The 72089-nt window shown below is 43.3% G+C and overlaps 2 protein-coding genes and 2 long non-coding RNA genes across 11 annotated transcripts; 2 read left to right on the forward strand and 2 right to left on the reverse strand.

Moving 5' to 3' along the window:
• Positions 1 to 460: 460 nt before the first annotated feature.
• eef1db (eukaryotic translation elongation factor 1 delta b (guanine nucleotide exchange protein)) lies at positions 461 to 45137 on the forward strand. 6 transcript variants are annotated; one of them, XM_061778419.1, is made up of 10 exons: positions 489 to 628; positions 8946 to 8996; positions 12009 to 13135; positions 15215 to 15341; positions 16848 to 16919; positions 25516 to 25600; positions 38088 to 38200; positions 38289 to 38483; positions 38593 to 38787; positions 44959 to 45056. In XM_061778419.1, exons 3-10 carry the CDS (start codon positions 12009 to 12011, stop codon positions 44995 to 44997), a joined length of 1953 nt encoding a protein of 650 aa, XP_061634403.1. In that variant the 5' UTR covers positions 489 to 628; positions 8946 to 8996; the 3' UTR covers positions 44998 to 45056. The 6 variants fall into 6 exon arrangements, 5 of the variants coding, with proteins under 5 accessions (XP_061634408.1, XP_061634405.1, XP_061634403.1 ...); XM_061778420.1 differs by having other exon boundaries at positions 490 to 628; positions 12009 to 13021; XR_009789261.1 differs by lacking the exons at positions 38289 to 38483; positions 38593 to 38787; positions 44959 to 45056 and adding exons at positions 21278 to 21314; positions 21959 to 22308 and having other exon boundaries at positions 461 to 628; positions 16848 to 16923; positions 38088 to 38135.
• Positions 17292 to 51963, reverse strand: LOC133480435 (uncharacterized). Of its 2 annotated transcripts, none has more exons than XR_009789263.1 (3): positions 51805 to 51963; positions 20105 to 20235; positions 17292 to 17465 (listed from the first exon to the last, which is right to left on the reverse strand). It is a non-coding gene; the product is annotated as an uncharacterized LOC133480435 (long non-coding RNA). The 2 variants fall into 2 exon arrangements; XR_009789262.1 differs by lacking the exon at positions 51805 to 51963 and adding an exon at positions 21940 to 22078.
• Positions 25608 to 32985, forward strand: LOC133480434 (craniofacial development protein 2-like). Its single transcript, XM_061778425.1, has 2 exons — positions 25608 to 32036; positions 32861 to 32985. The coding sequence occupies exon 1, from the start codon at positions 27811 to 27813 to the stop codon at positions 29302 to 29304; it is 1494 nt and encodes a 497-aa protein (XP_061634409.1). The 5' UTR covers positions 25608 to 27810; the 3' UTR covers positions 29305 to 32036; positions 32861 to 32985.
• Positions 51964 to 59567: 7604 nt separating the features above from the next.
• LOC133480946 (uncharacterized) lies at positions 59568 to 69831 on the reverse strand. 2 transcript variants are annotated; one of them, XR_009789404.1, is made up of 4 exons: positions 69808 to 69831; positions 64170 to 64427; positions 61985 to 62099; positions 59568 to 59741 (listed from the first exon to the last, which is right to left on the reverse strand). It is a non-coding gene; the product is annotated as an uncharacterized LOC133480946 (long non-coding RNA). The 2 variants fall into 2 exon arrangements; XR_009789403.1 differs by lacking the exon at positions 69808 to 69831 and having other exon boundaries at positions 64170 to 64774.
• Positions 69832 to 72089: the final 2258 nt, after the last annotated feature.

Below are 72089 nucleotides of genomic sequence, written 5' to 3' on the forward strand. Positions count from 1 at the left end.
ACATTAATGTGGTATATGTTCTGGAATAATCCACTTTTGTAGTTTGGTCTCAAATTTCAACGCATTTTGTAAAGGTAGAATTTATTGTACTTGCACTTAATTGTATTTGGTTTGTTTGAGCTCAAAATTCCATGAAAGATGACTGAAATTAAATCACGTGCACATGAGCTGGTCTTTTGGGAAACTTTAAAATCATTTGTAGAAATACTACTACTACTGAAAAATACAACTGTATATTAAATGCGACAGGACTACAAAAAATGTCTGACCAATTGTATTTTGGATGTATTTGGTAATAAGGCAGCTCAATGTACAAGAATTCAAGCATATGATCTTGCAAATATAAGGGATTGTCAGATTACAAAACCTAAAAAAAATAATTTCCGCAAAATTGGGCTTACTTCACGTCAATTACGATGTTTTGGTTTATTTTTTTGACGACCGGTTTATTTCATCCCTTGATTGTGACGTCACAATGTCACACGAGGAAGGCGCTTTCGTCCCCTTCCCCCATCTTCAAAGCTCCATGCCATGCGTACAACCTCTGCTTCCTCCTTCCCGTTGTTACTTGGCGAAACACGTTTCTGCCACGACCTGTAGCCACAGCGACGACACCAAAATCCCAACAGTAAGTATATGTGTCATTGACTGACAACTGGGGGTTCACACTCGGGATTGTTTGTTACTGTTCGTTTCAGGGAATATATTAGGAGCCATCAGTGTTGAACGGACTGGGCATGTGTTAGCCATTGCTAGCTAACGGTAGAGCCGAATGAGGCCGACCATACTGGGAGACGGCTGCAAAGGCACGCTGCTTTTTACGTTGTGATGGTCAAATTAAAACGAAATGATTTGCCGTACTTTAGCAGGTGCTAACCTCGCAGTGTGTTTTTTATTCCGGTTGATGTTACATGGTTATTCCCAGGCTGTTATTATTAATGCCGAGGTTTTTCAGCTGCCTCATTCATTGAGCGACATCTTCCTTCGACCTCCACCTAAACGGACACGTCACTTCCAAATTTCCAAGATAATGTTATATTTTCCTTGATTTCATTTCGAAGTCAACCCTGACCTTATTACGTTTAATGGACTGCCCTACTGTATTGAACCCTATTCCCGCTAGTAAAAAATAAAATGAATTATTTTTTTATTTTATTTTAATTTTTACTGGGCAGGAAGCCAGTTTCCGCCAAAACTTGTTTTTCTTAGTTGTTTACTCCATGGCTGAAACGGGACATTTAGGAAAAGTAAAAAAAAAGAAAACTGCCACGGGTCCTCCATTTGTTGTGCCAAAGCAACAGCAGGGGGCGAGACAAAGCTTATGTGGTGGTATTATGCAGAGACCAGTTAGGTCACCCACATGGTGCATGAAGAGTATCGTGCACCATGTTTATTGGCTATCACCTGTATAAAACACAATTCGCATAATTTTAATACATTTCTTCATGTACAAATACACAAAACCTTCATAAAGTCAACTTTTAGATTTCCACGGCGAGCAAAAATATCTACACATGGCCCATGTAACTCTATAAACAACCACTGACTTAAGTCAATGTTTCAAATGTTACTTGCCTATGGAACACTTGGGACAGTGTAATTGTTTTTTCAGTGGTGGAAATGGCTACTGCCATTTAAAAGAAAAAAAAAAGAAAGCGAAAATACTGGCCTCTGCCAGAAAAAAATAAAAATAAAAATTTCCACTGGAAACCGGTTCTGCCATTTTTGACAAAAAAAAATGTAAAACAATATTTTTTACTGGAAAAAAAAGGGTTCCTTTATTACTATTATTTAGGGATGCACGATAACTATCGGCCCAGAGTTTGGAAATATTGACGTCATACTCATCGGTCCGATACCCAAAAAACTTGTCCGATAACCACACCATACCATTCAGCGGTGCCGGACCATTGAGTGGCACACTCCTCGCCACTCGCCAGACGGTTGCATTGGCTTCGAACAGTCATGGATATTATGAGTAAAATTCTTTGCCTACAACACACAAAATAGTCAATACCCGCAGTAATTTAGCTCATGATCAACAGCACTTGCTGAAATTAAAACCATCCATTGACTTTGAGTTCATACCTTTGACACTTGCGGCAAGACCCAGCGACCTACTAAGCACCGGACTCGCTTAGCAGCTCAAGCGGACAGAGGAGCAGCAGGGGCGGCTTGGCAGGTAACAACAGCTAACCCCTGCAAATGTCGCTCTTACTTCCCAACGTTCACTCACTGGACAATAATTTAGATCATAGACAAATGGAATTAACAAAACACACAACGACCCTCCGTTTGGCAGGGGAATGGGCAAGCGCGTATCTAATAACTAACGTGCATCTGTCTGCTTGCTCGATCGGCACCAACACTCCCCCGGCACCCCTCGAGCACTCACAAATTCAAATGTCTTTAAATAAACATTAACATGAATGATCACCCTTTCTTATTTAAAATAAAAAACATCAATATTTGAACCTGTGTATTATAGAAATTTGAGAAGAAAAAAAGAGAATTTAGTTAATACTATAGTATTGATTGCACAATGACAAAGTACATTCCTACATCGCATCTCATCTCAGTCTCATTGTACTTGTGTATTGTGACAATAAAAAGGCATTTTTTATTCCTATATTCAGGGATGGGAGAGTACCGATACCAGGTATTGGTATCGGGCACATGCCAGCCTTATTTCAAGGTATACAATACTTGTGTAGGCAGCCAATACCAGCAACCAGTACCTCCTCGCCAATAGTTCGCGCTACCCCTCACGGTTTGACACCGCAGCAAACCATGTGCGCCACTTCCTGCTCAGACAACAACAAACCTGTGCGCGCATGGCTGCATTTATCAGCAAAACGTTGGAAATACTTTAAGGTGAACGAAGACGAACCAAACTTTGCTGAATGCAAACTCTGCAGAGCAAAACTTGCAAGAGGTGGTACAAAGATGACGAGCACAAAGAGGTTGCCGCTGTTGTGTGAGAAAAGAGGAAACTCCAGCAGCCCACATTTACGGCCGGCCGGCAATCTGTGCAGAAGACAGGAATTGAAGAGCACCAATCCAAGTCATTACAAATAACACGGTGACTCGCAGAAATTATTACATTCGCTAGCTTACCACTCTCATTTGAGGACAATTGCTACTCCGATGGACACACAGACCGTGAATGCCATCCATCCATTTTCTGAGCCGCTTCTCCTCACGAGGGTCGCGGGTGTGCTGGAGCCTATCCCAGCTATCATCGGGCACGAGGCGGGGTACACCCTGAACCGGTTGCCAGCCAATCGCAGGGCACATACAAACAAACAAACAAACAACCATTCGCACTCACATACACACTTACGGGCAATTTAGAGTTGTCAATTAACCTAACATGCATGTTTTTAGGATGTGGGAGGAAACCGGAGTGCACAGAGAAAACCCACGCAGGCACGGGGAGAACATGCAAACTCCACACAGGCGGGGCCGGGGATTGAACCCCGGTCCTCAGAACTGTGAGGCAGACGCTCTAGCCAGTCGTCTACCGTGCCGCCAGACTGTGAATGGTAAAACATAATTTACTAGATTATAAAAATATATTTATCTCTTTAGTTATTCAACATAACCTCATGTAACACAAACTGATTTGTCGTAGCTGCGTGAAGATATGCCACGCTTATTCGGTGAAACGTATGAAATGCTAATGATATTCCTTCATTTATATAAATAATGCAAATTATATATATAAAATAGGCCTGTATAGCTTACAAAGATATGTATTTGGCAGTACAGGAACAAAACCCTCAAATATTATTATTATTAAAAATTATTACATTTGTTTACAAAGCTTTGAGGTCGCAACTGCTACAATTTGAGTGGGATAAATCCGACTTCCCACTTTTCTGGAATGCAGCAATAATACGACTTGAATAAAACACAGGGAGGATTAACGGGTGAACCTGTTTTATTTTGCACTTTATTTTGAACAAATCTGCTAAAAGTGTTTTATTTTGGACTTTTGTTAATTTATTACAAATTAATCCTAAACTACGGGCTGTTCGGTCCCTGTACGACCGGAGTCAGAGTTTGGTCCGCATATCCGGCAGTAAGTCGGACTCGTTCCCGGTGAGGGTTGGACTCCGCCAAGGCTGCCCTTTGTCGCCGATTCTGTTCATAACTTTTATGGACAGAATTTCTAGGCGCAGCCGAGGCGTAGAGGGGGTCCGGTTTGGTGGCCTCAGTATTGCATCTCTGCTTTTTGCAGATGATGTGGTTCTGTTGGCTTCATCAAGCCGTGACCTCCAACTCTCATTGGAGCAGTTCGCAGCCGAGTGTGAAGCGGCTGGGATGAGAATCAGCACCTCCAAATCTGAGACCATGGTCCTCAGTCGGAAAAAGGTGGCATGCCATCTCCAGGTCGGCGATGAGATCCTGCCCCAAGTGGAGGAATTCAAGTATCTTGGGGTCTTGTTCACGAGTGAGGGAAGAATGGAACGGGAGATCGACAGGCGGATCGGTGCAGCGTCTGCAGTGATGCGGACTTTGTATCGGTCCGTTGTGGTAAAGAAAGAGCTAAGCCGAAAGGCGAAGCTCTCAATTTACCGGTCGATCTTCGTTCCTACCCTCACCTATGGTCATGAGCTGTGGGTCGTGACCGAAAGAACAAGATCCCGGATACAAGCGGCCGAAATGAGTTTCCTCTGCAGGGTGTCCGGGCTTTCCCTTAGAGATAGGGTGAGAAGCTCGGTCATCTGGGAGGATCTCAGAGTAGAGCCGCTGCTCCTTCGCATTGAGAGGAGCCAGATGAGGTGGCTGGGGCATCTGATTCGGATGCCTCCCGGACGCCTCCCTGGTGAGGTGTTCCGGGCATGTCCCACCGGGAGGAGACCCCGTGGACGACCCAGGACACGCTGGAGAGACTACATCCTTCGGCTGGCCTGGGAACGCCTCGGGATCCCCCCGGAAGAGCTGGATGAAGTGGCTGGGGAGAGGGAAGTCTGGGCGTCCCTGGTGAAGCTACTGCCCCCGCGACCCGACCCGGATAAGCGGTAGAGAATGGATGGATGGATGGATGGATGAATCCTAAACTCAGAGGGAGTTTGTTTTGTTTTGGACTTTAACCCTCTTGCCGAGGGAGTATTCTAACAGAAATAAGAGGTCTTCAAAGTTATGTCATTGTGATGCACCGAAATGAAAATTCTTGACCGAGTGAGCCCAAGAACCGAAACACTGAAGGAGTTATCAATCAAGCTGAATTTGTAAGCGTTTTCATACAAAAAAATGAAACCCTGAGCACTTTACGTGAAAGTATAAAAATAAATCAAACCCGCCAATTATTAATTATAAAACTATTATCTTGGTTAAATAAAGTTTAAATAAAACTAAATCTGGTTATTATTGTGGACCAAAAGTACCGTTTATTCTTAACATAAATACTTGAGTAAAAGTAAAAAGTATGCTTCATTAAAACTACTCTGACAAATGTATCCAAAATATTACTTGAGTAAATGTAACTGAGTAAATGTAGCATGTTACTACGCACCTCTGATTGTATCACCCAATCACTTATTTTGGTGCTGATTGTATCACCCAATCACTTATTTTGGTGTTTTGCGACTTCATGTTACGATAGCTTAGCAACTGGCTTCCCCTCTTATCCTCCCTCCATGATAACGATAGTTCTCACAATGTAGTTTATTCGCTGTCATGAAGGTGATGATTAATGGTTACTGTATGCTGCGTTGACAATGGGCGCGATGCGCATGTTCGTCTCCGCAGCTCGGCATCGTATTTAGCCGCGTTAGCTCTAGGTTGTAGGTTAGGTGGGACAGCGCAAATACTGTACATAGCATTCAACAAGCATTCCACCTCAGTAGCCGAACAGCAGAAAGCAGCAAGGGTGGGCAACGCTAGGGACGCTACAGTTTGGACTAGCCGCTAGCGTAATGACAGTAAGGCCCACAATTCATTGCGACATTCAAATTTTAATTATTGCTGTAATAATGATGTTCATTTTTGTTGTTAATGTGTTTGTCTTACCACTAGTTACCACTAGACACAGTCATGAGTTAGCAACAATAAACAATAAATATTTCGGCCATTTTATTTTGGTGGTAAAGTCTTTAGGCCCAAAACCGAAAATGCACTTTTGGGCTATTTTGGGCTGCCAAAATTTCGGTGTATCATTAGTAATTGTGTAAATTCAAATTTTGTGTATCAAAAGTACAAGTCATCTGTACTTGGTATCGGTGAGTACTCAAGAGTTAAGTACTCGTTCTGGTATTGGTCTGTAAAAAAGTGGTATCGAACATCCCTGATTACACATGTTATATACTGTAGCGTATATTGGCGTTGGATAAAACATAATTTATTTAAGAAATAAATTTGTCGAAGGTGAACACCTGCATTCACTTCCGGTTTAGTCCGATAGACGTTTAACCATAAAATCAAACTCATTTTGTCTCGAAAGGGCCCCACGTTTCTCTTTTATACGTATAAAACTTAGGAAAAAGTGACGAAAAACCTCATCACTCTCATAATCTGAACGTTGCTACATTTAGGAAATACAAATTCTAGATTAGAGGCTTCCTTATTAAACTCAAAACACACCCAAAACACAACGAGTGGAATTTTATAGAATATTTAATGGAATCTACAAGGGATCTATAGGGAAACTCACAGAGGGGTCTAACTACAAAAAGGAAACACGACTAATGGTGAATGAAAGAAAAATAGGTGTACAAAAAGGGAAATAGGACATCGTGTGTTGCTGGGCTAAAAATTAAAATGTGAGTGTTTAATGCATTGAGTCAGAGCGAGAGAGTACAACATTGGAAGTTGTGTGAAGCTGGTATTTTACCCCGAAATTAGTAGGCACTAATCTTGTACATTCTAGCAACGCTTGTTGTGCTGTACTCACGACCGTCGGTGGGGATGGTCTTTCCCCGGACATCTCAGGAGGGAAAAGAAAGCTTCAGATGAGGAAAAGGGATGGATAAAAGAAAACCAAAAAGATGCAAAAGGAAAAGTTGTTGTCCCGTTGGGGTGCGCTCGTAACTTTTCTGCCGATTGAACTTGTGGCGGGCTCAGCCCTTGTTCTCAGCTGCGCGCGTGACCGTTGCGGAATGCCGGTAGTTGCTTACTGAGGCTCCACCAACAGATCGCGGCTAGGAAAAGTGATCGAAGCCGCATGACTGGCTTCCTCAATCAAAAGCGCCGCCAGTTTGGTCCTGCTGGTGCTCGTGCACATGGTGGCACATAAAGGGCAAAGGAACAGAAAGGGGGAAGGGGTTGGCCGAAGCCAGCCTGTGGTTGAAGAGATTAGCCAGCAGGAACAGCAGAGAAGCAGGACACGAGAGCGAGAAGAGGCGGGAGTCAAAGGTTAAATACCCAGGAGGTGTGTCTTAGGGACGGCGGAAACCGGAGAAGACCACGCCCATCGACTCGACCCCTGGTATACGATCTAGCCATAAAAATCGTGTAAAAATCATATATTCATATAAAATACTCCAGACTTTGTACTCTTACTCATAAATCAAGCATATAGAATGATTGTTTAAACTTGAGTCTTAGCAAATCACCTGCTCGGTTCAATGCATTTCATACTGTTTGGCTTCACTTCAAGACGAACAGGTCTCAGAGCCTTGCAGCTGGACCTGTAACGCTGACACAATGACACAGACATCAAGGCATACATTTGGAATATTTCTGCAGAGTTCGTGAAATAACAGACATTTCTTTTCAGTTAAAGAAATTTAGAATAAGAATACACACATTGCAGTAACTCTCAAAAGCCAGCGGGTGTCACCTGTGTCCCAGCAATTGTTCCCAGTGGGCGTTTGGTGGTGCCTTGTGTGCATGTTTTAATATTAACAAATAGTTCATAGCTGTATTTGAGTTCCTAAAAAAGGCGGTGATTAAACATAACTCAAGGTCTGGGGGTAATAGTTAAATCTGTGGAATATCTAACTAAAATGTATCGTCGATCTGTCCCAGCTTGGTTTTACTGGAGAGAGGATCTCCCAACCTTTTGTTAGCTCTGTCACTTCAAAAGAAGGAGAGGAGTCTTTGACTGGAATCCAGATTTGACGGGAAGCCGCTAATTAGTTTAAGATCCGGGTGAGATACCCCGGTGTCCTTAAGTGGCCGTCTCACACAGCAGGGCGGCTTGGGAGAATGGAGTTTATCAAGTGTTTGGGGGGGTGGGGGGGGGGGTCTTGCAGTGACAACTGAGCCATAGTCACTGCAATACATATGATAATGAATGATGGCATCATATTAGTATAATACTATTTTAATTATATTTTATATGTATAAAAGATAAGCGGTACAGAAAATGGATGGATAAACAGGCATTCTATTATGCAACCAGTTTCATGTAAAATACAATTACCAGTATATACAATATACATGAGGTCCCCGGTCAAGTTTTCAATCAGTTTGGGGGTCCTGGGGCTGGGAATTGTTGAAGACCCTTGATCCAGTATAAACCATTAAAAGAAGGAAATCGGTTTTCGTATCGGTTTGGAGAAGCAGCAAGTTATTGGTTATCGTGGGGAAAAACAGTTATCGTGTATCCCTATTTGTTTTTCTTTTCCTGGCGGGAATGGGCTTGTCACACTGCTGTTGTTCAAAGGTTATGGAAGAGAATATTTCACATCACGATGAGAATGGGTATTCGCCATGCTGAACTTGAGCTCTTCAAACATCTGTATTACAGTATTCAGTTGATGATTAAAAAAATATTTAGTCAAAGTGTTAAATAATGCATCAAGCTAGTAGTTTTGGCACCTGGTTTCTATGGAAGATGAAAACAGTACATTGGGAATGCATTTTTTTTTACAATGTATTTATTTTGTATGTATTACTGTCCCTGTAACCTGTTCTTGGACTTGGCAAGATCATGATTTATTTATGTATTTGTTTTAATTTATTTTCCAATCGCTTGCGGTTAACTGGATGAAAAGAACATTTGAACAATTGATTTTAGACTTGAGAATTGCATATTCCCAAGGACGGTAAGTTCAAACCTTGATTGCAATTTGATACTTGATTGCAGGAAATGGCTTTCCAAAGACTACCCAAAATCCGTGTCAGTTTTTAGTGTTTTCTACAAACGTGGAGGGGGGCATTTCCTGCATTCAGGCAAACAATGTTAGTATCATCAACTGCATGGCTTGCATGATGTCCATTTACAGTAAATGTGAACTGTGCATAGCCTTGTCTGAAGAATTTTCACCATACATCCAGATTTCCCAGGGACCTTTTTCATTTTATAGACTGGAGATTTGTCTACTTTGTTTTAGCACATAAAAACATATAGAGACCGGCCACAATTTTATAACAACTTGCTCAGTCTAATGAAAGTCAATATTAGCGCCATTAAAAATTCTGCACTTACAAAGATTTTGCTCATTAGTAATTGATGACACAGTTGTTAATTTATTAATTAATATAACATCACTTTCGGTCCCTGTACGACCGGAGTCAGAGTTTGGTCCGCATATCCGGCATGTAAGTCGGACTTGTTTCCGGTGAGGCTTGGACTCCGCCAAGGCTGCCCTTTGTCATCGATTCTGTTCATAACTTTTATGGACAGAATTTCAAGGCGCAGCCGAAGCGTAGAGGGGGTCCGGTTTGGTGTCCTCGGTATTGCATCTCTGCTTTTTGCAGATGATGTGGTTCTGTTGGCTCTGATGAGAATCAGCACCTCCAAATCTGAGACCATGGTCCTCAGTCGGAAAAGGGTGGTGTGCCCTCTCCAGGTCGGGGATGAGATCCTGCCCCAAGTGGAGGAGTTCAAGTATCTTGGGGTCTTGTTCACGAGTGAGGGAAGAATGGAACGGGAGATCGACAGGCGGATCGGTGCAGCGTCTGCAGTGATGCAGACTTTGTATCGGTCCGTTGTGTAAAGAAGGAGCTAAGGCGAAGCTCTCAATTTACCAGTCAATCTATGTTCCTACCCTCACCTATGGTCACGAGCTGTGGGTCATGACCGAAAGAACAAGATCCCGGATACAAGCGGCCAAAATGAGTTTCCTCCGCAGGGTGTCCGGGCTCTCCCTTAGAGATAGGGTGAGAAGCTCTGTCATCCGGGAGGATCTCAGAGTAGAGCTGCTGCTCCTCCCCATCGAAAGGAGCCAGATAAGGTGGCTGGGGCATCTGATTCGGATGCCTTCCGGACACCTCCCTGATGAGGTGTTCCGGGTACGCCCCACCGGGAGGAGACCCCGGGGACGACCCAGGACACGCTGGCGAGACTACATCTTTCGGCTGGCCTGGGAATGCCTCGGGATCCCTCCTGAAGAGCTGGATGAAATGGCTGGGGAGAGGGAAGTCTGGGCGTCCCTACTAAAGCTACTGCCCGTGACCCGACCTCGGATAAGCGGTAGAAAATGAATGGATGGATAACATCACGTTGATTGTTGCTGGTGTAGAACTGGATGGACATCACGTTAATTGTTGCTGGTGTAGAACTGCATCGTACAGAGACTAGTGGTTTTGTGGCCACTCGGTGTATGGCTCTCCTGTTACTTTTAGAAATCATAAACATAAATAAAAGAAAGTGATTGTTAAAAAAGATAATTAACACATAAGTAGGGCAATAATTGAGACTTTTGTTTGACCCATTGACATTACAAAGTGTCCTTATTTCTTGTGCTATATGACTTTAATTATAAGCACTCCTTGTTTTTACAGGCCCAACAATTGCCCAGCCTATGATTTGTTTGGATTTGAAAAAAAAATAAAATAAAATAAAAAATCAATAGATCTATTATCTGGACTAGTTTGTTGCAATCTCTAAACTGTCACCATCATTAAATCGTTTTAACAATGCAGGCAATATTATAAGATTTTGATAGATAAGTCTCACAAGTAGAACCAGACATTAACGATTATATTAGTTTAAAAAACTCTTAACTTTGATGAATGAGCAGGGGTAATAAACATCGTGTAGGCGATGCACCGCACACATTCTTTTTAACAGCAACTGACACAAGTATACATGAATGAAAGGCCGATGTGTTGTTAAACATTGCCCGCTCACACACACACACACACACACACACACACACAAAACTACATTTTGATCACAACTGACAAGCATGTGGCAGAAAACCAATTGATGACTAGCTAGATAGAGCAAGAAGCTAATGTAGCTGTCTGCATAATTATGCCCTGCTCCTTATCAAAGAGTACAGTGCATTCTGACAGTTTAAAGTCCACAATTTGTATGATGTTTCAGGAATATTTTTTTTCAGAATATATTGATAAAACTGTATTTTACTGGCGTTGTTGTGTTCCATTGTATTCCGACTGGTTCAGAGGGTGAGCCATAATTATTGACAAATAAACAGATTTCATTCTGCAAGCCTACTTCATCTGCATGATTATTTCAGTCCCATGCATGCTGCTTGACTGTTCTGTTCTCACTAAATTCTTAGAATTATCATTTCTAAGAATGACCTATAATACTGATTTTACAAAGCATTTCCTCCCAAGTTCCCCTTTCACACTTGTTGCAAACAGTTGATATTTGTGACTGTGTTTTACTACATGCCATCTTACAATCAGTAGTTAACTTCTGAAGTAATAGAAATGAGGCCCTCTTGCTTTCATTGAATCTGTAAGGTCACAACTCCTCCAGATGTTGAAATATTGATTTATTCTTGGGGTTATCAAACTCTGTAAATGTTTACATTGGCAACATCCACTGACCTCATTGTTGACCTTATCCAAGATAACTTCCTAGCTTGTGTTCAAATGGCTATGGATTATACATCCAAGTTTTTTCTATTTCCTAATTAGTTTATACTGAAATATCAGAATTTCTGTCCATGTAAATGTGGCCAGTGACTGAATCAGGTATGTTGCTGCAAATTAAGAACCAACTAGTGATATAATGGACGTTTGCAATTCATGTGTGAAAGGCTCTTGAGTTATTTATCCCGTTTGTCAAGTTTGTTCTGCTTAACTCCAACTAATACACAAGCCTGTACTTGTTTTCTTTTTCCTGTAACTGATCAAAGATGTCAAAGAAGACCAGCCAGTATTCTACAGCAGATATGTTGGATCATAATAAGGCTTCCAACCATAGTCAGGTGGACTCTTCAACCAACTTGGTAGCTGAGTGCAGAAACAAGGCTAACTCAACCCAGCAAAATGGGGGAATGTCATCCTCTCCAGAAAGTGTAAGCTTGAATGGAGATAAAAAGCAAAGTGGAAAAAGGCATTGCGGCAAGAGATGTACATCTAAACCTGAGAGTCACCCCACGGTGAAGGTTAACGCCAAAAACGCAACCCAACCACCTGACCCCCAAGCCGGACTGATTGCCCTGCAGTCGGAATGTGCCAATGTGTGGTTTCAACGAAGCATATACGAGCAAGCAGAGAGCCTATATCAGTGCTGGTTGGCAAACTCACCCAAAGTACCCGCTAAGCTGAATGGGTCAGCTCCAACTCCAAAAAACAACACTTCATCTACTAAAGCCCCCAAGAAGAACTGTTTTAGGCACGCTGACCACCAAGTCGAAGAATCCATGCAGTTGGCTGTTCCAAACTCTTTGTCTCAGAGCTTCATCAAACCCACAACCCCAGATGAAGGGTATCAGTCTCAAGCTCCAACTCCTGTAATCCCTAGCCCACAGCAGAAGGCAGTCACACTAACTTCGCGAGAAACGGTTAATGGGCTCTCCCCCATTTTAGCAGAGCTGTTTCGTGACATATGGCTGGAGAAGCCATTGTATGATCGTGCAGAAGCCACCTACTACCAAACTGTGTGTGGCAACAATTCATCCAAACAATCCAGCTACACCCTGAGAAGTGGTGAGCTCCCTCAAAGCTTCGTAGAGGTGGAAGAGGAAGTAGTGTTGGAGAAAAAACAAGGGGTTTTGCAGGGCATAGTAGAGGTTTTCCATGCTCTGCACCCAATCCAGGAGGAGGAAGAACCTGCTGAGATACCTGCCAAACAAGAGAGGCATGATCTTGGAGTTTGCTACTTTCTTCACCCTGACAGTGAGCGGGTGTGGTTGGACAAGTGGAGGTATGATGTAGCAGAGAGCCGTTTCCGTGGAGGTGAAGCAGTGGTGGCAAAGAAAGGTCGGAGGGCCAAAACGGACACCTCATCGATTGTCTTCACTGTCCAACTGAGGGAAAAGTATGATTGAACCTGGAGATTGGATAAACTTCAGGCATTTCACTTCGTTTTTTTCACTCCTTTTCCTCTACATGTACTACTAATCTTTTAAAATTGAAATTTTTCTTAATTCATTGTTCATTTATTTGTTATTAATTTTTCCTTATTTGGGAATGATTATTTTAATTGGTGGCACGGTGGACAACTGGTTAGCACATCTGCCTCACAGTTCTGAGAACGGGGGTTCAAATCCCAGCCTCGCCGGTGTGGAGTTTGCATGTTCTCCCCGTGCCTGCGTGGATTTTCTCCGGTTTCTCCGGTTTCCTCCCACCTCCCAAAAACATGCATAGTAGGTTGATTGAAGACTGTAAATTGCCCGTAGGTGTGAATGTGAGTGTGAATGGTTTTGTTTCTATGTGCCCTGCGATTGGCTGGCGACCAGTTCAGGATGTACCCCGCCTCTCGCCCAAAGATAGCTGGGATAGGCTCCAGCACGCCCGCGACCCTAGTTGAGGATAAGCGGTACAGAAAATAGATGGATGGATGGATGGATTATTTGAATTGACCATTGTTTCGTATTAACGCACAATTTTCACTTTGTTTCTCTTTTGTGTTGGTGTTGTTAAAAGTAACACTGTAGTCCACTTATGTTAAAAGATTTTAGAGCTACTATAGTACATCATAATATAACTGCGATTACAAACTGTGGATATAAAAGTCTACACACCCCTGATCAAATGGCAGGTTTTTGTGATATAAAAAAATTAGACCACAGTGAATAATTTCAAAGCCTTCAAAAACGTTTCCCATGATTGACCGATAACCTGTACAACTCGTCTGGGGGAGAAAAATAAATAAATAAAAATATTTATATATCTTAAAGGGGATGTAAAAAATAAACTGAGATAATGTGGTTGCACACAATCAAATAACTGGGAATGTGGCTGTTTAAAAATAACCAATTATATTCAACTTGTTAAATGAGATTTGGCACACACCTGCCACCATTTAAAGTGGCTCTAACGAACCCAAAAAAATTTTGTTCTCATAGGTTTTTCCTGACAATTCTGTTGTGACATAGTAAAAGCCATGTCACATAGCACATGTCTCTGAGGACCATGCTCAGAGAGCTTCCAAAACATCAGAGGGATACAAAAGAATTTGTCAAGAAACAAAAACAAGAAACTTGTCAAGAAGGCTGTCAAGAGGCCTACAGCAACATTGAAGGAGGTGCAGAAATTTCTGGCTATTGTGATGATAAGCTTCCATCTTCATATGTCTGGGTTATGAAGTAGGGTGTCAAGAGACAAGCCTTGTCTTGCAAAGAAAAACATTTACACGTCTACATTTTGCACAAATCCAGTTGAAATCACGTGAATATATATTTTGGTCTGGTAAAACAGGTTAACGTTTTGGCCATAATTCCAAAAGCTATGTTTGGCATTATCACAACACTGCTACACAGCAAAACACTATCAATACAGTGAAGCATGATGGCGGCAGCATCATTCTTTGGGGCTGTTTTTCTTCAGTTGGAATTGTTAGCCAATTCAAGGTGGAGGGAATTAGGAAGTGTTCCAAATATCAGTCAGTATCCCAATTTGGCAGTATTTTAGTAGAAAGCTGACGCTGAATAGGAACTTGATCGTTTAGCATGACAATGATCCAAGGCACATCCAAATCAACAAAATAATGGAGATGCTTTCGCTGTCTGACAGATTTGTAGCGTTTTTACAAAGATTGCGCAAAAATTGCCACATCAAGATGTGTCACACTGATCAGACTTCCACCCAAAAAGTCAAAAGGTGCTGCAAGAAAGTATTAGTTTGAGAGTGGGCATATTTATGCAACCAGGTTATAGTATTGGTTTTCCCCTTTTAAATTATATATTTTTTTCAGTTATGTACAGGTTATAGGTCACAAAGGTGTAAAGTTTTGAAATTGTTTATTTTTTTTTAAACATCACACAAACCTGATATTTGAACAAGGGTTTATAGACTTTTTATATACCCTGCATATTCACAAATAGAATAAGCTCACCTATTCTAATGCCTGCTGTGTCTTGTTCACTCATCTCACTGTTGTACTTCCATTCTTTAGCAACATGAGCTCTGTCACCTTTCTGACCAAGGAGAAGATCTGGTTTGACAAAAGTCGCTACGATGAGGCAGAAAGACGCTTCTTCGAACGTGTGATCAGCTCCTCACAAACAACGCGGGCAGTCTGTGTAAGTGGTAGACTGCAAGCAGCTGAATGCACACCTCCATTTCCAAGTACAGTATACATATAATCGGGCTTGACACTAACTTTTCTGCTCACCAGCCATTGTGGCTAGTGGCTTCCCAGAGTCACGAGCCACTCACCATTTTTACTAGACAATTTTTTTTGTTGGATAATTACAGTATATTTAATATGATTAAAGCGGACTACTAAAGTTTACTTGAACTACATGTAGAACCTTTTTAAATGTAAATGAACCCAGAGCACACTCAAATCGTTACTATACGAGTACATAAATGATTAATGCCATCAAGTATTCAGCTGTGATGTGTATAACCTCTATGCATTTCCTATTTTTCGAACTTTTCTCTCATCCAACCTGGAAAAAATGAATTGAGTTTTAAGACTAACCCACCTTTCTCAAAAATGTAAAAGGTAATTAAGAGGTTTCTTCGTTGCAGTGTGTAAACACACATTTTAGTCGTTTTAATTTTGAGAGACAAAACCTCCAGACTACCTTTAATTAATGCAATTATTACACATCCAGAAGTAGTTTGTAAATGGTCGACATTTCTACCCCACAGCATGTGCGTTCTGAAACAGCATTCCCAGCTTTTCAAATTTGGCTGACTTCGTTAGGGCCAGAGACTTCACCGCCCCACTGTTGTGCAGCGAGCCCGCCGTCTACGCCCGTTTGGTAGCGATAGACCCTTGGTGACCAAGAGACAGTTCATGTTCCTTCATACTTTCCGCGTTAAAATTGGATGTGCCGACCACAAAAGGGACGCCCCTTAAACCTGTCACCGCCGTACAGCCGACAGTCTGTGCAGTACATTACTTGCTATCTTTGGTCATACACGAGACATTCTCGACCTGCCTTCCACTTTTCATGAATGTCTTTTCTTTTTTTGTGTCCTCTTCCTTTGTCTCTTCAAATTTCCTCTTGTTCCTCTCTGCGGGTTTTGTAACACCTGCAAAATACAACATCATCGCTCCACCGCTTCTCTTCTGTTGCTGTCCTCTTCACCTCTCAACAGTGATGTCTTCAAAGGGATTCCCGAATGGACCAATGAGCAAACACTGTTTGCAGGCAGGGCTGATGGGATTTGTAGTGTACTAGTCTCACATTGCAATTGGTTTATTATTACAGATGCCGTTTAAGAAAACAACAATTAAATGCACATATAAAATGTAAAGCTTCAAAGTGGCTGGTACGAGTGGCTGTGTTACCTGCCACCGTTGAAATGTACACGCATTTGGGTAATTGGCCACCGTCAGAGTCAAGCCCTGCACATAATGATAGCACTCCGAAAGCAAATCCACATTATTACAAATTTGCAATCAGTATTACCTAGAAGCAATGTATCTTTATCTTGCCATCACCAGTCAGAATTGTGTTCTTCATGGTTCTGTCACTGCTAAACCAAAGGTGGTAGTGTAACCAATTAGTCCAGTTTGCTTTGATATATTGATCATACAACATTAATCAAAAGTATCTCTTGTTTATATTAAGGATGCGGGAGCTAACGCCATCCTTCAAGACATCGCACGTGCCCGGGAGAACATTCAGAAGTCACTTGCAGGAGTAAGTAAGTCAAGTCAAGTTTATTTGTGTAGCCCTTAATTACAAAAGTTTCAAAGAGCTTCACAGGCCCACAGTTGGCAATGATTGATGACATCCCGTAATCTAAACCCCTCCAGTCGGGCAAGGAACCCCCCCAGTCGGGCAAGGAAAAACTCAAAACCCCATTTGGGGGGGATAAAAGAAACTTTGAGAAGGGACCGCAGATGGGGGGGGCATACCTCTTCCAGGGTGACCAGGCTAAAATGGATGTCACGTGGGCAACATTTTATCACATAGTCTGGTGCTGTAAAATGTTCATTACAATGGCAAGATGCTGTATAACATTCATTTAAAATGGCATGAGAGTCAATTGAAAGAGAAATGGCGCCGCAGGGTAGACTCCTTCAGTGGTTCTGCCTCAGGACCCGGCCCGGTCGGTCAGAACAGAATACTTCGTGGTCACGACTCCGGGGGAAGTGGTCCACCTCAGATCTTGTCCCAGTTGATCGGTGCAGAACCCAAACAGCAACAGCCTCAGATTCGGTCAACATCACCTCGTCCTTTCTCCTAGCAGGAGACGACAGGGGAGGAGATGGGACAAGCTGCAGTAAAACCGGTACTTTACCTAAATGCCAAGGAGTAGAAATAAGTCTTAAGTAGGAATTTAAACATTTCCACTGAGATAGCAGCTCTGATATCCGCAGGTAGGGCATTCCAAAGTACTGGAGCCAGAAAGAAAAAAAATGCTCGAGAGCCTGCGGACTTCTTTCTGGCTTTCGGAGTCACCAAAAGACCAGCGTTTTTCGAGCCTAGGTTTTGGGACGGAACATACAGTAAAAGTCAGTCAGCGAGATAAGAAGGTGCTAACCCGTGTAATATTTTATGAGTAAGTAACAGGACCTTAAAATCCCATCTCAAGTAGACTCTGAGCCAATGCAAGTTGGTCAGAATGGGGGTAATATGACCGAACTTTCTCGTCCTCTTCAAAAGTCTGAAGCGTTTAATATTAACTTCAGGCTTTTTATACTAGACATGGGAAGACCAACATCAAGCAAGACATAACAGATGTGTGGTATACGATCTCTGTGACGGCAGGGTGGTTAGCACATCTACCTCACAGTTCTGATGTCCCGGGGTTCAACAGCCCTCCCACATACCAAAAACATGCATGGTAGGTTAATTTAAGATTCGCCCAGTGTCAGCTGGGATAGCATCCAGCACGTCCGCGACCCTAGTGAGGATCAACGGTGCGGAAAATGGATGGATGATCTTTGCGTCACTAGTGGATAGGATGTACCGTGTTTTAGCAATATTGCAAAGATGGAAAAAAAATATTTTTTGTAATACAGTGTCGTATTGGCTCCCTTCTCAAATTCTTACATTTTTGCATAGTTTCCCCCTCTTCAAAAGTCTGAAGCGTTTAATATTAACTTCAGGCTTTTTATACTAGACATGGGAAGACCAACATCAAGCAAGACATAACAGATGTGTGGTATACGATCTCTGTGACGGCAGGGTGGTTAGCACATCTACCTCACAGTTCTGATGTCCCGGGGTTCAACAGCCCTCCCACATACCAAAAACATGCATGGTAGGTTAATTTAAGATTCGCCCAGTGTCAGCTGGGATAGCATCCAGCACGTCCGCGACCCTAGTGAGGATCAACGGTGCGGAAAATGGATGGATGATCTTTGCGTCACTAGTGGATAGGATGTACCGTGTTTTAGCAATATTGCAAAGATGGAAAAAAAATAGTTTTTGTAATACAGTGTCGTATTGGCTCCCTTCTCAAATTCTTACATTTTTGCATAGTTTCCCCCTCTATTTACAAACAAAGGTAAATATCAGACAGATATAACTCAAGTGAATTTAAAATGCTGTTTTTAAATGATTTCATTTATTAAGGGGAAAAAAATTAACTGTTACCTGGCCCCTGTGTGGGGAAAAAGTTATTATCCCCAAGTTAAATCATGAATGGTGGCTCGGTGTGCGACTGGTTAGAGTGCCTGCCTCACAGTTCTGAGGACCGGGGTTCAATCTGTGCGGAGTTTGCAGGTTTTCCCCGTGCCTGCGTGGGTTTTCGCTGGGCACTCCGGTTTCCTCCCACATCCCAAAAACATGCATGGTAGGTTAATTGGCGACTCTAGATTGCCCGTAGGTGTGACTGTGAGTGCGAATGGTTGTTTGTTTATATGTGCCCTGCGATTGGCTGGGAACCAGTTCAGGGTGTACACCGCCTCCTGCCCAATGATAGCTGGGATAGGTTCCAGCACTTCCGCGACCCTTGTAAGGATAAGCGGCTCAGAAAACGGATGGATGGATAAATCATGAATTAATTGTGGCTAATCACAATTTTTGGTTAATTTTCTCTGATCACATCAAGCCTGATTACCTCCAGACCTGTTCAGTCAAGAAATCACTTAAACAGAATCTGTCCTGACAAAAGATTGAAAAAAAGACAATTCAAGCAACAAGTTTTTACACATTTTTGAGATTGCAGGGTGAAATCTGCCGCTGGCTACTTGTGTGGACTGAATGGAATGAAAATGCCATTTTTTTCAGGTTAATAACCTGCTAGCAACATATTGAGCGAAAAAACAAACAAACTACGAACTAGTTAATTTTTGGAGCAGTTCAAAACTTTAAATTATGAACTGAAGTACATTTTTGGAAAGGTGAGCTGAAAATTTTCGAACTAATTCGCGTAGAAAAAGCAGTTTCCCAAAAACTGCCGTTACTTGCATACAGGGTGCTCAAATGTTTTGCTCAGTGTAGTCACTGTGTGACATATGGCCAGTATACAACTATCTGATCTGTAAGTGGCTACACTTTGCAAAGCTGCCGACCTATTAAAATTTACTTCCAGAATAATTTGTCAAAATTTGTCTGAATTTCCATATTTTCTGAATTTTGTCAAGAACATTTTTGTTTGACATTCAAAATCATAATTGTTAATAAATTATGACTTCAGTATTTGTCATTTTGTCTTTATTAGATCAACTGTCATGTGTGGGAAGTAGCTGAAGTAAAATGATGAACAGTTTATTGAGCAAAGGTTATGGAAGTGGTCCTGGATGTGTTGACAGGCCGTGGCATGCACAGGTGGCAGGCAGTGGACAGAACAAGGGCTGACAGGAATGACGTGGGTCAGGAACACGGGGAAAGAGGAGACACAAGAGTTAACAAGGGAACGAGGAGTATCTTACATGAGTACGGTGGGCCTTGGTAACGCTAGGACAGGCTGCAGTACTTTGGCGAGGATTTCCGGGAACAGTCAGGCTTAAATGTAGGTGGTGACGAGGGTTGATTGGAGACAGGTGCGTGGCTTGAAGAGAAGCTGAAACAGAGAGGGGAGGGGAGAGAGAGGGCTAGTCAAAGTCCAGACTTGAATCTGATTGAAATACAGTGGCATGACCTTTAAAAGGCCATTTATGCTCGAAAACCCTCCATTTTTGCTGAATTCAAGAGTGGGCCAAAATATCTCCACAAAGATGTGAAAGACTCATTGCCAGTTATAGAAAACAAATTATTTCAGTTGTTCCTGCTGAGGATGGCCCTATCAGTTATTAAGTTTAGGGGGCTATTACTTTTTCACACAGAGCCAGTTAACTTTGAAGAGTGTTTTTTCCTTAATAAATGAAATTGTTTGATGATCTTAATTAAAGTGGGGAAACTGTGCAATAATATAAGATTTTGAGAAGGGGGCCAATACTTTTTTATGGCACTATATTCCTAATGTGCTTTTGAAAGGAGAGAGTTGAGTTAAATATAACCTCTCTAATTCCCTCCCAAAGATCCTCTTCTGTCAATAAAGTCACCCCATACCGCAAGGTAATGAGTGGTCTCCTTTTTTGGGGTTCGTATTTTAACAAATAGGTGCAGTACACTCGGGCTTAAAAAGTTGCAGTTTAAATAAAGAAGATTTTTGGGGAAATCCCAGCAATTGTGCAGATTTGAATTTTTTCTGCCTCCCGTCTTGTCTTTTTTTTTTTCACACCACGAAACGTTACATTGTGTAATATTAAACTATGCTACTGCCGTTCAATTTGGCAGTATATGTGTACCCTATTTTGTCGCTTTGTGACCTTTTACAAAGAAGAAAATGTACAAATCCGATCTTTTTTCATCTGATCCCGATTTGCTGAAAATCATGTAATCAGGCCCAATTTAGGATCGGGACAACCCTAGTATAACTACATATACTGGTTTGTTTAGGGTCACCCAGACAATTAAACCTGCAGTGTGTAGCTTCTGTCGCTCCCTAAGCTGGAAATCTGCATTACACTAACCAAGCTGTCGCTTCGATATGACACAGGCTATGCCAAGCCTCCCCACCACTCCGCAACAGTGTGATTCTACATTTTTATTCTGTTTTGAAGGATTGCCGTTGGGGGAAAGATGGATTCTTTGGAAGAGGTAATTATTGTATGATTAATTTTTTTTGTGACAGAAATAAATGTTTAGTTAGCTTGTTACAAACGGGAGACAAAAGAGGCCTGCTAATTGTTAGCAGAGTGCTAATTACTATGCCTATGAGAGTGCTTGTGTAGCAGCATTTACTGTACCATGATATGGTGTAACAAAACTATTTGTATTTATTGTCACAGCGGGATTGGTAAACATGCATGCATGTTGTTTAAGAGGCATTATTGCACACAAATGTTTTGGGAGTGAAAAACATACAACTCTGCGTTTTGGATGCAGTTTTGATGGGAAAATGTCTGAAAACAGTTGGAAAAGAATAGAAATTGTTATTATTGCATTGACGCTATATCCGTTTGTTTGTTATATGAGGCATTGCATTACACTGTAGGAAATATGAAATCATACCACTACAGAAAGTGTCCAGTTAGGGAAATAGGAATAAAACATAATGAAATCACAATATTATCCACAGATGATACTTCTACATGGAGCGCAAGAACCAGTAGGCTTACGATGTTTGAATTCATATAAGAAATGTTTGTCAACTATTGTTGGGTTATTTTGTACTTTTTTCAGATACCTTGTTCTGTTTATAACAAAGCAGAGATGCTCTCACACTTTTATTCATTTTGAAGATTTCCCGCTTCGATGGCCCCTCTAGTCCAGGCAGCTCTGACTAATCAGCTTCGCAATCAAGTATGCAGAAGAGGCAGCCGGCCTTCCAGGGGCAAAGGAAGGGCCGAGGTGCAGACCAGCTGCAACAGGAGTAAAGGGACAAAGCTGACCAGCTACGTAAACGGGATGAACTGAGGGCCCCCCCCCCCCCCCCCCCAAAACATTCAAACTTAAATTGTGTCGTCATTGTTTCCTAGTTAAGATTTCCCAACCTGATTGTATCTTGTCCTCCACAGGCAGCATTAGCTGACATTTCCAGTGAGGTCAGAGATTACCTCATTGAGAGGGTAGCCACACACTACCTACCCAGGTATCTTGTTTGACGTCCTCTTCTCCAAGAATCCACCAGAGTATTCTGGTGCAAGAACAACCGCACTGCCATGGTGGTCCACTTGTCAGAAATGTCGGGGAAATGCCAACAGAAGTGGAGAAGAGCTGTCAGCAAGGACTAGAGATGGATGTGCCTTAGCAGGAAGGCACATCTGGAACTCTTCTGTTTGGACCCTGGTGTCCTGCGACTTCAAGTGGGCTCTGACATAAATATTTAGGACTTGATGACCTACAAGATCCCGGGCAAGACAACAAACAATTTAGGCATACAGCATAGATACAATTTGGTTTGTGGCAATACGGAAAACCTCCAGGCTGATTCAACATTTTGTAATCCCAAAATGCTGTGTGTGGCATATATGGGAATCTTTTCCAGACTCAACTCGAGGTTACAAGCTTCCTGCCTGTGTTTTTGTAAAAGATTAGCCACTTTTGTTTTTTATCACTGCTTTTTGTATATAGTTGTTTGTTGGCAAAAAGGCTGTCAACAGCTGACCGGGAGTGATTGGGTGATTAACGCTTATTTTCATTAATTGATAAATGGTAGGTGGCACGGTGGATGACTGGTTAGCACATCTGCCTCACACTTTTGAGGACCCGGGTTCAAATCTGGCCTCTCCTGTGTGGAGTTTGTGTTCGCCCCATGCCTGTTAGGGTTTTCTCTGGGTACTCCGGTTTCTTCCCGCATCCCAAAAACATGCATGGTAGGTTAATTGAAGACTCAATTGGCCGTAGGTGTGAATGTGAGAGCGAATGGTTGTTTACGTACCCTGGGATTGGGTGGCGACCAGTTCAGGGTGTACCCCGCCTCTCGCCCAGAGTCAGTTTGGGATATAGGCACCAGCAGGCCTGCGTCCCTATTGAGGGGAAGCTGTACGCAAAATGGATAGATAGATGATAAATGGTTACCGACTGGTTCGCACATCTGCCTTACAGTTCTGAGAACCCGGGTTCAAATCCTGCCTCTTCTGTGGAGTTTGCATGTTATACCCTGTACCTGCGTGAGTTTTCTGCGGGTACACCGATTTCCTCCCACATCCCAAAAACATGCATGGTGGTTAGTTGAAAACTCTAAATTGGCCGTAGGTGTGAATGTGAGTGCAAATGGTTGTTTGTTTATGTGCCCTGTGATTGGCTGGCGACCAGTTCAGGGTGTACCCCGCCTCTCGCCCCAAGTCAGCTGGGATAGGTTCCAGCATGCCCGTGACCCTAGTGAGGATAAGCGGTATGGAAAATGGATGACAAATGGTAGTGTCGTGTTGCGTCGTAGGCGGTATATACGATCCTAAGAGCTTTTATGGCCTCCCAAATAATCCTGAAGCTCATTGAAAGCTTTAAGTGCAGACATTGGGCTTGACACAAGTGGAAGACTTTCTGCCATAAACACTTTTTGTCTTGAATATAATTTGTACAAAAATCACAAAACATTCAAATACATAACTAAAGCCATCCCCAACTCTTTTATTTGGTTTGATTAAAGGGATTTTAAGTGGCCCTGCTCTAACTACTCCGTCTTCCCCTTCTTTTGGTTGAAAGCCATGACTTTAGTGGTGTCAAGATTTGAAACAAGGTACTTAGAACTGTCATTTCTTATCCACTCATGTCTGACTGGAATTTAGTCTGACAGTCCTTTTCCAAAGACATCATTTGCAGGTTATCGGCTAAACATTAGAAATTATTATTCCCAAAGCCAAACAAGTTTACTCTAGTTATGAATGGGGTGTATCCCGCTAATGACTTTGTACAACAACGATTTGGTATTGAAACGAATAACTGTTTTTTTGTGATGAAGTAGAAACTACTGTCCATCTTTTTTTATTTATTTATTTATTTATTTATTTTTTAAATATTTTATTTATTGTATGTGGTCCAAAGCCCTGTGACTGGCTGGCGACCAGTTCAGGGTGTACATTGGCTGGTGACCAGAGTCAGCTGAGATGGGGGCCAGCAGGCCCGCGACCCTAATGGGGATAAGTGGTACGGAAAATGGATGGATGGATGGTCCAGAGCCTTATTGGCTGATATACATGACTGTTGTGGTTAAATTTCGTTCGCCTGTGCTTCTGAGTCGGAGATCTCCCGGGACAACTCCGACTTCCGTCTGGCATGGGATGCATGAAGACTTCGAGACACTTGGCGTTTGGGCTAATTCGATTTATTGAACAAGCCTTAGTGTCATAGCAGCTGCTTACATTTCCCGAACGACGAAAAAGCCCCCAAAAACCCTGGGATCTCAAGTTTATCAAGGTTCTAATTCTCTGGGCGTGGAATTAGCCCCCTGCCTGGTTGCATCCGGAAGGATGCTGCTTCTCATGACCATATTTGGAATCTCACTCGCCAGCTGGTGTCTCTCCGTCTGGTCCATCTTTCTCCCCTGGGCCCTTTGTTGCGATAATGAAAAACAGTTCTCTTTGAAGATCTGGCCCGGTTGTAAACCCCCGACCGGTCTCTGTCAGGGAGGGCAGGACAACCCCAATATACATATAACTGGCTAAAGGATGTCCTTTGATGTAGAAGTACAAAGAAAAGATAGTTGGTGTGAATACAGATCTCCCACCATTTGTCCTGTGCAAAGGAACTCTGATTGTGTTACTATTAAAATATACTACACTGGCTTTACCCGAAGGTTTTCCAATTAAGACATTTTTGTGGTGTCCATGTGCAATACAAATAATGACCATTTGGTAAATACTATTCTTGTGTTCTGTATATTTTTTTCTTCATGTAAAGTTTTGAAGGTGAAACCCAAATTCATTTTTCACCTTTTTTCTTCCCTCAAAAGCTGACTTATGAAAAATAGAAATGCTATGAATCTTTTATTGTATAATTCAGGAATATATGCTATGTGAAAAGCCTTTGCCGGTTTTCTTTTTATATACTTTTTTTTATTTTGGAATGTACCTAACCTTATTTGTATTTGATTGTGACAAAAGCCATAGTGTTTGTATGCATCTTGTGCAGTTGTTCAATAAAAAATGTAATGCCATTCCTGTCATTTTATCAATTAGTAGTGGCACTAATTACCATCTCGCCTGCGACCAAGCCATATCCTTAATGTCAATTGATAAGACTTTAAACATCCTTAGAGATGACCAGGTGTAAGATGTGACCTTGAGTGTGGGTTAGAAGGTTCTGATTACCTGGCAATCACTATACTGTTAACATATTTCGTGTTCTTGTTTGGTAGAGCACTTGCAGCAGCAGCACAGCTGATCAAGAATTGATCTCTCGAATCAAGAGCCTGGAGCTGGAGAACAAGAGCTTAAATAAAGGTGGGTCGTTTTCTTACTTTTTACAAAGTGCAAAATTTGTGTTGTACTATTGTTGAAAAATTGTGAAATATTTAGGGAATTCTAGGGTACAATAAAGTAGAGGATAGCGAAATGTTGAATGTTTGTTGCCATTATCATTGGTTTGTGGCACCTTTATCTATGGTATAGAAGATATTTTATCGACCACATTCAGCTGGACTTTACAACAAGCGAATCACACTTCAGTGGTGTAATTTCAAACATTTTTAAAGGAGACATAAGATGATTTTTTTTCACAATTTAAAATAGCTCCTAAGTCTTAAAATGTCTGTGGCATGCTTTTGTCAAAATATGCCAATTGTAGACATCCATCCATTTTCTGAACTGCTTTTCCACACTCGGGTCACAGGTGTACTGGCGTCTATCGTATTTTTTCAATAAATTTCTCGCCATGGTGAAAATGGATAATTTTTTAGGTGGTTCTGTCTCATGCAGGGCACCAGCCCTCATTCAGTCCCACATACTGCTGAGCTAATGGCAAGTCCGGCTTTCATTAGATTCATCCCACGAGCGGGTTTCTGCTGGCCTTGGCCAGCTCTGCTTGGTAGCGTGTGTTTGCGGCGGACGACTGGTGGCTTCTACTAGTGGAAACACTACCCAGAGAGTGGAAAACAAGCGAGTGCCCTTAGCCTAAAAAGCAGTTAATGCATTTTACATTACACTCGGCGTATAATGCATGGGCACATGCACCCCGAACACAACCACAACAACAACACAAGATGCATAAACACAGTCTTGCGCCACTTGAGCTGAGCCATGGGGATGGTGCCTTGCTCAAAGGCACCTCAAAAGTAGGCAGAAAGCAGGCGAGCATCGCTCTCAATTTTTTTTTCCACAGTGGGACTTGAACCACTGACCCTCCAGCTCCAAAGGGCAAGTCCTTGTAGATGAGATACTAACGCTAATTTGTGCTATCACTGCAGCGTTGCTAACCTTGTGGCTTTGACATGATGCATTGGTCAAAGTAGTTGTTTCTAGAACTTTGTCCAGCCTAGCTGCCAAGTCATTGGCTGAGAAACTGTGTGGGGGGTGGTTATGTTAAATTGCGGCACTGTGTGTGAAGTACAACACGACTTGCTTACAAACACATTTTCAGAAATTGGCAGAAATTGTATCATTTTATACTTGATGGGTAGACGGATACTCCAGAGACCCAACTATTTGTATGCAAAGAATGAAAAAGAACATTTAACCTATGTCCCCTTTATAGTAAATGTTATTGGGTTTTGTTTTTTTAGTCAATTTAATGTTGTTGTTGTTGCCCCCCCCCCCCCCAACACATTTTTGGTGCCTCCTATGGGCTTTACAGGATCTGTTTGGGATGATATAGTAAATGACTATTTCTCCATCATTGATGTTTACATGCACACTGACATAGTTTGGTCTCTTCTTTATCACACATCTCTATCAGGTGTGATTTTTAAATACAATAGGTTCAGTTAGTTTCTCTAAATGGGAGGTGAAGATGATTCTCCTTTTAGCTCCTCACCTGTGGATTTTTCAACAAGAAAGAGGTTGTTAGAAAGAGGTTGTACGTGGTCACTATTGGTTAACTCGTACAAGCCGAGCGGTACAAAGGGTATCTTTACAGCTGTGTATATTACATACGTGAGCTAAGTAGATCTGCCTTGACCCTGTGGTTATGGTGGCGCTCACTTTTACCATGAAGGTCCTCACCGTATTATGGTATGCTGATCAAAAGATGGTTTGATGCGAGTGTATTAAATAGATGCTGACAGAAAATGGATGGATGGATGAAAACAAATTCTCAACTGCCCAAGCCATTATTTTAAATGCTTTGATCAACTACGTTTATGATGTAAATGTTTGTACGCACATTCTTACTTGACTGAATAGTTTAAACTGTACTGCATTACTTGTGGATAATTGGAGATACAGCATTAGACTATTACATGTTTGTTTGATGGTGCTATTTTTTTAATTGTAAAAAACTAATGAACAAAGTACACTTTTTCAGTCGTTTTTATTCAATAGTCATTAGAATAATGCAGTTTTGGTGTTTAAATACATCCATTTGATACGTAGATATGGACATTTGTCTTGTCTAAGTCTAAAAAAGAAGTACAGTCCCCTCCAAAAGTATTGGAACAACATGGTCAATTCCTTTGTTTTTGTTGTATACTGAACACATTTGGGTTTCAGATCAAAAGATGAATATGAGACAAAAGTTCAGAATTCCAGCTTTTATTTCAATGGTATTTACATCGAGATGTGTAAAACGACTCAGTCGAAGTCAAAGAAGAAGAAGAAGAGGTGGAAAGTGGGTTCTTCGGCAGAAAGAGAAGAGGAAAACACAGAGCCTAGAACTGAATGTGGGGACTTTGAATGTTGGGACTATGACAGGAAAATCTCGGGAGTTGGTTGACATGATGATTAGGAGAAAGGTTGATATATTGTGTGTCCAGGAGACCAGGTGGAAAGGCAGTAAGGCTAGAAGTTTAGGGGCAGGGTTTAAATTATTTTACCATGGTGTAGATGGGAAGAGAAATGGAGTTGGGGTTATTTTAAAAGAAGAGTTGGCTAAGAATGTCTTGGAGGTGAAAAGAGTATCAGATCGAGTGATGAGGCTGAAATTTGAAATTGAGGGTGTTATGTGTAATGTGATTAGTGGCTATGCCCCACAGGTAGGATGTGACCTAGAGGTGAAAGAGAAATTCTGGAAGGAGCTAGATGATGTAGTTCTGAGCATCCCAGACAGAGAGAGAGTCGTAATTGGTGCAGATTGTAATGGACATGTTGGTGAAGGTAATAGGGGTGATGAAGAAGTGATGGGTAAGTACGGCATCCAGGAAAGGAACTTGGAGGGACAGATGGTGGTAGACTTTGCAACAAGGATGCAAATGGCTGTAGTGAACACTTTTTTCCAGAAGAGGCACGAACATAGGGTGACCTACAAGAGCGGAGGTAGAAGGACACAGGTGGATTACATTTTGTGCAGACGATGTAATCTGAAGGAGGTTACCAACTGTAAGGTAGTCGTAGGGGAGAGTGTGGCTAGACAGCATACGATGGTGGTGTGTAAGATGACTCTGGTGGTGGGGAGGAAAATTAGGAAGACAAAGGCAGAGAAGAGAACCATGTGGTGGAAGCTGAGACAGGACGAGTGTTGTGCAGCTTTTCGGGAAGAGGTGATACAGGCTCTCGGTGGACGGGAAGAGCTTCCAGAAGACTGGACCACTGCAGCCAAGGTGATCAGAGAAGCAGGCAGGAGAGTACCTGGTGTATCTTCTGGCAGGAAAGGAGAGAAGGAGACTTGGTGGTGGAACCTCACAGTACAGGAAATCATACAAGGAAAACGGTTAGCTAAGAAGAAGTGGGACACTGAGAGGACCGAGGAGAGGCGAAAGGAATACATAGAGATGCGACACAGGGCAAAGGTAGAGGTGGCAAAGGCAAAACAAGAGGCATATGATGACATGTATGGCAGGTTGGACACTAAAGAAGGAGAAAAGGATCTATACAGGCTGGCCAGACAGAGGGATAGAGATGGGAAGGATGTGCAGCAGGTTAGGGTGATTAAAGATAGAGATGGAAATATGTTGACTGGTGCCAGCAGTGTGCTAGGTAGATGGAAAGAATACTTCGAGGAGTTGATGAATGAGGAAAATGATAGAGAAGGGAGATGTTTGCAGATGACATTGTGATCTGCAGTGAAAGCAGGAAGCAGCTGGAGGAACAGTTAGAAAGATGGAGGCATGCACTGCAAAGAAGAGGAATGAAGATTAGCCGAAGTACAACAGAATATATGTGCATGAATGAGAGGGGTGGTGGGGGAAGAATGAGGCTACAGGGAGAAGAGATGGCAAGGGTAGAGGACTTTAAATACTTGGGGTCAACCGTCCAGAGCAATGGTGAGTGTGGTCAGGAAGTGAAGAAACGGGTCCAAGCAGGTTGGAACGGGTGGAGGAAGGTGTCAGGTGTGTTATGTGACAGAAGAGTCTCTGCTAGGATGAAGGGCAAAGTTTATAAAACAGTGGTGAGGCCAGCCATGATGTATGGATTAGAGACAGTGGCACTGAAGAGAAAACAGGAAGCAGAGCTGGAGGTGGCGGAAATGAAGATGTTGAGGTTCGCTCTCGGATTGACCAGGTTGGATAAAATTAGAAATGAGCTCATCAGAGGGACAGCCAAGGTTTGATGTTTTGGAGACAAAGTTAGAGAGAGCAGACTTCAATGGTTTGGACACGTCCAGAGGAGAGAGAGTGAGTATATTGGTAGAAGGATGATGAGGATGGAGCTGCCAGGCAAGAGAGCTAGAGGAAGACCAAAGAGAAGGTTGATGGATGTCGTGAGGGAAGACATGATGGCAGTTGGTGTTCGAGAGGAGGATGCAGCAGATAGGCTCTCATTGAAAAGGATGACGCGCTGTGGCGACCCCTAACGGGACAAGCCGAAAGGAAAAGAAGAAGAAGAAGTGTAAAACGACTCAGGACAGATCAGCTCTTGTTTGAAGCCACCCACTTTTAAAGTGAGCAAAAGTATTGGAACATGTCACTGATAGGTGTTTCTAGTTGCTCAGGTGTTGCCTTTTAGATTGATTGCTTAAACATTAGATAGTGCTTGTTTTTGGCTTTGGCTTCTACCTGTGAAAACTGCATTTGCTGTTAAGCAAACATGAAGACCAGAAAGCTGTCTATGGGAGAAAAGCAAACCATTTTGAAGCTGAGAGAAGAGGGAAAATCAATCAGAGCTATTGTACAAACATTGCCAATACAATTTGGAATGTCCTGAAAAAGAAACTACTGGTGTACTGAGTAACAGACATTGAATAGGTCAGCCAAGGGTATCAACAGCAGTTAATGACGAACATTGTGAGAGCTGTGAAGAAATGCGCAAAGACAACAGTCAGTGACATCACTGCCAACCTCCACAGGGCAGGGGTGAAGGTATCAAAATCCACTGTTCGAATAAGAAATATACAGGCCATATCACAAGATGCAAACCACTTATCAGGAAAATGAATCGGAAGGCCACCTTGAAAGAAGTACAGAGATGAGCCATAAAAGTTTTGGAACAAGGTTTTATGGACCGATGAGACCAAGATTAACCTCTACCAAAGTCATGGAAAGGCCAAAGTATGGAGGAAGAAAGGATCTGTTTATGATCCAAAATACACAAGCTCATCTGTGAAGCATGGTGGAGGTAATCTCCTGGCTTGGGCTTGCATGGCTGCTTCTGCAATGGGCTCACAAGTCTTTATTGAGGATGTAACTCAAGATGGTAGCAGCAGAATGAATTCTGAACTAATCGGGAGAAGCTTCATCATGCAACAAGGCAGTGACCCAAAACACAATGCGAACACAACAAAGGACTTCATCAGGGGGGAAAAGTGGAAGGTCTTAGACTGCCCAAGTCAATCACTGGACCTTAACCCAATAGAATGCATTTTACCTCCTGAAGACGGTACTGAAGGGAGAAACCCCCAGAAACAAGCAAGAATTGAAAGAGGCTGCAGTAAAGGCCTGAAAAAGCATTTAAAATGAAGAATGCAACAGTCTGGTGAAGTCAATGGGTCGCAGGCTTAACACATACATCTTGATGTAAATACCATGAAATAAAGGCTGGAATTCTGAACTTTTGTCTTATAGTCATCTTTTGACCTGAAACCCAAATGTCTTCAGTATACAATAAAAACAAAGGAATTGACCTTGCCGTTCCAATACCTTTGGAAGGGACTGTATATACAGTAGGTGCGGAAAGTATTCAGACCCCCTTAAATTTTTCACTCTTTATTATGTGAAAGATGGCGCCTACCAGTGTGGTCGCCTCGGTAACGCGCTCTCTAGTATTGTCTTTGTTTTTGTGTTTTTCGTCCGTCTTTGGAGACCTTACACGACTCACTTACACAAGGGGAGACCTGCTAACCATCAAGGAGTCTACTCCGGACTTTCTGTCACCAACTTTCAAATATCCGCTCAGTTTTTTCCCCGAGTTACTCACCGGAGCGGCGTCCGCGGTTTTCGGCGCATGGAGACGGAAGCGGCGCCACAGAGGGAAGCGAGCCGGCATTCAGGTGAAACTCCGCAAGAGAGTACACAGATTGGCGTTCCCGTCGATCCACCTTGCGAATGTACGCTCCCTACCCAACAAAATGGACGAGCTTCATCTTCTGTTAAAGACCAGGAAAGACTTTGGACGTTCCGCGGCCATGTGCTTCACGGAGACCTGGCTTTGCGACGCTGTACCCGATGGCGGCGTCATGCTCCACGGCTTCAACATTCATCGAGCGGACCGCGACACGGAATCATCGGGGAAAACAAAGGGCGGCGGGATATGCCTCTATATCAACGAAAAATGGTATACGGACGTCACGGTGCTCAGCACACACTGCAGACCGCATTTGGAGTCGCTATTCTTAAACCATTCTACTCGCCACGTGAGTTCGCATCATTCATACTGGCTGGAGTCTATATAACGCCTCAAGCTAACACGAACGCCGCATTGCTAACGCTCGCCGATCAAGTCAACGAAATTTGAAAAAAAACACCCCGACTCACCCCTCATTATTCTTGGGGACTTTAACAAAGCTAAACTCAACCACAAACTCCCTAAATACAAGCAGCACATCGACTGTCCTACCAGGGAAAATAATACTTTAGACCACTGCTACACTACGGTAAAAAACGCATACCGTGCTATACCTCGTGCAGCCCTGGGCTCGTCTGATCACTGCTTAATTCACTTAATACCGACGTACAGGCAAGAACTTAAATGTGCGAAGCCTACAGTGAAAACAGTCAAAAAGTGGACAAATGAAGCCAAGATGGAACTTCAAAGCTGTTTAGACTGCACAGACTGGAGTGTCTTTGAAAATTCAGCTGGCAGCCTGGATGAATATACGGACACTGTCACATCCTATATCAGTTTCTGTGAAGAGGTCTGTGTACCAACAAAATCATTTCGCACATTCAACAACAATAAGCCGTGGTTCACTGCTAAACTTAAGCAGCTTCGCCAAGCTAAGGAGGACGCATATCAGAGCGGGGACAGGGCCCTGTATAATCGAGCTAGAAACCAGCTGAGTAAAGAAATTAACATTGCAAAGAGGATCTATACAGCAAAGTTGGAAAATAAGTTTAGCGCAAACGACTATAAATCAGTCTGGCATGCATTCCAATCGCTGACTAATTACAAGCGACGATCCCCCCAAGCTGAGAACAATAGCACACTAGCCAACGACTTGAATACCTTCTACTGCAGATTTGAAAAGGACAGTTTCACACCACACACCCACCCGGCCGCACCCGCGACCACAATCACACCTGACGTCTGCGTTAACCATCCATGAACAGGATGTGAGACGGATCTTCAAACAACAATAGATTAACAAAGCGGCAGGCCCGGACCACGTGTCCCCATCCTGCCTCAAAGTCTGCGCGGACCAGCTCGCTCCAGTCTTCACTCAGATCTTCAACAGATCTCTGGAAATGTGCGAAGTTCCATCCTGTTTCAAATGCTCCACCATCATTCCACTCCCCAAGAAACCTGCAATCTCGGGTCTGAATGACTACAGGCCTGTCGCTTTGACATCTGTGGTCATGAAGTCCTTTGAACGTCTCGTGCTGGACCACCTCAAGAGTGTCACAGGTCCCCCGCTGGACCCCCTGCAGTTTGCCTACCGAGCGAACAGATCTGCGGATGATGCAGTCAACATGGGACTGCACTTCATCCTAGAACACCTCGACAGTGCAGGGACCTACCCGAGGATCCTGTTCGTGGACTTCAGCTCAGCGTTCAACACCATCATCCCTGAACTCCTTTCATCCAAGCTTCTCCAGCTCAGCGTCTCACCTCCCATCTGCCAGTGGATTTACAGCTTTCTGACGGGCAGGACACAGCAGGTCAGGCTGGGGGAGGCCACCTCATCTACACGCAGCATCAGCACTGGGGCGCCCCAAGGTTGTGTCCTCTCTCCGCTGCTCTTCTCTCTCTACACGAACGACTGCACCTCAGCGAACCCGACTGTCAAACTCCTGAAGTTTGCAGATGACACCACTGTCATCGGCCTCATCAAGGACGGTGACGAGTCTGCATATCGACAGGAAGCGGAGCGGCTGGAGCTGTGGTGCGGCCGACACAACCTGGAGCTGAGCACGCTCAAGACTGTAGAGATGATCGTGGACTTCAGGAGGCATCCTTCGCCACAGCTGCCCCTCACGTTGTCCAGCTGCCTTGTGTCAACCGTCGAGACCTTCAAGTTCCTGGGAATTACAATCTCCCAGGACCTGAAGTGGGCGACCAACATCAACTCCGTCCTCAAAAAGGCCCAGCAGAGGATGTACTTCCTGCGGCTTCTGAGAAAGCACGGCCTGCCACCGGAGCTGCTGAGACAGTTCTACACAGCGGTCATCGAATCAGTCCTGTGTTCTTCCATCACAGTCTGGTTTGGTGCTGCTACAAAAAAGGACAAACTCCGACTGCAACGGACAATCAAAACTGCTGAAAGGATTGTCGGTACCCCCCTACCCACCCTTGAGGACTTGCACGCTGCCAGAACTAAGACAAGGGCGTGCAAAATCCTCTCGGACCCTCCCCACCCCGGTCACCAGCTCTTCCAGCTCCTTCCCTCAGGTAGGCACTACCGATCAATGCAAACTAGAACTAGTAGACATTCCAACAGCTTCTTCGCTCTTGCAATCAACTTCTTAAACAGCTAACCTATAATTCCATTACAACAAGCTGGCAATTTTTTGACTTGAGATTGTTGTCACATTTCTGTGGGGCCAATTATGTATTACTCGTGCACTCGCTGTAGTTGTCTCGCCATGCTGCACTATTTGCATATACTGGCCACTCATGCCAGAGTAGCATCTGCTCCATTTGCACACTGATTGAGGAGTATCCGTAACATTTGCACAACCATTGTCCCAGATTATCGCACTACTCGTCACTTTAAACCGCATACACTCCTTGAAGTTTCAGCGCCCTTTGCACAATGGTCATTGCACCGGACTATTGCGATATTAGTCATTCGAACTGCTCTAAGTGCTAGAGGACGCTGCATCTTTTTGCACCATTGTTTTTTGTCAATGTCTTTGTCTCCAAAGTTTTCTGTAAATTGTCTGTTGTACTAGAGCGGCTCCAACTACCGGAGACAAATTCCTTGTGTGTTTTGGACATACTTGGCAAATAAAGATGATTCTGATTCTGATATTGCAGCCATTTGCTAAAATCATTTAAGTTAATTTTTTCCTCATTTATGTACACACAGCACCCATATTGACAGAAAATCAGATTTATTAAAAACTGAAATATCACACAGCCATAAATACTCAGACCCTTTGCTGTGACACTCATATTTAACTTGGGTGCTGTCCATTTCTTCTGATCGTCCTTGAGATGGTTCTACACCTTCATTGGAGTCCAGCTGTGTTTGATTATACTGATTGGACTCAATTAGGAAAGCCACACACCTGTCTATATAAGACCTTACAGCTCACAGTGCATGTCAGAGCAAATGCGAATCATGAGATCAAAGGAACTGCCTAAAGAGCTCAGAGACAGAATTATGGCAAGGCACAGATGTGCCCAAGGTTACAAAAACATTTCTGCTGCACTTAAGGTTCCTAAGAGCACAGTGGCCTCCATAGTCCTTAAATGGAAGACGTTTGGGACGAACAGAGCCTTTCCTAGAGCTGGCCATCCGGCCAAACTGAGCAATTGGGGGAGAAGAGCCTTGGTGAGAGAGGTAAAGAAGAACCCAAAGATCACTATGGCTGAGCTCCAGAGATGCAGTCGGGTGATGGAAGAAAGTTCTAGAAAGTCAACCATCATTGCCACCGTCCACCAGTCGGGGCTTTATGGCAGAGTGGCCCGATGGAAGCATCTCCTCAGTGCAAGATACATGAAAGCCCACATGAAGTTTTCTCCAAAAATAAAAAATAAAAATAAAACCTGAAGGACTCCCAAGATGTTGAGAAATACGATTCTCTGGTCTGATGAGACCAAGATAGAACTTTGTGGCCTTAATTCTAAGCGGTATGTGTGGAGAAAACCAGGCACTGGTCATTACCTGTCCAATACAGTCCCAACAGTGAAGCATGATGGTGGCAGAGTCTTGCTGTGGGGGTGTTTTTCAGGTGCAAGGACAAGATGACTGGTTGCAATCGAAGGAAAGATGAATGTGGCCAAGTACAAGCATATCCTGGACAAAAACCTCCAGAGTGCTCAGGAACTCAGACTTGGCCGAAGATTCACCTTCCAAAAAGACAATGACCATAAGCACACAGCCAAAATAACGCAGGAGTGGCTTCAGAACAACTCCGTGACTGTTCTTGAATGGCCGAGCCAGGGCCCTGACTTAAACCCAATTGAGCATCTCGAGAGAGACCTGAAAATGGCTGCCCACCAACGTTCCCCATCCAACCTGACAGAACTGGAGAGGATCTGCAAGGAGGAATGGCAAGAGGATCCCCATGTGTGTGTGTGGGTGTAATAAAAAAAAAAGTCAAACTCAGAAATCACGTGTTATTCATAGACTTTGCCGTGAAGCTAAAAATTGAGCACAATCCTTCTGATCATCCTTGATCTTTTCTTAACTTAATTTTCATTGTTTTCTGTGCACAATTTTGAGGAAAACATGATTTGATTCCATATTGGAATAAGGTTGTAACTTAACAAAATGTTGACAAAGTGAAGCGCTGAGAATACTTTACAGGATGCACTGTATATATCGAGTTCATTAACGATTGCGCATGCGCAGAAAGCTGGCTCCGATGTTCGACCGATGGAAGTGCATACATGCGAGAGGCATGTGGTTTCAGTTTGAATAGTCAAGGTGTGTTCTAGGGCTGCACGATATCGGAAAAGCATGCGATACGGGTGTTGAATATTGCAATATCGATAGTATTGTGATATTTATCATGCCAATAAAAAAATATTTTTATTAGCTCATGCACAGGTGTCAAACTCAAGGCCCGGGAGCCAAATCTGGCGCTCCACATTTATGTGGCCTACAAAAGCAAATCTTGTGTGTCAACTTCCCTGATTCTTGTTAAAATCTGTACCAAAATTAAAAATTGTCCCACGTAATAAATATGTATGCTGAGAAATTTTAAGCATTTTTTGTGTTACTAAATCCATTTTCAATGGAACTTGAACAATATTTGAACAACAAACTATTATATTTGACTTGGGCGGCTGTGACTCAGTTGGTAGAGCAGGTCGTCCAGTGACCGAAGGGTCGCGGTTCGAATCCCGGTTAATTTTCATTCATACATTTTTTTAACGTGTCAAAATAAGGAGGCTATATGTATGCTCCTATATTTAGTTTTTCATTTAAGGCAAGAGTTGTTTGTTGTTCATTTCCTCCACTCCCGCATCTGCCATCCTTCCTCTGCCCTAGCCAATAGGAGTCCAGCATCTCGGGGGGTGGATGGCAGGGGCGATTCTAGGTTGACTACTTTGGGTGGGCTGAGAACCATGACCTAATTTTGGAGAGTCCCCTTCTGAAATTTGAACTTTTTAGACCTTGAAAAAGTCCATTTGGTGGATGACCCAAAATAGGGCTAGCCTCGCCACTTAAAGATAATAATAATAATATATCGATTTATCTATTTATTCAATACATTATAAAAGTGCCTAAGTAACTGACGTGCCTATGTGGCGGCCATGTTGGTAAGGTCGATCTTCCCTTCAAAGGCAATGCATGAACATTGAACTTAAGTCACAATTTGCTCATTTATCAACTTTTCACAAGGGTTTTCAAATTAATTTGAGGATGAATTCATAGGGTGGGCTAAGGCAAGTTTTAGGTGTGCTTGAGCCCACCCAAAATAGGGCTGGCCTCGCCACTGGTGGATAGCGATGTGTATTTACGGTCACATCTGATTGGTCAAGCTCGGATAAACGCCACACGCATGCAACAAAGCATATAGTACCGTATACATATTAATTTATTGTACATCTTTGCAATACACAATTTGCAGGTGCCATTATCGTGCTGACGATTTTTTATATATATTTTGCAGCCCTAGTGTGTTAACCAAATTTCAAGTAAATTTGACCCTTTGGGTGCATATAATAATAGCGCCAACTTGATGCAGCTTGCTTAAAAAAGTAACAGCCCAGACCATGAAGTAGGTATGCATTTTTTGCCAAAATGTCATGTTTAAATGAAGGGCAGTCAAAAAGTAAGGATCCCAATTTAATTTCACTAATTAATTCTGACATACCGTATATATTTTTTATTTTCACAATTTGTAGTTTAAATTCTTGTTTGAAGGGTGTTTTTTTGTTTAAAACAAACACAAAAAAGTTTTGTTTAAGCCTTTTAGAAAAGATGTCATTGTTGGATGTAGGCTTCTTACGTTTTGACTGCCCCTCATACATGCAGTGGCGAAAAACATGTAAATGATGGTCAGTTTGCCTTCGTAAACAAGTGATTCCACAGATATAAAACATTTCAGGTGAGATTTTCTGTCTTTAGTGGTGGAAGACTTGAGGGCATCACTTTCCAAGCTGGAATTTCGAGTAACAGTCTTGGAGAAATCCCCTGCAGTTGTAGCACCAGCTCCCACTCCTTCAGTCCCCTACACAAATGTAAGTACAGCATGCAGACAGTTTATTTCAACTGTGTTCACGATTAGCTTGGTCCCTTGTGAGGAAGATATATTTTCAATGTTTTTAGGGAACTACCATCCAGCAGTCCGGCAGTCCCAACGCAAAAGAGGAGGTGGATGATGATGATGTAGACTTGTTTGGTAGTGATGATGATGAAGAGGCAGAGAAACTCAAAGAGCAAAGGTTGAAAGAGTATGCAGAGAGAAAGGCCAAGAAGCCCACTGTCATTGCCAAGTCCTCAATCTTACTGGATGTCAAACCAGTAAGACATAACTGCATGCAGATTAACACTTAAGGACAGAATTCTTGAAAACGAAAAAAAATTTGGGGGGCAGGTGGCTCAATGTGTCCTTCTCCTCGTGTCTCTTTAGTGGGATGATGAAACTGACATGGCAAAGCTGGAGGTGTGCGTGCGCTCTGTGCAAGCTGACGGTCTGTTATGGGGGATGTCCAAACTGATTCCTGTGGGTTATGGCATTAAGAAGCTCCAGATCTCGTGTGTAGTGGAAGATGACAAGGTTGGAACAGACATGTTGGAAGAAGAAATCACCAAGTTTGAAGACTATGTAAGTAACATTTTGGGAGAGACCTTTCCACATAGATGAGTACATAACAGTTGCAAGAAAAATTAGAGGTACATCTCAATAAATTCAAATATGGTAGAAAAGTCAATTTATTTCAGTCCTCAAACATTATGTAGATTCATTAAACACTTCTGAAAATACTTTTCAGAGGCCAAATTCCTGCCTAATTTCCACATTAAAAATAATAATTCCTGGTGAGGATAAATAGTTCAGAGAATGGATGGATTTCTTTTTTTTTTTGTAATCTAGTTTGTAGAGAAAGTAAATTTTGTTGTTTGCTGTAACCAATAATCATCAAAATTATAAAAAAAAAAAAAAAGAAATATTTCACTCTGTGTGTAGCAGATGTCTATAATATGACTTTAATTTTTTGAATTGACCTAGCTAACGAAATTAAGCTTTTGACACTATTCTAATTGCGATGCGACCTGTGAACCCTTTGGAATCTTTTCATCTAAGTCAGAACAAAAGACAAACACTACTTGAACTGATACCACACAACAATTACTGTATGTTCATAACACTATGTAAACATTCACAGTGCAGGGTGGAAAAAGTATGTGAACCCCTAAGCTAATTACATCTCCAAGAGATAATCGGAGTCAGCCAACCTAAAGTCCCATCAATGAAAAGAGTTTGGAGGTATTGGTTAAAGCTGGTCTGCCCTATAAAACAAACACACACACAGACACACCAGTTTTGAGTTTGGTATCCTCTAGAAATATAGCCTGATAGCATGTCTAGGTTTGGAGACTCAACTCGTTGTTTAATCAAACAAATCGCGTACTTTTTCCACACTACACTTTGATGTTTGCATGCCTTGCATGCCGTGCTCAGAATCCCTGTGGACCATGATGTTCACAGGTGACATTGTGATCTGCAGGGAGCAGGTGGAAGAACAGTTACAAAGGTGCAGGCATGCACTGGAAAGGAGAGGAATGAAGATTAGCCAAAGACAATATACGGGCCCCTCCAAAAGTATTGGAACGGCATGGTCAATTCCTTTGTTTTTCTTGTATACTTAAGAGATTTGTGTTTCAGATCAAAAGATGAATATGAGACAAAAGTTGAGAATTCCAGCTTTTATTTCATGTTATTTACATCTAGACATGTTAAAAACTCAGGACAGAGCACCTTTTGTTTGAACCCACCCACCTTTCAAGTGAGAAAATGTATTGGAACGTGTGACTGATGGGTGTTTCAAGTTGCTGAAGTGTTACCTTTTAGATTGATTGCTTAAAATGAAGAATGCAACAGTCTGGTGAAGTTAATGGGTTGCAGGCTTGATGCAGTTATTGCAAGTAAAGGTTATGCTACCAAATATTAAATGTTATTCACTAAGTTAACTTGTCTGCTCCAATACTTTTGCTCACTTGAAAAGTGGGTGGCTTCAAATAAAATGTGCTCTGTCCTGAGTTGTTTAACACATCGAGATGTAAGTGCCATGAAATAAAAGATGGAATTCTGAACTTTCTGATATTCATCTTTTGATCTGAAACCCAAATGTCTTCAGTATACAACAAAAACAAAGGAATTGACCTTGCCTTTCCCTTACTTTGGGAGGGGACTGTTTATTGTCTTACTTTGGCTAATCTACATCCCTCTGCTTTCCAGTGCATGCCACCTCCTCACTAGGGTCGCGGGCGTGCTGGAGCCTATCCCAGCTATCATCGGGCAGGAGGCGGGGTACACCCTGAACTAGTTGCCAGCCAATCGCAGGGCACATACAAACAAACAACCATTCGCACTCACAGTCACACCTACAGGCAATTTAGAGTTGTCAATTAATGCATGTTTTTGGGATGTGGGAGGAAACCGGAGTGCCCGGAGAAAACCCACGCAGGCATGGGGAGAACATGCAAACTCCACACAGGCGGGACCGGGGATTGAACCTCAGAACTGTGAGGCTGACACTCTAACCAGTCGCCCACCGTGCCTCTGACAAGTACAATTTATCCAAAATGCTTCCGTTAGTAAATGTAATAGCGTAAATGTAGCGTGTTCCTACCCACCTCTGGAGTCAAGTAGGTGAAAAATTTGCCAAATGTATGGCCAGAGAGGAATAATCAGAATCAGAATCATCTTTATTTGCCAAGTATGTGCAAAAAAAACACAAGGAATTTGTCTCCGGTAGTTGGAGCCGCTCTAGTACGACAACAGACAGTCAATTGACAGAACACTTTTGAGACACAAAGACATTGAGAAAAACAGTCACTGAGCAATAAAGGGTTGCTAGTTATCTGGTAATGCTGGTACAATTTATTTTTATTTTATTTTTTAAAGAGTAAAATGGGTCACGTACCTGAACAGAGGAGGGTCAGATGAAGGAAATACTTTTCTCTTGAGGTTTTTTCATTTTAGTTGGAACAAATTAAACACTTTGAAAACTTGCAGTGATACAAAGAATATTTGTCTTATTGTGAGTCACCTGGTCTGTTAAGCCCTTAACCTAATGTATTAATGTCATAAAATGCTAAAATGCTTGTTGCTTAAGTGAAGATGCACAAAGGCTGTTCATGCTTTAAAAGAATACGTTAAGTGAAATGTCTTATTTTTTTCTTTTCAATTCATAATTGCTCTTGAGCCAAGCAAAAACAGTTTATCCAAATAATCGATTGTTTGATAGAATTTTCAGTAGGCTGCTCGAGTACTAAAGTATTTTTTAGCTGCAGCCCTACATTCAACTCCCCTGTTAAATTGTCATATTTTTATTGTTTAATAAAACCCTTGCTTCGGTTCCCTGTGCAATTAAGCTGCAAAAAATTGCTCCTCAAAATTAGAAAGTTGCAAGTCAATCTTGGTGCTGCATGTAGGAGTGATGTTGCCGTCCGCTGCAGATGAGTCATTTCATGCTGTTAAAACAGTGCTGTTAAAAAAACATAACCAAAGCACTATTGGTCTTACACTTTACAGACAGCCTCAGTGTTATTGAAGCGCTTTGTTGGTCCTTTCATAGCGAGTTAAACACGCATATTCCAACACCCCTCTGTGAAGTCATTATCTACATAAAAGGTATAGATCAGCAGCTGCGAGGATCTTCGCTTAGCCTCTTTTTTAAAATGTTTTATTATGTCACGATAACACAATGACAATCAGCCCTAGTTTAAAACATTTTTGAATTAAGAAATTAAGGAAATAATCAATTCCATAGGACTTGTACATATCACCTGCTGTATCATGCAACAGAAGGCAAAAATGTTGGTGGTTACATGACAGTACAAAAGTGTGGTCTTCGTCTAATATCATCTCAGATGCAAGCGATACAATTAGTGCTATATCAAAAGTAGACTTTACACCCATCTGATCGGCTTGATCGGTATCGGACGATAATTAGCATTTTATGCTGATCGGCTTTGTCATAATTCGGCGATCCGATCAATGATGTCATTGATTGGCTCTGCGAAAGACATTTAATCGGCGTCACCGTCGTATACATATACATGTATACGAATCCAAAAGCTAGTTTATTTTTAACCTTGTCGCGTGTCTTTTGACGTCATTTACAATCACTGGGTTTTGTCAAATCAAACACGACCGGATACACTCGATACCACGACAACAACAGTGGATCGCGCCTGTATTGTGTTGGTCAAAAAACAAAAAAATGGGGAGAAACGTGTGGTGGTGGTGGTCACCGGTGCTCGGGAGAAGATGTTCGTTCAAGGATTGCTTGAAGTCTGTTCACGTACTTAGAAAATGATACGGCTCACAAGCAGCCAACAAAACGTTATGTTAAGCTAGTGCTAGCACAAACGATTGTACATAAACATGCCAGCGTTCTGTTGAATCATGCTCTAAAGTTTCGGTGTGTGTGTGTGAAGTAATTGCAATTAAGTAATTTAATTACAGTAAATTAGCACCTATTATTTCTGTCATGCTGTTATGTTGGTTCGACCTTACTGATTAGAATACAGTGGGTACGGAAAGTATTCAGACCCCCTTAAATTTTACACTCTTTGTTATATTGCATTTTTCCCCCTCATTCATGTACACACAGCACCCCATATTGTTGCAGATTAAAAAAGAAACGGTGCCTCTGGATTGGCAGACTGGGGTGGTGGTCCCCCCTTTTAAGGAGGGTGTGTTCCAACGACAGGGGTATCACACTCCTCAGCCTCCCTGGTAAGGTCTATTTGAGGGTGCTGGAGAGGAGGGTCCGTCGGAAAATCGAATTCAGATTCAGGAGGAGCAGTGTGGTTTTCGTCCTGGCCGTGGAACAGTAGACCAGCTGTACACCCTCGGCAGGGTCCTCGAGGGTGCATGGGAGTTCGCCCAACCAGTCTACATGTGTTTTGTGGACTTGTAGAAGTGTCCCTCGGGGAGTCCTGTGGGGGGTGCTTCGGGAGTATAGGGTTCGGTCCCTGATACGGGCTGTTCGGTCCCTGTTTCGACCGGTGTCAAGAGTTTGGTCCGCATTACCGGCACTAAGTCGGACTCGTTTCCGGTGAGGGTTGGACTACGCCAAGGCTGCCCTTTGTCACCGATTCTGTTCATAACTTTTATGGACAGAATTTCTAGGCCCAGCCGAGGCGTAGAGGGGGTCCGGTTTGGTGGCCTCAAAATTGCATCTCTGCTTTTTGCAGATGATGCGGTTCTGTTGGCTTCATCAGGCCGTCTCTGATTTTCGTCCAGGATATCCCTGTACTTGGCCGCATTCATCTTTCCTTCGATAAGTAACCAGTCGTCCTGTCCCTGCAGCTGAAAAACACTCCCACAGCATGATGCTGCCACCACCATGCTTCACTGTTGGGACTGTATTGGATAGGCGATGAGCAGTGCCTGGTTTTCGCCACACATACCGCTTAGAATTAAGGCCAAAAAGTTCTACCTTGGTCTCATCAGACCAGAAAATCTTATTTCTCACCATCTTGGAGTCCTTAAGGTGTTTTTTAGCAAACGCAATGGGGGCTTTCATGTGTCTTGCACTGAGGAGAGGCTTCCGTCGGGCCACTCTGCCATAAAGCCCCGACTGGTGGAGGAGGGCTGCAGTGATGGTTAACTTTCTAGAACTTTCTCCCATCTCCCGACTGCATCTGTGGAGCTCAGCCACAGTCATCTTTGGGTTCTTCTTTACCTCTCTCACCAAGGCTGTTCTCCCCCGATTGCTCAGTTTGGCCGGACGGCCAGCTCTAGGAAGGGATCTGGTCGTCCCAAACATCTTCCATTTAAGGATTATGGAGGCAACTGTGCTCTCAGGAACCTTAAGTGCAGCATAATTTTTTGGTAACCTTGGCCAGATCTGTGGCTTGCCACAATTCTGTCTCTGAGCTCTTCAGGTAGTTCCTTTGACCTCATGGTTCTCATTTGCTCTGACATGCACTGTGAGCTGTAAGGTCTTAGATAGACAGGTGTGTGGCTTTCCTAATCAAGTCCATTCAGTATAATCAAACACAGCTGGACTCCAATGAAGGTGTAGAACCATCTCAAGGATGATCAGAAGAAATGGACAGCACCCAAGTTAAATATATGTCACAGTGTCACAGCAAAGGGTATTTATGGCTGTGTGATATTTCAGTTTTTCTTTTTTAATAAATGTGCAAAAGTTGTTTTCTGTCAATATGGGGTGTTGTGTGTACATTAATGAGGAAAAAAATGAACTTAAATTATTTTAGCAAATGGCTGCAATATAACAGAGTGAAAAATTTAAGGGGGTCTGAATAATTTCTGTACATGACCTGACTAGAGAATATTTTTGAAGATTCTGAGTATATAGTACACAAGTATATATAGTAAATGAACAAGTCATTTAAATAGACACATTGCTCCATCTTGTGATCAGATCGGTTATCGTTTTTGTAAACTCGCTGATTGGTGATCGGCCCAAAAAATCCTGATCATGTAAAGCCTAATCAAAACGAATAATACAAAGGGAAAAGAACTATGTTTTTCATTAAGTTAATACAAATTATTCCATCAGTGTAAAGTGGACTCAGCTCTTCCAAGAAAGAAATGACTACACAGTGTGGTAATCTCAAAATGAGGTGTCTTAGTTCTCAAGACATTGAGTTGGATCTGTTCTGCAAATAATGTTGAAGATGTTTTTCAAGGAAGCTAAATAGAATTGATGTCCGCTATCATTTCTGAGGAATTAGTTATTTACAATATTTCTTCCAAACTAATCCAAGTGTTTTGTGCTTGCTCTTGCTGTTTCAGGTTCAGAGTGTCGACGTTGCGGCTTTCAACAAGATTTAAATAGTTGTCTCGTACTGTCCATCACCACATCTCTGTTAATAAAAGACTCTTGCACTGAGGCCTTTGTCTTATTATTGCGAAAGTGTGCAGCTGTACTGCTTTCTAAGGCAGTGGTCACTAACTGACAGACCGCGGTCCAGGTCCAGACTCAGAAGCAGTCCCATACGGATCCTGTTTTGGCAAATCTTTTTATGACAGAATAAGTAAGGAAGCAATCTTGTCTTTGTGAGTTTTTTTATGACAAAAAAAGAGACAGACAAAAAAAGCTTCGTTATATCAAAGTGAGAGCGACAGAGAAAGAAAGCAAAACAATTATCTTTGTCCAGCTTCACTCAACTTATCTTTATCAAAAAACAGCTAGTAATCACAACATAGCTAGGAACAACTAGTCCGCACAGCATCGCCGGAAAAGAGCTAGTCACAACATAGTTAGGAACAATTAGTACACACAGTATGGTCGGAAAAGAGCTAGTAGTCACAATGTAACAATAAAGCATGTGAAGGTTGTATAAAACTAATATAAGTAATATTTGGTACATATAAAACATACATTTTCCAACTCAGCTCTCCCCTTGATTATCCATCCATCCATCCATTTTTTGAGCCGCTTCTCCTCACTAGGGTTGCGGGCGTGTTGGAGCCTATCCCAGCTATCATCGGGCAGGAGGCGGGGTCCACCCTGAACTGGTTGCTAGCCAATTGCAGGGCACATACAAACAAACAACCATTCGCACTCACATTCACACCTACGGGCAATTTAGAGTTGTCAATTAACCTACCATACATGTTTTTGGGATGTGGGAGGAAACCGGAGTGCCCGGAGAAAACCCACGCAGGCACGGGGAGAACATGCAAACTCCACACAGGCGGGGCCGGGGATTGAACCCCGGTCCACAGAACTGTGAGGCAGGTGCTCTAACCAGCCACTAAAAATTTATTTATTTGTTAAAAATGAAAAACTAAGAAAAAAGGCACATGTTAGCCCACCTGGAGTTTGCCAAAAGGAACCTTGAAGGACTCTTGAGACAATGAAAAAGAAAATTCTCTGGTCTGATGAGACAAAGATTGAACTTATTGGCATGAATGGAGGAAACCAAGCACCGCTCATTACTTTACCAATACCATTCCTCCATGAAGCATAGTGGTGGCAGTATTATGTTGTGGGGATGTTCTTCAGTGGTCGGATCTGGGAGACTAGTCAGGATTCAACAGGGACAGGGATTCAACGACCCTAAGCACACAGCCAAGACAACAAAGGAGTGGCTTCAGGACAACTCTGTGAATGTCCTTGAGTGGCCCAGCCCAAGCCCAGACTTAAATCCTGTCGAAAATCTCTGGAGAGATCTGAAAATGGCTGTACACCAATGCTTCCCATTCAACCTGACAGAGCTTGAGAGGTGCTGCAAAGAGGAATGGGCGAAACTGCCCAAAAATGGGTGTGCCAAGCTTGTGGCATCATATTCAAAAAGACTTGATGCTGTAATTACTCCCAAAGGTACATCAACATAGAATTGACGTACATACTGACTTACATGTGATGTCTTAGTGTTTTATTATTTTAATAAATTTGCAAAAAGTAAAAAAACTTTTCACACTGTCATTATGGGGTGTTGTGTTTAGAATTTGAGGGTAAAAAAAGAATTTATTCCATTTTGGGATGAGGCTGTAACATAAAATGTGGAAAAAGTGAAACGCTGTGAATACTTTATAGACGCACTGTACGCTTAATATTTTAAGCGGCGCTGCATTACAGGCTTTCCGGTAGTGACGAACCGCACCGACCAATAACATACGAGTTCAGCCAACCCCTTCAGGCAATTAAATCAGATCTCAGGCAGTAATTAGACTGCACGCAGCCCAGACAGAGACTGGGAGAAACGTAGCAGGGGAGCGTGAGAGATTTAGCCTGGAAGTTGAGTTAAAGACAAGAGTAATGCTATTATGAAACGAAAGTAACCTCTAAAACAGCTCAGTTGTTAAGATTTGTTAAATTAAAATATATAAAATAGTTTGAGACTACACTGTTGTCAATTAAGATGCCAAACAAAAAAGTGGAAACTCAAACGTTTAAATTTTTCTGAAGTTAAGCACTTTAGTTGAACAGTTATATCTTTTATCTTTTTATCTACTTCCTCTTATTTTGAAATTTCCAGCTTTACTTTTATTTAGTAAATGAGATAACACACAGTTATGCTCATATGTTTGATTACCCAGGCAGAATTTGTAAGATGTGTGGAATTCTAAAAAGAAAACAGGAAGGACCGGGTAAAACACAATTTTATTTTTAATGTGATTTAAATGATACTGTCAGGCATTTCAGAAAAACACAATAATTAAAGAAAACATAACCATAAAGAAAATAATGATGGTCCTTGTTCAGTCATAGTTAAAAAAAAATATGTATTTCACAAATTCTGCAGGTATGTAGACTTATGAGCACAACTGTAACAGTAAAGACTCCATGATTAACTGTTGTGTCCAAGCCTGCTCTCATTGGATGACCCCTGAGTGTGTGTAGAGGGGGGGTCACCAACACTGACACAACCCACTGATAGAAATTATTTGTATTTTCTCTTGTACATTTCTCCTTAAAACAACTTAAAAATCAATGGCTTGCAATAAAGACAAAAACATTTGTCATCACGGCGGGCTACCATTTATGCCCCCCGCCCCCCCCACACTTGTACAAAATTGCCTTCTAATAACGTTTTGGTAAAAGATTGGGAACAAGCCGTAAAGTAAAACCAACAATCAATTATTGTGTAGTTGTACCAGACCCCAAGATTTTTGTGATAATACTGCCAAGGGAAGATTTATTTATTTATTTTGCGGCGGCATGGTGAATGACTGGTTAGAGCGTCTGCCTCACAGTTCTGAGGACCTGGGTTCAATCCCCGGCCCCGCCTGTGTGGAGTTTGCATGTTCTCCCCGTGCCTGCGTGGGTTTTCTCCGGGCACTCCGGTTTCCTCCCACATCCCAAAAACATGCATTAATTGACAACTCTAAATTGCCTGTAGGTGTGACTGTGAGTGCGAATGGTTGTTTGTTTGTATGTGCCCTGCGATTGGCTGGCAACCAGTTCAGGGTGTACCCCGCCTCCTGCCCGATGACAGCTGGGATATGCTCCAGCACGCCCGCAACCCAAGTGAGGAGAAGCGGCTCAGAAAATGGATGGATGGGTGGATATTTATTTTGCATTTCCATACCACTGGGCAGCCAGTCACCTTGGTAACAGACTCTGTGGCCCTAACTTGCGGGGTACTCCAGCAAGCAGGTTCAAAATGCTCTTAATCTAAACCTGAGTTCTGACTTGACCTCGCCTGACATCAAAAACTGGGATCATTCAGGTCCAGAACAGCTGATCTGAATTAGTTCAGTCAGTGGGACTGGTCGGGGCGCTTGGGTTGGGCTGGGGGACTGCCCTGGGTCCAGGGGAGTGGTTGGCATTCCCCTTTCCTGGGTCCCCCGCAGGATGGGCTTGCTGGCTTGGCCCCCAGCAAAACTGTTCCAGCACAAAAGGCGTACTGATCCACCGTTCTCCATGGCCATTCAGCTGAACACAAAAGGTTAAAAAAAAAATAGTAATTAGTTCAATCAATTTTAAGTACTCTGACCTTGAGTTCAGCTTGTGCAAGGCCAGAACGAAAATACATCATCAATGTTGATTCACCATAGAAACCAATAAAACCGTCAAGTTCTTCTGTCCCCCTTGGAATTTGAGGTGCTAATGCAGGTATTCACTCACTACATCAATCAACCTTTTCTTTGGTCTTCCTCAAGCTCTCTTTCCTGGCAGCTCCATCCTCATCATCCTTCTACCAATATACTCACTATCTCTCCTCTGGACATGTCTAAACCATCGAAGCCTGCTCTCTCTAACGTTGTCTCCAAAACATCTAACCTTGGCCGTCCCTCTGATGAGCTTATTTCTAATTTTATCCAACCTGGTCACTCTGAGAGAGAACCTCATCTTCTTTTCGGCCACCTCCAGCTCTGCTTCCTGTTGTCTCTTCAGTGCCACTGTCTCTAATATGTACATCATGGCTGGCCTCAACACTTTTTATTAAACTTTGCCATTCATCCTAGGAGAGACTCTTCTGTCACATAACACACCTGACACCTTCCTCCACCCGTTCCAACCTGCTTGGACCAATTTCTTCACTTCGTGACCACACTCACCATTGCTCTGGACGGTTGACCCCAAGTATTTAGTTGACCCCCAAGTCCTACACCCTCGCTTTCTCCTCTCCCTGTAGGCCTCATTCTTCCCCCTCCACCCCTCTCATTCATGCACATATATTCTGTCTTACTTTGGGTAATCTTCATTCATCTCCTTTCCAGTGCATGCCTCCACCTTTCTAACTGTTCCTCCACCTGCTCGCTGCTTTCACTGGAGAGCACAATGTCATCATGCGAACATCATGGTCCACGGGGACTCCAGTCTAACCTCATCTGTCAGCCTATCCATCACCACTGCAAAGAGGAAGGGGCTCAGGGCTGATCTGTTGCTCGCAAATACTCACTTCTGTCCTGAGTCTAGCCTCCACTATTCTTTCCCATAACTTCATTGTGTGGATCATCAACTTTATTCCTCTATAGTTTCCACAGCTCTGCACATCACCCTTGTTCTTAAAAATGGGCACCAGCACACTTTTCCTCCATTCCTCAGGCATCTTCCCACGCACTAGAATTCTATTGAACAAGCTGGTCAAAAACTCCACAGCCATCTCTCCTAGATGCTTCCATACCTCCACAGGAATGTCATCAGGACCCACAAAAAGGCCAAAAAGGCTCGATAGGACTCCTTCAGCTTGACGGCATCCCTCACCGCTGGTGTCCATCAAAGGGTTTGGGGATTGCCGCTACGACAGGCACCGACTACCTTATGGCCACAGCTCTGGTCGGCCGCCTCGGCAATAGAGGCGCGGAACATGGTCCACTCGGACTCAATGCATTTATGCTTGAACATGGTAACTCGGGTTGTGATCGGGGGGGAGGCGTTCCTCCCTATCACGCCCTTCCAGGTCTCACTGTCCTTGCCCACGTGAGCATTGAAGTCCCCCAGCAGAACGATGGAGTACCCAGCGGGAGTACTCTCCAGCACCCCTTCCAAGGACTCCAAAAAGGGTGGGTACTCTGAACTGCTGTTTGGTGCATAGGCACAAACAACAGTCAGGACCCGTCCCCCCACCTGAAAGAGGAGGGAGGCTACCCTCTCGTCCACCGGGGTGAACCCCAATGTACAGGTGCCGGGGGGCAATAAGTGTACCCACACCTGCTCGCCGCCTCTCAGCATGGGCAAAAGAGTCCAACCCCTCTCAAGAGGACTGGTACCAGAGCCCAAGCAGTGTGTGGAGGCGAGCCCGACTATATCTAGTCTGTTGACTGAATATGAAAAGAAATAGTTTTCGATTAGAAATTGGTCTGGGAATATCATCATATAATTTTGGATTTTGTTTTGCCTCAATATGTATAGGATTGCGGCGAAACAGAAAAGCAGTCTTTGCTTCAGGTGGGAGGAGACACCTCGAAAGTCAGGATACAGCATACTGTTCACGGAGTCTGTTATCACGGTAACTGAGTCGGAATTCCTGTTCTCCAACTCTTTGAAACGGATGGATCAAGCTTTCCCTCATCTCAGGGTCACTTACTCCTAGTTTTCACATAACCTGCTTGCTGGAATACCCCCCTGTTCAATGTCAGTTTTTTTGTATGCTAACCCTTAATACCCGTCTCCTCTCTCTCCACTTGAAGCAAACATGAATGAATGTATTTATTTCAGACAGCATTATGGTAATATACAAAACAAAATCTTTAAAAGACATCATATGGCTGGCCAAAAAGCTTGGGCTGAAGATAAAAGCTATTAACACCCTAACTTTAATCATCTAATTACAGAGTAAAAAGGTAATGGTTACAAATAAAAAAACAAATAAACAATAACCAATCCTCATCAACAGGCAAAAAATAAAAACTCATCAACAATAAGAAATAACAAAAACAATAACCACTAACAACAGCATTGATTAAGTAATCCATTTATCATGCTCAATATATTTGAATTAACCACTCTATTTCTCAAGAAATAGGTGTTAAAACTTTCTTTTAAATTGTGCAGCTGTTTTTATTTCTTTCAACTCTTCGGGTTGAACGTTCCAAAACTTCACCCCATGGACAGATCATATGTACATGCTTTTAATATCGTAATTGTGTCGAAAGCTTTCTTTAAATCTATAAAAATTCCGAATGCAAACTTATCAGTGGCACTAGTTATTTCTTCTGTATGATCCATTATCGCCATTGAGCTTAGTTAGGTTATATAGACTCTGAGCAACTCATGGTTATTCCAAAAACTAAACGTGCAACAAATTGTTTGTATGGTATTTTCGAAAAACAGGAACGCAGGGAAACTGGCCTGTAGTTGGTAAAGAGATTTGTTTTTCTCCATCTTTGGAGAAATCACTTTAGCATTTTTTATTTTACTGGGAAAGGAGCCCAGTTTGAAAGATAAATTACAGATTTAATAAGGTGGATTAATGGGCCAATTACTTGTTTAATGGTGTAAGGTCACCTCAATACTATTCCAATCCAGACGTTTTGTTCATAAATTTGTTTTCAACAATTTGATTTCCATCGGCATCTGTTAAGAATCTTAAGCATCTCTTAAGAACATTTGTCAATTCTTTTGGTACTTCGAGCCACATACAGCCATCCTCCAGTGTACGTATTACACTGTTGGCATTAACTTTCCTAACAGCTTTGAGTCCAAAATGGCCTGACATAGTCCACAACTACAATATTTCTTACCTTTTGTGTCGGTCACACCCATGGGTCTAGCTATGTCCATACAAACTGATCCCCACATTATAGTGCTCTTGATTGTAAATCCGTCCACCCTCTGTTGTCGGTTTCCTGCATTGTATTCGTTGCACAATTCACAGTCACGTAACGTGGCAGAGATAGCTCTCTCGGAGACTGAAAGTTCCAATTTTTCCAACTCCCTCCCTGTAGGAAGTGGGCCAACATGGCCTACCACTTTATGTACGGCCAGCACTACTTTCGTCATGGACTCTTCTGGGACTGCCTTTCTGTTTGGGTCTTGTCCCAATTTTCTGAAGCTACAACTATAATTCTTCTTTGTTGGACATGTTGATCTACTTCATTATTCCCTTCCCAGTTGGCCCACTGGTGGATGACATCAATGTTCAGGTTTAGCCTCAACTCTGCTATCTTTCTTCACAGGTCCCTGTGAACAATTTATTTTCCTTTTGCCCCCTCATAACCGTTCGGTTCCCATATGGCTGGATCTTCTTTGAGGGTTTGTAAACAGTAATGACTGTCAGTCAAATTCTCAAACGTCTTATGTGTCGATGGATAACTTGCAGTAATCCTTCCAAAACAGCAGTTATCTCTCCAGCTTGGGCACTGCCAGTTGTCAGTCCCTTGTGATGACACTTCTCGTTACAATACTGCTTAAGGATAAAACCCCGGTGTGCTCACTGGTCCTTTCCTTTCATCGATCCATGCGTGTAGAGGACCCATTTGAATCGTCAACCCTCAGCTCGCTCAGGGTCCACCTGCTTTTTGGCGGAGATCCTCGCTGGTCCAATTTCGAGTTCGGGATCTAGCAGAATATCTTCCCACCTTACACCTTGCCTTAATGCTTTCTTGGGTGTTTTTTTTTTTTGCAAGAAACACTGAACCTGTCTCTGGGTAATTACCTTAATGTCCTGTCCTTGAGCAAGATCTTTTAGGCCACCCCAGACGGCCAGTTCTTTTTCTTCCTGTGGAAATTTTCTTTTTACAGATGACAGGGTGTAGCTTCAAAGGGCCACAAGGCCTTGTCCCTCATTACTAAACTGCCTGTTCACAACTTATCTCAGCAACCAATCTGTTATTCAAGCTTCTGGTTTCCATTGTCACAGCCTCTTTTACAGCTTGTTCCAATTTTTTGACACTTCTTAAAGTTAAGCTTGCGTCCTGCCTCCGAGATCCTCTCGATCACGGCTTGCAACTTGGTCAGAAGTTCCTCTTCGGTGTCGTCGGTGATGTACACCGTGGCTTCCAGGCCCTCCAGTACCAGCAAGACCATTGACTGGAAAAGGTTAGGTGAATTTTTGTATCCTTGTGGCAACCTCTGCCATACATACACTTTCCCTTTATGGGTAAAGACCGTCTTCCCTTGTGTTTGTTTTGGCCAGTCTCAGTGAAAAGAATCCTTTTGCTAAGTAAATGCATGATTTGTATTTGTATTTTTTAGTTTTTAATGACGCTTGAGGATTGATGAGACTTGCTCGATTAGCCACCGCCTGGCAGTTAAGAGTTTAAAGTTGATAACTGGTCTCCAGCCTCCCCCTACTGGTTCAGGTTTCAGCACAGCCTGAATAGGGATGTTGGTAATGGTGTTACGCTCCTCAAGATATTAAGCGTCAACAGTTCTTTCACAATCATGTCCATTTCTTCCACAGCTCCAGGGTTGAGGGGGTACTGTCTTAGATGTACAACTCCGCTGATTATCTGTGTGTATTTTGGACCCAGGTCCCCACAATCATTCGTGTAATGGGTCACTAACATCTTTTTCATTGCCTGCTGGGGATAGGTCGCTGTCTTGGACCTGCTGGATATTGACAGCGGGTACATTTACTGGTTTGTATCACTCATAGCATTTTGAAGGTCTGACTCGGACCAGTCTTGATTTTAGCTTTCTTAAGTGCTTTTCCACGGATTGGCGCTTATCTCTTGGTTTTTGTAAGTCTTCTGAATCCTTAAAGGTCAATAAATTGTGTGGTCCGATAACCCAAATGAGCCCTCTCTAAATGCCAAACGGCATCATAGCTGTGGACCCATCTGCAGCAATCACATCCAGGTGTCCCATCTTTTCCGGGCTTCGGCGGGTCATGGAGACCTCTGCTCCTGTATCTACCAAGTAGGCCACTCAATCTACATCAACATAGAGAGTATCCCCTCTTCCGTAGATACCCTCTAGGATGACCGGCGCCTTTCCAGCCATTACTGATCAGACCCTCCGGGAGTCTCCGCTTTACGGGACTCATGGAGGGCTGCCTTTTCCTCTGGAATGAGTTTGTAGTATTCTTGAGATGAACGGCATCTCCCTGTACATTTTTGTGTCTTCTTCTTCTGGGTTTTTCAAGGCTCTTGTGCTGAAATGTCTGGAGACTGTTGTTATGACTTCAGTTGTTGTTTTAGTGTGGGCGGTTGACTGATTCGTTTTACACTTTTTATTACAATAATTGGCCACTCGGTGACACTTTCTGATAGATTCTTTTGATTTTTGGGGAACGTCATCTAAATACTTCAACACAACAAATTTCATCGGTCACCTGAAGAATGTACACAAGGAGGAGCATGCCGCGTTCGAGCAACGCAGCGTGGGGGAAAAAAAACAAAGGAAAAGTCAAACAGACGCAAACTCTGGATAACACCCGTAAGCATGTCATTAACAGTATTTGTTAAATTAATTTAATTACAGTAAGTTAGCACCCATTATTATGTTGATTTGAACTAAACTTGTCAGTGGCCAATCCTTGAATGCCCCCTAGAGGTCAACTTTTGTCTAAAATGCTAGAGAATAATTTTGAAAATTACAGTCCTCAGTACTACAGTACACAAGTATATACAATAAATGAACAAGTCATACAGTACACAAGTATATACAATAAATGAACAAACCATGTAAATAGACTGCTCCATCTTGTGATCGGAGCGGTGATCGGTTATCATTTTTTTCAACTTGCGGATCGGTGATCGGCCCCAAAAATCCTGATCGTATAAAGCCTAGTTATAAATAAAGAACTAAAAATGATTGGTTCCTTCTTCACTACTGTCACAAAATGGAGAGTCATTGTTAAACATAACCAGATAAATGTAATTACCTCTTGTGCATCCAGTGTGTACAAACATCCAGCGAAAATGGGTTGTTTACTCTGATAGAATGTACAAAAAGCTCAAAACGTTTGGTGAAACTGCTTCCCTCCGGCATCTGCTCAGGCATTCTCATGTTCCATCCCCTGTGACAAAGTCGCGTCAGTTGAAATAAGTTCCGCCCCTTGATCTCAAAATAACTCACGTTGGATGAATTCAACATTACCCAATGACAATACAGAGAAAAATATAAATTACAGTGTGTATAAGTTAGGCTGTAAGCCTCGCTAACAAGGTGAATGTTACTGTAGAAAACAAACACGTCCCCGGGGTCTCCTCCCGGTGGGACGTGCCCGGAACACCTCACCAGGGAGGCGTCCGGGAGGCATCCGAATCAGATGCCCCAGCCACCTCATCTGGCTCCTCTCGATGTGGAGGAGCAGCGGCTCTACTCTGAGATCCTCCCGGATGACCGACCTTCTCACCCTATCTCTAAGGGAGAGCCCGGACACCCTGCGGAGGAAACTCATTTCGGCAGCTTGTATCCGGGATCTTGTTCTTTCGGTCATGACCCACAGCTCGTGACCATAGGTGAGGGTAGGAACGTAGATCGACTGGTAAATCGAGAGCTTTGCCTTTCGGCTTAGCTCCTTCTTCACCACAACGGATTGGTACAAAGTCCGCATATACCCCTATAGATGCAGCCTATTTCACTACAATACTCAATAAAACCTAATCTAAACAGAGCAAATGAAATAAATTTAGAGAGGATAGAGAGGCGTCGTTCAGTGGAGCGAGCGCGCCCATGGTCTCCACGTCCCCGTTCAGGGGCAGCAGCTGATATTGGCCATAGGGGTCCTTCCCCTCAAAGGCCTTGAGGACAATTCTGAGGACCAGGGGCCTCATGTACAAAGACTGGATTTCCTCCTAAAACATGGCGTACGCTCAAATCCAGAAAACGTTGTACGCCCAAAAATACAAATATTATGCGTACTCATGAATCCAAGCACATTTGCTTCGTACATTCCAATCAACGTGGAAATGAGCGCACATGTTGGAGTAGCTGACTCCTCCCTGTCCACGCCCACATTTGAATATGTAAATCATATTTAAATGAACCCTGCACCTGAGATGCCGATCTCTGCATGATCAGAAAAAAAGGAAAATGAGCAAGGTAATGAATAAAAATATTTTTTCTGAATGTGAAGTTGCTCAATGAAGTGGAGATACGCAAGAAAATCCTCTTTGGCACGCTGTCATACGGCGTTAATAACACGCGAAAGAGGAGTGAATGGGACAACGCGTGTGCGGCTGTCAATGCTGTGGAGACAGAATAGCGCGCACACGCTGAACTAAAAAAAGAAGTGGTCAGACATTAAGGTGGATGTGAAGCGGAGGACAGCTGCCCACCGCCAAAGTGTGGACAAAAAAAAGGCGGTAGAACCGACGCGGAGGGCCTCACCCCGCTCGAGGAGAGAATCGCTGCGATCATGGGTGACGCTGTTCTCTCAGGGGTGATGGGAGGACGTGGCTGACTATGATGACCCCACAAGGTTAATACCATGTAATTTTTAGAACTCATAACAAATGTGTTCATACAGTAACCTACACGCAGCCCTGTGAGATAAAGGTTCATGCCTTAATGTTGTATGTGTGGTATTTGTTATAAATCTTTTGAATTCAAATAGAAGCACATCAGCATATCAAAGAGGATATCAAAAACATTGATTCATTTTTGATTACTGAATTTATTATTTTAATTCACAGGAGAGGACACACACAGACAAAACATTTTTTTTAGGAGAAGAGGGGTAAATTATGTCAATTTAAACACATTTTAATCATGTGCAACCGATGTACATGTATAAAATCCATACCGGATCGGATCGGTTAACAACGTCCGCCACCGGCGCTGTCAACCTGCAGGGTGCCGTTGGAAATTCAGCTACTGTGGGTCGAAGTCGAAGAAGAAGAGGTGGAAAACGGGTTCATCGGCAGAAAGAGAAGAGGAAACCACAGAGCCTAGAACGGAATGTGGGGACTTTGAATGTTGGGACTATGACAGGAAAATCTCGGGAATTGGTTGACATGATGATTAGGAGAAAGGTTGATATATTGTGTATCCAGGAGACCAGGTGGAAAAGGAGTAAGGCTAGAAGTTTAGGGGCAGGGTTTAAATTATTTTACCATTGTGTAGATGGGAAGAGAAATGGAGTCGGGGTTATTTTAAAAGAAGAGTTGGCTAAGAATGTCTTGGAGGTGAAAAGAGTATCAGATCAAGTGATGAGGCTGAAACCTGAAATTGAGGGTATGATTAGTGGCTAGGCCCCACAGGTAGGATGCGACCTAGAGGTGACAGAAAAATTCTGGAAGGAGGAGCTAGACGAAGTAGTTCTGAGCATCCCAGACAGAGAGAGAGTCGTGATTGGTGCAGATTGTAATGGACATGTTGGTGAAGGAAATAGGGGTGATGAAGAAATGATGGGTAAGTACGGCATCCAGGAAAGGAACTTGGAGGGACAGATGGTGGTAGACTTTGCAAAAAGAATGCAAATGGCTGTAGTGAACACTTTTTTCCAGAAGAGGCAAGAACATAGGGTGACCTACAAGATGTGGATTACATCTTGTGCAGACAATGTAATCTGAAGGAGGTTACCGACTGTAAGGTTGTGGTAGGGGAGAGTTTGGCTAGACAGCATTGGATGGTGGTGTGTAAAATTACTCTGGTGGTGGCGAGGAAGATTAGGACGACAAAGGAAGAGCATAGAACCATGTGGTGGAAGCTGAGTGTTGTGCAGCTTTTCGGGAAGAGTTGAGACAGGCTCTCGGTGGACAGGAGGAGCTTCCAGAAGACTGGACCACTGCAGTCAAAGTGATTAGAGAGGCAGGCCGGAGATTACTTTGCGTATCTTCTGGCAGGAAAGGAGAGAAGGAGACTTGGTGGTGGAACCTCACAGTACAGGAAATCATACAAGGAAAAAGGTTAGCTAAGAAGAAGTGGGACACTGAGAGGACCGAGGAGAGGCGAAAGGAATACATTGAGATGCAACATAGGGCAAAGGTAGAGATGGCAAAGGCCAAACAAGAAGCATATGGTGACATGTATGGCAGGTTGGACACTAAAGAAGGAGAAAAGGATCTATACAGGCTGGCCAGACAGAGGGATAGCGATGGGAAGGATGTGTAGCAGGTTAGGGTGATTAAGGATAGAGATGGAAATATGTTGACTGGTGCCAGCAGTGTGTTAGCCAGATGGAAAGAATACTTCGAGGAGTTGAGGAATGAGGAAAATGAGAAAGAAGGGAGAGTAGAAGAGGCAAGTGTGGTGGACCAGGAAGTGGCAATGATTAGTAAGGGGGAAGTTAGAAAGGCATTAAAGAGGATGAAAAATGGAAAGGCAGTTGGTCCTGATGACATTCCTGTGGAGGTATGGAAGCATCTAGGAGAGGTGGCTGTGGAGTTTTTGACCAGCTTGTTCAATCAAATTCTTGCACGTGAGAAGATGCCTGAGGAAGGGAGGAAAAGTGTGCAGAGCTGTGGGAACTATGGAGCAATAAAGTTGAGGATCCACACAATGAAGTTATGGGAAAGAGTAGTGGAGGCTAGACTCAGGACAGATGTGAGTATTTGCGAGCAACAGTATGGTTTCATGCCTAGAAAGAGTACCACAGATGACCACACGATGGTTTACCGCCCCCTGGACCAAGTCATTATTTAGGTCATATCCCATTGCTTTAGAGGTTCTAAAAACCACTGGATCTGCGTTTTTTGATACTGGTACTTTAGCATATGTTCTCATTATCGGACTAGATCAACTTTTTGTCGGTCGTAGCCAATTAATAATAATTTGTCCTCGGGGGTCGGCCCCAAGGTTAAGACCGTAAAGGTTGCCACTGGTTTGCCCCACTCTTTCCACAGGGGGCTAGTTATATCATACAAGCTCAACAGTACGGGATGTCGCTCCCCACGGGTTACCGGGTGCATACTACCTTTTTCCAGTTTGATCCTGTCCTTCCACCGCCAATTTCTATCATTCGTCGGCTCCCAGTATCCCGGTTTCGAGTGGATAATCACCTGCTTCCAGCTGTAACACAAATCCACCTGGTGGTTCGCTTTGAACCTATGGTTCACCGGGTACTGGTTAGCTCCTCCATGTCCCGTACTCAAAGCGCACAAGTAAATGTCGTGCCCTGCCGGATTGCCCCAGTGTACACAATTTAGCACCTTACACAAATCAAATTAGTATACCGTCCTTTCCCCCAGCATGTAGTTCAACTCTAGGGCCCCTGTTGGCTTCACAGCCCTCTTTTCCACTCGTTCTTCTTGTTTTGAAGGCATTCCAAAATAGATTCCTGTAACTATAATCAGGGAGATCACCAGAGTCATGATTATGACCTTCTTCGACCAGACATACATGATGTACATATTATCCCCTTTTGTTAAATGACTAATTTAACACCAAAACACTATCTATACACACCCACACAAAGATGAAAGAAATAAAAATGAATAAAAACAAACAAAACCAGGTAGACCAGATAAAAAATGACTTCAGCGAATACCAGCGCTCAAAAAACGTCCAGCATACACAATACAGCAGAAAGTCACCAGGCACGAGAGGCTCAATGTTTTTTATTTATTTATTTATTTATTATTATTATTTTACTTTACAATAGAGGCCTGCGCAGGGCGTTTGTGACACTTGTCCCCCTTTCCAAAGAGACGCACAACGTGAGATGTCCGAGCTGACACCTCAAACGGACCAGTCCAGCGTGGTTCAGACCACTTCCTTTGGAGCACTTTCAAATACACGTGAGATGGAAGGGAGGGGTCACTGACGTGGATGTCTGCAACAGAGGGATCTGAAACACAAAGCGAGGACACAAGAGATGACAGTTGCTCCCAAAAGGGCTTCTAGTCCTTTGGTGGTTCCATGTCCGGCTGGAGCGAAGCAGAGTCTGGACCAGGCATCAAGCGGCCGGTCAGGAGTTCAAAAGGGGTGAACCCTGTTCAGCGGTTAATAGCTTGCCTGATGGAGAACAAAACAAGGGGCAGGGCATGGAGCCAATTAAGCCCTGTGTGTGCACACATTTTTTCCAGCCTTTGTTTGACCGTGCGGTTCATCCTTTCCACATGGGCTTGGGACTGAGGATGGTAGACTGAGCCAAATTTGTGTTTGAGCCCCAGTATACATTTGACCGTGGCCAACGAATTAGCCGTAAAATGGATACCATTGTCTGATCTGATTACTCGTGAAACCCATGTGTCGGGATATAATGGTTAACCAGCGCTTTGGTAACGGACGACGCGTCCTCTTTTGCACAAGGATAGGCTTCGGGCCATCCAGAAAAAGGATGCCAATCATTAACAGGTACCTTTTTCCTTGGACTTTGAATAACATATCAGTAAAGTCCATAACCACTACATCACTTGGGCATCGGCCCATCTCAGTGTGTTGCAGTTCCCTCTTCGTTGTAGGGCCAACACTGAAATTCCGACATATATCACAAGAAACACAAAACTCTTTTACCTTACGCAGAAGATCAGGGTGCCACCAAAAGCGCAGCTTGTTCAGCATTGACACACAACTCTCATGTGTCGGGGCATGCACTTCCTCAACAATTAACCGCATGAACTTACCTGCAGGTAACACCAGTATTGTAAGGCCTCTCGCCGGGCCAAACCACAGCTTCTCCCTGTCGTCATACTCAGCACCTGTCTTTTGCCACTTACGTTTGTCTTCCACTGGCGCCGCCTCTTGGAGGTTGCGCATTACATCAACTGTTACTGCAGGGAGAAAGTCAATCAACTGATCCTGTTTAACAACATAGTTACCTTCAGCACCCTTCCGATAGCCTGCTATTTTCTTCGCCGCAGCATCAGCTGCGCCATTCCATTCTACCAGTGTGCCCGCTTTCACATGTCCTGGACACTTGACCACAGCCACCTCCACTGGCCTATCAATAGCCTCGCACAGTCGTTGAATCATCTCTGCGTGGGCCACTAGTTCTCCAGTGGACGTAACAAAACCCTGTCGTCTCCATGCAGCCAAATCAACAAACAAGCATCCTACCACATATGCCGAATCAGAATAAATAGTAACACTCTGACCTTGGGATATCTCCAATGCCCTCAACATGGCCAGCAGTTCTGCAGCTTGAGCGGAGGGTTTCACAAAATCATTTGTGGACCAAAGCGTGTGGAAGTCAGAATTTGGGTCACCTGGGGTCAGGGCCTCAACGACGGCAGCCCCCGCATGTAGCGGTCCCGAGGTATGTCTCCAGCAGCAGCCGTCTGTGAATAACACCCGACCACCTGAAAAAGGAGCTGAGGACAAATCGGGGCGGGCCTTCAAATCCCGCATGACTTGATCTTGGCAGGTGTGTGGTTCGCCAGAACTGGAAACACTGTCAGCCATATTGTTCCCCGAGAGGAGGAATACAATATGGGGTTGGGTGAGGGTCGTCATCAGGCGTCGCTGACGTAATGGTGACATTGTTAACGCTGCTGAGGCCACGAATGCTGTCACCCCATGATGAACCTCTCTTTCTTCCTTCTGAAACTCATCTGCTACATGAAACAACGTACATTTCTGCCTTTGTATCTTCTTTTCCTTTTTCCACATTGCCCACACACTTCTAAATGATGCTTCTTTCTTTCAATGCCAGCCAACAACTGACCTATTTCAATCCACAAATCCTCCAATGACTTCTGGTAATCACTCCGATACATATCACATTCATTACCTCTACACTCAACTGTCCAGTTCCCACCCCAGGGTTTTGGTGGCACACTCATCTTATTCTAAATTGTTTTTTTGGGGGTCCCAAAATCCCCAACGGCTACCGAAATGTCACAATTTGAAACCGTGTCCGATTTCAAGTCAGTCTACGACGGGACAAGCAGGTACCTCGTTACCCTACTTTCTCCCAGGATTTCTATTATCCTGGTTTATCAGGAACCTCGTTACCATGACTTCCGATTAACACAACAACACAATGTCCTAGTAACTATTGACAATAACACAACTGTACCACAAGTCTACCAAATTTCACAATTTCCAATATGCAGAATTCGTTATTTAATCAATCAGGTTTCCACTCACCTTTTTTTATTTCGGTGCACCGGGGAGATTTGCAGTCCAACTGAATTCCTGTCCACTTCTGTCATTTTATCTGATGTCCTTTCAAGATCACGTCGGGGTCGCCATTTGAAGGAACCTGTGTTTAAAATCACCTATTAACTCTCGCGGTTCCTAGCGTGTTCGTTTTCGTGAAAGAACTACGATTATAACAACGTGTTAAAAACCAACCAATTTATTCCTGACAGAGGAGTCTATACATGCGTCAGAGCTCTGGATCCGCAGCTACCCCCATCTTAGCCTTAGCAGATAGAGTAGTCCAAAGCAGATAGAGCAGTCTGATTCTCCCCCAGACTTATACAATGTTTCAAAGAGGAAGCACGGAATCGGTGTTGTCTGATTGGTCCAACGCCCACTGACGTCCTCATTGTTCTGCAGAATGATGGCCATTTGCTGTTGGCTCCAGACGCCGTCTCCACAGTCTTGCTTTTCATGTTTACAGCAACCCCCCGCAGCCATTGTCTTCTCCGACATCTGTTCCCTACCGGATAAACATGCACCCTGCTGGGAGCTTTTCTGCATCACACCCTGGTTCACCCCCAGACCTGTTACACCTAAAACCCTATATCACCTTCAAGACCTTACCAGGGAGGTTGAGGAGTGTGCTCCCCCTGTAGTTGGAACACACCCTCCGGTCCCCCTTCTTAAAAAGGGGGACCACCAGCCCAGTCTGCCAATCCAGAGGCACTGTCCCTGATGTCCACGCGATGTTGTAGAGGCGTGTCAACCAGGACAGCCCCACCACATCCAGAGCCTTTAGAAACTCTGGGCGAATCTCATCCACCCCCGGGGCCTTGCCACCGAGGAGCTTTTTAACCACCTCGGTGACCTCAACCCCAGAGATAGGAGAGGCCGCCTCAGAGAACCCAGATCTGCTTCTTCATGGGAAGGCGTGTCGGTGGAATTGAGGAGGTCTTCGTAGTATTCTCCCCACTGGCTCACAACGTCCTGAGTCGAGGTCAGCAGCGCCCCATCCCCACTATACACAGTGTTGATGGTGCACTGCTTCCCCCTCCTGAGACGCCGGATGGTGGACCAGAATTTCCTCGAAGCCGTCCGGAAGTCTTTCTCCATGGCCTCAATGGTTAAGATCATCGCCTGCCACCATGGGGGACCTAGGTTCAAAACCCCGACTGGACCATCCGCCAACATCCCCCGGACTCACGGCTGTGGTGTCCTTGAGCAAGACACTGATACCCCGAAATGCTCCCCGGGCGCTTCAGGTGCCCCCTGCTCCAGTGTGTTCCACTAACATGTGTATGTGTTCACTGTGATGGGTTAAATGCAGAGAACAAATTTCGTGTGCATGCATGCATGTTCATGACAATAAAAGATGATTCTTCTTATTATTATTATTATTATTTTTTTTTTGCATTGACAGGTACATCATTAAATTAGAATAATGTCAAAAGCTTTATTTATTGAGGGAGTTTCATTCAAAATTTTACATATATATTACAGGGATTCACGACACACAGTCAGAGTGACATTAGTTCATAAATATATATATATATATATATATATATATATATGTATTATTTTGATGGTTACAGCTTACAGCAAACTAAACCAAAATTCACCATCCCTAGAAACTAGAATATTATGTAACAAACAATCAAGAAACAACATCATTTTTAATGTAGAAATTAGGTAAAGATTTCCCTCTGGAAAGTATTTTTACAAATGTTTAATGAATCTATGTAATGTATGAGTGCTGAAATAAATATATTTATTGAGATGTTCCTATATGTTGTCATTTCTTTATAATTGTAATTGTTCAATCCATTAACCTTAAGTTCCTTCAATCAAAAAAGTCAAATTATTATTTTTGTGCTATTCTTTATGAATGCACACCAGTCTGAATAGACAATTACAATACATCCTGTGAAAAATTATTTGGGCATATAGGACAAAATACTTCAAAGGAAATGTCGCCCTTGACTCAAAGGCCAAGGCCAAGATGGTGTGGTCGCCTCGGTAACGCGCTCTCTAGTATTGTTTTTGTTTTTGTGTTTTTCGTTCGTCTTTGGAGACATTACACGACTCACTTACACAACGATAGACTTGCTAACCATCAAGGAGGCTACTCCGGACTTTCTTTCACCAATTTTTGCAAATCTGCTCAGTTTTTCCCCCCCGAGTTACTTACCGGGGCGGTGTCCGCGGTTTTCGGCGCATGGAGACGGAAACGGCGCCACAGAGCGAAGCGAGCCGCCATTCAGGTGAAACTGTAAGAGAGGACACAGATTGCCGTTCCCGTCGCTCCACCTCGCGAATGTACGCTCCCTACTCAACAAAATGGACGAGCTTCATCTTCTGTTAAAGACCAGTAAAGACTTCGGACGTTCCGCCACCATGTGCTTCACGGAGACCTGGCTTTGCGACGCTGTACCCGATGGTTCAGTTTCTGTGAAGATGTGTGTGTACCAACAAAATCATTTCGCACATTCAACAACAACAAGCCGTGGTTCACTGCTAAACTTAAGCAGCTTCGCCAAGCTAAGGAGGACGCATATCAGAGCGGGGACAGGGCCCTGTATAATCGAGCAAGAAACCAGCTGACTAAAGAAATTAACATTGCAAAGAGGAACTATGCAGCAAAGCTGGAAAAACAGTTTAGCGCTAACGACTCTAAATCAGTCTGGCATGCATTCCAATCGCTGACTAATTACAAGCGACGATCCCCCCAAGCTGAGAACAATAGCACACTAGCCAACGACTTGAATACCTTCTACTGCAGATTTGAAAAGGACACTTTCACACACACCCAGCCAGCCACATCACCGACCACAATCACACCTCTGAATTCTGCGTTAACCATCCATGAACAGGATGTGAGACGCATCTTCAAACAACAAAATATTAACAAAGCGGCAGGCCCAGACCATGTGTCCCCATCCTGCCTCAAAGTCTGCGCGGACCAGCTCGCTCCAGTCTTCACACAGATCTTCAATAGATCTCTGGAACTGTGCGAAGTACCATCCTGTTTCAAACGCTCCACCATCATTCCAGTCCCTAAGAAACCTGCAATCTCGGGTCTAAATGACTACAGGCCTGTCGCCTTGACATCTGTGGTCATGACGTCCTTTGAACGTCTCGTGCTGGACCACCTCAAGATTGTCACAGGTCCCCTGCTGGACCCCCTGCAGTTTGCCTACCAAGCGAACAGGTCTGCGGATGATGCAGTCAACATGGGACTGCACTTCATCCTAGAACACCTCGACAGTGCAGGGACCTACGCGAGGATCCTGTTCGTGGAATTCAGCTGAGCGTTCAACACCATCATCCCTGAACTCCTTTCATCCAAGCTTCTCCAGCTCAGCGTCTCACCTGCCATCTGCCAGTGGATTTACAGCTTTCTGATGGGCAGGACACAGCAGGTCAGGCTGGGGGAGGCCACCTCATCCACACGCAGCATCAGCACTGGGGCGCCCCAAGGTTGTGCCCTTTCTCCGCTGCTCTTCTCTCTCTACACGAACGACTGCACCTCAGCGCACCCGACTGTCAAACTCCTGAAGTTTGCAAATGACACCACTGTCATCGGCCTCATCAAGGACGGTGACGAGTCTGCATATCGACAGGAAGTGGAGCGGCTGGAGCTGTGGTGCGGCCGACACAACCTGGAGCTGAACAGGCTCAAGACTGTAGAGATGATCGTGGACTTCAGGAGGCATCCTTCGCCACAGGTGCCCCTCACGTTGTCCAGCCGCCTTGTGTCAACCGTCAAGACCTTTATACTTCCTGCGGCTTCTGAGAAAGCACAGCCTGCCACCGGAGCTGCTGAGACAGTTCTACACAGCGGTCATCGAATCAGTCCTGTGTTCTTCCATCACTGTCTGGTTCGGTGCTGCTACAAAAAAGGACAAACTCCGACTGCAACGGACAATCAAAACTGCTGAAAGGATTGTCGGTACCCCCCTACCCACCATTGAGGACTTGCACGCTGCCAGAACTAAGACAAGGGCATGCAAAATCCTCTCGGACCCTCCGCACCCAGGTCACCAGCTCTTCCAGCTCTTTGGTTTTTAAAGAGAGTGACTCCGGGTATCTACAAACAGCAATCCTCTTTTCTTTATTGCCAAAAACAATTGTCTCAATTTTGTTGTGGTTTAATTGAAGAAAGGTTTGGCTCAGACACTGCTAGATATAACTGTGTGTCATCTGCATAGCTATGATAGTAAAAATTAAAGTTCTGAAGAATTTGACCCAAGGGTAGCATATAAAGGCTTAACAGGAGTGGTCCAAGAGCTGACCCTTGAGGGACCCCATAGGTCAATTGCATTCGATGAGATTGAACACTTCCATCCATCCATTTTTTGAGCCACTTCTCCTCACTAGGGTCGCAGGCGTGCTGGAGCCTATCCCAGCTATCATCGGGCAGGAAGTGGGTTACACCCTGCACTGCACCCTGCACTGCACCCAGCCAATCGCAGCGCACATACAAACAAACAAACAGTCGCAATCACATTCACACCTATGGGCAATTTAGAGTTGTCAATTAACCTACCACGTATGTTTTTGGGATGTGAGAGGAAACTGTAGTACCCAGACAAAACCCACGCAGGCACGGGGAGAACATGCAAACTCCACACAGGTGGGGCTGGAGATTGAACCCCGGTCCTCAGAACTGTGAGGCTGAGGCAGACGCTCTAACCAGTCCACCACCGTGCCGCCCGTCGGGACAATGTGTCTGAAAATAGTTTCCATTTGTCACTTAAAACGCCGTTAGTTAATTAATTAGTGAGTTAGTCTTAGACTGATGTTACACTGATATATATGACTAGATCCAATTCCAAAAGACGTGCCTACGTGGTGGCCATGTAGGCATATTGTCTACTGTGCGTAGACTAACGCTGGCAGAGAGAGAGCGGCATGGCGTTAACTCTGAGGAATACAAAACACAAGTCTGGAGCATGCTATTTCAGGTACAGTAACCTTTTTTTTTTTGTCAAGCCGTTCACCTTTGGCAATGCATTTGGATCTACAGTAGGAATCACACAATTCCTCACGGCTCGTAAAAGCGACTCGGCTATGATGAGTACTGTACGTCAACAATGTCACCATAACCAAGAACACCCGCGTGGTAAGTTTGGATAAAATGTGCAACTTTCTAACATTTTAAATGTTTTACAAATATTTATTTACAATAACTTTGTACTGTACTGTACTAAAAAAAACTACAAAACAATAATATTTTATAATATACAGTAATATGGGTACATATGTCCTAAAAAAAAATGCTTCAATGCAACGGACAATAGGCTAAATCGGATGAGCCCCCGCCCCTATTAGTTCGTTCTATCGAGGTTCCACTGCAGTTTATACATTTAATTAGTTTCATATTTAATGTAAATATTAACCTCTTTTGGCAGTCTATAGTTTTTAGGCACACAAGCCCTATCAGCGCCTTGTGTGAGAGAGAGTTCTCCAAAGCTGGAGAATTGTTTTAGAAAACAAACAAACAAAAAATAATCACTTGAATGCAAAAACACTTGAAAAATGTTTTTTTTTTTTTTTTTTTAATAAACAATTTTAATAATACAATTTTACAACTTTCAGCCTCAAACACAACTGCATAAGGAACATCACACTTACGATCACAACACTTTACTCTTATTTCTACGTTATGACACACAAAAGATATTTTAAATATAACTTACTTGCGCGGACGGAGAAGGGGAACGCTGAGTATGTCATCAGAGCTTGTGACTAAAACAGACCAATCACGAGAGATGATCTCCGTGGCGTTTGACGCGCAGCAACTATTTTTGTCAAATGCGTGGAAAGCTACGCAGAGGTGCTGCGCGGGGAAATACGTCGGTCACGTGATGCAATGCAGGCGTTGTTGGCCGTGCGACCGCGGGAGTATAAAGAGGCCTTGAAGAAGCCTTTACAGTAACCTAAATAATATTGTATAAATTGTCTGCAATTATATTTAAGATCCAGCAGGTGTCTGTATTGAGCAACACGGGGACACAGTACCAACACGGTAGTAATACAGTTCGCCCAATGCACCGCAATTGTCATGGGTGTGTGTTCCGGTTTTTGTCTTCCCCCTGTTTCACACACACCTGCTCCTGAGAGCATCTTCACCACCTGTTACCAGGATATTAAAGACGTTTTTTCCAAGTCCAAGGCCAAATCCCTTCCACCCCACAGACCTTATGACTGTGCTGTTGACTTGCTGCCTGGAACCACACCCCCACGAGGGAGGTTGTTCTCTCTTTCAGGGCCGGAACACAAGGCCATGAAGGAGTACGTGGAAGAATCACTGGCAGCCGGGATCATTCGCCCATCTTCATCCCCTGCGGGAGCAGGATTTTTCTTTGTGGACAAAAAGGACAAGACCCTGCGACCCTGTATCGATTACCGGGGTCTCAACAAGATAACTGTAAAAAAAACAGCTACCCTCTTCCTCTCATCTCCACCGCCTTTGAGTTCCTGGAGGGAGCAAAGATTTTCACCAAACTGGACTTAAGAAATGCGTATCATCTAGTCAGGATAAGGGAGGGGGATGAATGGAAAACAGCATTCAACACACCAACGGGACATTATGAGTATTTGGTAATGCCTTTTGGACTTACTAACGCTCCAGCTGTTTTCCAAAACCTTGTCAATGATGTCCTGCATGACATGTTGAATGTTTATGTTTTTGTCTATTTGGCCGTCTGCATTTATCATGGATGACTCGCTCATTCTTGAATTCCACGTTGCGCATCCAGGGGACCTGGGGCCGGCCGTTAAGGGGGGGGGGGGGTACTGTCATGGGTGTGTGTTCCGGTTTTTGTCTTCCCCCTGATTCACACACACCTGCTCCTGAGAGCATCTTCACCACCTGTGTCTCGTTCACCCTAATTACCCCTTGTATTTAACCTCGTGTCTCATTCTCTCTCGTCGCCAGTTCATTGTACCTTGTCGTTGCATTCCAGCATTCCTTGTTTCCACGTCACAGACTCACAGTAAGACTAGACCCTGTTCCGATTATCGACCTCGCCTTTTTGCCGCATGTTTTTGGATACTGTTGCCTTGTTTGGATTGCCTGCCTGTGTACCGACCTATGCCCGTATATTAAACCTCTCTTTTTTGATAGTCCATTTGTTTTGGAGTCGCGCATTTTTGGGTCCTATCCTCTGTTGCGTTCATGACAGAAATACTTCACGGGGCCTCATTTACCCCGAACTACTCCTTGCTCCTTTGACCTATCACTGTAAGCCACGTTTTTCTAGTGTTTACTTTTTGTTGCGGTGCTTTTGATTGCTTATTGCCTTGCACCATAGTTTTCGGTAAAAAACAATTCCTACTGGTTTGGTAGCGCTTTCTGTATTTAACAGTTTTATTTGTTACTTTACGTTTTTGTAAATAAAGACTGTTGAATCAGTCATATATGCTCTGTTACTGCTTTGGGGTCCAGCTCATCATAGCCATGACACATAATGCCTGCCGACAGGGGCACAAGTCTCATTGAAGTTTAGAGAAATCTTAAACAGCAGAGTACCTACAATTTTAGCTATGTTTGTACGTGACACTTTACTGAATGTGGATAAACTGGTTTTGTTTCCTGTGTGCCATACAATGCATGCCCCTGAGAGTGGGACAACCACTGTATTAAATGTTAATGCATCCATAGAGTCACTGCAGTATGCTTGCAGTAGCCTCAGCTTTCTACTTGCATCTATACTGAATGGCCACAACTCCATAACCACCTACACGATCTATTAATATATAATAAAAGCTGTATCAAATATTTTGTCTTGACAAATGCACAGTACTTATTTTTGCAAGCTCACCTTTGGTTGACTTTTCCACATGCAGGATGTTGAATTTTTTTTACTGTGAAGACACAACACCCACATTATTTTAACTGTAAGTCCTTCAGTCTGTAAGACATAAAAAGTAATATAACATTAAATTGAATTAGGTGAAAACACCTGCAGTAGTTATGTTTGCACATTAAGTGTGGCAAAAACCCTGTCGGTGCTTCTTCATGTCAGAGATGGACCTTCTCACTCCATCAAAGGAGATGTGTGGACTGTCAATCAGGGAAGTGTTTTCTTGTACTTGGAGTGGACTGCAGAATGACTTACGTGTCTGCACAGACAAAAAGAATTAGAGAACACGGTTGTTCATAGTAGTTTAATTTCAAAACACAAAATTGTATTCTCGTCTAAGATCAAAATATTTCATGTGAAAGAACACATTTGAGAGTTTTGCCAACAACTTGGTATACATAAAGCATCTTGGGCCACCACTAGACTTACTGATCCTATTCCTATAACTCCATCCATCCATACATCTTCTATACCACTTGCTCTCATTAGGGTCGCCAGTCAGTCACAGCACACACATAGACAACCATTCACACCCACGTACAATTAAGAATAAAGCACTCCCCCCATGGTTGACTACAGAAGAACCCCAATTTACGAACGAATCAATGTTTTAACTATTCCATTTACGAACCACAGGCCGACCAAAAATATTGCCCTATCGCCGAACCATATCGCACGCAGTGTGCTAACGTTTCATTCATCCATTTTGTGCCGGGTGGTGCGCCCATTAATGGGCGCACTCTACCTTCAAGTTTTTAGGAATTACAGTCCCTCAGGACCTGAAGTGGGAGACCGACATCAAATCGATCCTCAAAAAGGCCCAGCAGAGGATGTACTTCCTGCGGCTTCTGAGGAAGCACGGTCTGCCACGGGAGCTGTTGAGGCAGTTCTACACAGCAGTCATCAAATCAGTCCTGTGTTCACCCATCACAGTCTGGTTTGGTGTTGCTAAAAAAAAGGACAAACTCGGACAGCAACGGACAATCAAAAGTGCTGAAAAAATTGTCCGTTCCCCCCTATCCAGCCTTGAGGACTTGCACGCTGCCAGAACTAAGACAAGAGCATGCAAAATCATCATAGACCCTCCACATCCTGGTCACCACCTCTTGCACCTCCTTCCCTTGGGTAGGCGCTATTGATCAATGCAAACTAAAACAAGCGAACAAACAACATTCAACAGCTTCCTCCCTCTTGCCAGTAACTTCTTAAACAGTTACCTTACAATTCCATTGTAACATGCTGCCAATTCTGTCTTGAGATTGTAGTAACATCTCTGTCAGGCCAATTATACTCGTGCACTCACTATAGTAGTCTCGCCAACCTATCTATTGTTGACCAATACTGGCCACTCATGTGCTTGGGAAGTATCTGCACCAATTGCACAATTGACATTGTCCCAGATTATCGGAGTACTAGTCACTTTAAACTGCCTACATTTCTTGAAGTCTGCGCCATTTTCACAATGGTCACTGCACAAGACTATTGTTCTATTTGTCATTTCAAACTGCTGTAATTGCTAGAGGACTTGGCATCATTTTGCACAATTGCCATTAAATTGCTAGAGGCTAAGTTACTCTCCGTAGTGTGATTTTATGTTTTTATGTCTCAAAAGTATTTTTGTCAAAATGGCTGTCTATTGTCGTACTAGAGCGGCTCCAACTACCAGAGACAAATTCTTTGTTTGTTTTTGACATACTTGGCAAATAAAAAATATTCTGATAAATAAAAAAACAGCTAGCCTGTCGATGAGAGTTCTGAGACTATCATTCGCAAGAAAGTGAGGCACTTACAGTATATGCCGACTTGTTCTCAAGAGAAGAAGCTCTAAGCCAAGAAGTCAAAGTAAAATGGATTTCATTTTTTATCCTTCATAATTGTACCAAGCTGGTTGTTGAAGGGGTTTGGTGATTTACGACTGGCTGTGAACACACCAGAGGGACGTAACACTGTTTGGGTGCGTGTCTGCATTAGAGTCTGACACAGTGGATATTGACTCCCGCTCCCTCCCACTCTCGCAGAGGTTGATCCCACTCCCTCCCATTCCCGAGTGAGTGTTTAAAAATAAAATACTGCTCTCTCCTCCTTCTTTACTCCCAGTTAATCCTGCTCCGTTGTTCTTGCTTGGTATAAAATATGCAGTGCACTGTCTCTTTAATAAATACATTTAATTACTGGAATGGTCAAGAAAAAAAACATGTTTATTAACAAAAGCTGTATTAGTCCCTTAGCTTAGCAATGTT

The sequence above is a fragment of the Phyllopteryx taeniolatus genome, chromosome 7, assembly GCF_024500385.1.
Source record: "Phyllopteryx taeniolatus isolate TA_2022b chromosome 7, UOR_Ptae_1.2, whole genome shotgun sequence".
NCBI classification, from domain to species: domain Eukaryota; kingdom Metazoa; phylum Chordata; class Actinopteri; order Syngnathiformes; family Syngnathidae; genus Phyllopteryx; species Phyllopteryx taeniolatus.

Coding starts and splice junctions, on each gene's coding strand:
- eef1db (XM_061778419.1), top strand. CDS start 12,009: ATGTCAAAGAAGACCAGCCAGTATTCTACAGCAGATATGTTGGATCAT. Junction 38,201..38,288: donor CTTCAGTCCCCTACACAAAT/GTAAGTACAGCA, acceptor CAATGTTTTTAG/GGAACTACCATCCAGCAGTC. Junction 38,484..38,592: donor TCTTACTGGATGTCAAACCA/GTAAGACATAAC, acceptor GTGTCTCTTTAG/TGGGATGATGAAACTGACAT.
- LOC133480434 (XM_061778425.1), top strand. CDS start 27,811: ATGAATATGAGACAAAAGTTCAGAATTCCAGCTTTTATTTCAATGGTA.